Source organism: Phragmites australis, chromosome 14, assembly GCF_958298935.1.
Source record: "Phragmites australis chromosome 14, lpPhrAust1.1, whole genome shotgun sequence".
NCBI lineage: Eukaryota > Viridiplantae > Streptophyta > Magnoliopsida > Poales > Poaceae > Phragmites > Phragmites australis.
This window is the reverse complement of record NC_084934.1, coordinates 23,731,500-23,803,588: the sequence shown is the minus strand read 5'-3', so window position 1 is coordinate 23,803,588 and position 72,089 is coordinate 23,731,500. Positions and strand designations below refer to the sequence as shown.

Sequence of the window (72,089 nt, the reverse complement as noted above, 5' to 3'; positions counted from 1 at the left end):
GACCGCCTCCGGCCACTTGGTGAACTTGTCGATGGCGACGTAGAGGTACTCATAGCCCCCGATTGCTCGGGGGAATGGACCCAGAATGTCCAACCCCCAGACCGCGAAAGGCCATGACAGGGGGATGGTGTGAAGAGCCTGAGCTGGTTGGTGAATCTGCTTTGCATGGAACTGGCACGCCCTGCAGCGCCGAACCAGCTCGGAAGCATCCTGGAGAGCTGTAGGCCAGTAGAAACCTTACCGAAAGGCCTTCCCGACCAGCGTGCGGAACGATGAATGGCCACTGCACTCGCCCTCGTGGATCTCAGCGAGAAGCTCACCGCCTTCTGCCCGGGAGATACATTTCAGGAGGACACCTCCTGCGCTACGCCGGTAGAGATCCCCATCTACTATAGCATAGCGTTTGGACTGCCGAACAACTCTTTCGGCAAACGCCTCATCCCCGGGGAGGGACTTTTCCTTCAAGTACCCTCGGATGTTGGACATCCACGAGGCATCTTGAGAACATTCAGCGAGTGCAGTACACTCGCCGGACGGCGGCACCCTGACAGGGCTTCCCACTGAGGGCACCGCCGGGGTCCCCTGAATTGAGTTCGAGGTTTCCCCTTCGTCCTGTTCGGCAGGCAGGACGGAAGGCCGTGTGAGTCTTTCTTCAAAGACTCCGGCAGGGACGCGCGCACGGGAGGAGGCCAGGCGGGAGAGCTCGTCGGCCAGAGTGTTGTCGCGGCGAGGGATGTACCGCAACTTCAGGCCATCGAAGCGCCTCTCCAGCTTCCTGACCGCTGCCACGTACGCCGCCATTTGAGGATCCGTGCACTGGTACTCTTTGGATACCTGGTTGACCACCAGCTGGGAGTCCCCTTTGACCAGGAGGCGACGAATCCCGAGCCCCACCGCAGCTCGGAGGCCGGCGATGAGACCTTCATATTCCACCATGTTGTTGGACGCGCGGAACTGCAACTGCACGACGTACCGGAGCTCTTCACCCGTTAGGGAGGTGAGAACCACTCCGGCCCCCGCGCCTTTCAGCGAGATGGAACCGTCGAAGTGCATGACCCAGTACCCGGGCGTGTCGTGCCTGGGATACACAGAAATCTCTTCTGGGACGACCTCGGGGATGGGTGTCCACTCTGCCACGAAGTCGGAGAGCGCCTGGCTTTTGATCGCCTGGCGACTGACAAAGTGCTGGTCGAACTCCGCCAGCTCCACCGCCCACTTGACAACTCGCCTGGTGCCTTCTCGGTTTCGGAGGATGGGTCCCAGCGGATACGTGGTAACCACCGAGACCTTGTGCGCTTGAAAGTAATGGCGCAGCTTCCGGGAATCGATGAGCACGGCGTAGAGCAGCTTCTGAGCCTGGGGATATCTTGCTTTGGCCTCCCGGAGGACTTCACTGACAAAGTACATCGGTCGTTGTACCCGGCGGGCCCGGGCGGCGGCTTCACTCGAGGGGCTGTTACAGCCCCCAGGCTCGGCGGCGCGGTCGGGGTTGGCCAGGTGCCCGGGCTCGACTCCCTGGTCGGGAGGAGTAGAGTGCTCGAATTCGACCCCTTGCTCAGGGGGAGCCAAGTGCTCGGGCTCGACCCCCTGCTCAGGGGGAGCCAAGTGCTCGGGCTCGACCCCTTGCTCAGGGGGAGCCGCGAGGACTGGGGAGTGTCCGGGGGCGGTCAGGAGCTGGGACCCAGCACCTAGCCCCGCGCACTCGTCACGCTCCACCACCAACACCATGCTTACGACCTGAGGAGTGGCCGATACGTAGAGCAGTAGGGGCTCGCCTTCGGAGGGAGCCACCAACACGGGTGGTGAGGTGAGGTACTTCTTCAGATCACGGAGGGCCTGTTCGGCCTCCGGCGTCCAATCGAAACGACCGGTCTTCTTCAGAAGCTTGAAGAGGGGGAGCCCTCGCTCCCCGAGCTTGGAGATGAAGCGCCTGAGGGCCGCCATGCAGCCGGCGAGACGCTGGACCTCTTTGAGTCGAGCCGGGGGTCGCATCTGCTCGATGGCCCGGATCTTCTCTGGATTGGCCTCGATTCCTCGGCCGGAAACCAAGAAACCGAGGAGCTTGCCCGCCGGCACCCCGAAGACACACTTCTCGGGGTTGAGCTTGAGGCGGGTGGTGCGGAGACTGTTGAAAGTCTCGGCAAGGTCCTCGAGCAGGGTGGCGCGGTCTCGGGACTTGACCACGAGATCGTCAATGTAGGCCTCGACGTTGCGGCTAACCTGTGAATCAAGGGTAATACGAATGGCGCGCTGGAAAGAAGACCCAGCATTGCGCAAACCAAAAGGCATTGACATATAACAGTAAGTCCCCACCGGAGTAGTAAAAGCAGTTTTTTCTTCGTCCTCGACGGCCATGTGGATCTGGTGACACCCCGGTCGGCAGGGAGTGCCCGGGTGTCACTCCGCAGAATGGGAGCGATGGCCTTAGGCGCCTGGAGGACACCTGCAGCTTTTCAAAAGCCTCCTTGGAGAGGAGGTTGAGGCCTGCACCACCATCAATCAGCACCCTGCCGACCTTGACATTGCAGATGGTGGGGGACACTACCAGGGGCAGTCGCCCCACGGCTGCAGTACTCGCGGGGTGGTCGGCCATGCTGAACGTGATCGGGGCGTCCGACCACCTTAGGGGCCTAGCGGCTTCCTCGCTCGGGGTTGCCGAGCACACCTCGCGCCGCATGACCTTGATGCCACGTCGCGAGGAAGGCGTGTAGGCGCCTCCGTTGATGAAGGCTCTTGGAAGCCGAGCTCGGTGTTGCCAGGGGCGGCCTCAGCATCGCCTCCCCCGCGGGACTCGTCGCGCTTCCTCTGGCGTTGCTCAACGAGACCTTTGACCGTACGACACTCCGTGAGATCGTGCCATCTGGTCTGGTGTATGGGGCACCATTTGCCTGGCTCGGGCCCCGCGGGAGCGGGGACCCTAGCTGGAGCAGGAGCCTGTCCGGGTGTCGGGGCTCTTGCGGGGGCCGGGGCCCGAGGAGGGGCCCTGGCAGGGGCCCTTGCGGGCGCGGGCCGTCTGTCGGCGGCCGCCCGGCTTTCTTGCTGGCGGTCGGGCTCTTGGGCCGGCCTATGGGTGGGGCCCTGGGCCGGTTCGACAGGAGCGGCTTCGCGCTTTCTTCTCTTCTTCTTTTCCCGCCTGTCGAAACGGGAAGAACTTGGTTGGTCGGCGGTGGGGCGCGGAGCATGCCACGCCCGGGCCTTCGCCGCCTTGGCGCACTTATCGGCCAGTGCGAAGAGCTCCGCAGTGGTCTCGATTTCGTGCGTACCTAGCTTTTCGAGCATCCGCTCGTCGCGGACGCCTTGCCGGAAGGCGACGATGACAGCGTGGGGGGCTACCCGCGGGATGGTGTTGCGGACTTGGCTGAAGCGCTGAATAAAGCGCCGTAGCATCTCCCCCTCCTGTTGCTTGACGGCGTGGAGGTCGCACTCCAAACCGGGGCGCGTGAATGTGCCCTGAAAATTAGCCACAAACTGGTGGCAGAGGTCATCCCAGGAGCTAATAGACCCTGGGGGTAAGTTGATGAGCCAAGAACGGGCAGAGCCCCTCAAGGCAACATGGAAATAATTTACCATCACCTTTTCACTGCCCCCGGCCGCTTGGACGGCCGTAGTGTAGATCTGGAGGAACTCGACGAGGTCGATGGACCCGTCGTACTTCTCCGGCAGCTCAGGGCGGAACTTGGAGGGCCATTTGACCCAACGGAGTTCAGTGGTGAAGGCACGGCAACAGGTGCCGTACCCCTTGGCGCGGGCGGTAGTCCTTGGTGGCGAATGCTGGCGAGCCGGGGATTCCCGGCGATCGTGGGCCGGGAAAGAGGAAGCCTGATCCTCTGCCTCGGCCTCCTGCCGGGTTTCCCGCTGGCGCTCGAGAGTGACGCGCGCATCTTCGTGGCCCCTGTGCTCGTTGAGGCGCAAGCGGAGGTCCTGGGCTTCGGACGCGGCCAGGGGGGTGGCGCTCCGCCTGGAGGCCCCCCGGCCCGCGCGAACGTTGCCCGTTGATGAGCCAGTTCTGGCAGCGCCACGCTGGGTGGTGGCGCGAGAACTCCCGGCCAGCACCTGGCGGCGAGCAGTGCCGACCAGGGCGACGACGTCTTGGATCCACCGGCCTTCCGGAGTGTTCGGCGTTGCCTGGACAGGCGGATGCCTGAGGAGAGTATGCGCCGCAAACAGCGCGCTCCCCGGGCCGGCCTCGCTGAAAGCGAGTCTACACCGAAGTGGCACCCGGCGCTGTCCAGAGGCGGACCTGGCGGCCGGAGTTTCGACCACCTGCTGGGGGTCGGACGGTGCACCGGCGGCAGCGGCGGCCCTGCTGGGCCCAGCACCCTGGTCCCCTTGGGAGGGGAAAGCCGCGCGCGCGGATAGTGGCTGCTGCTGGAACGCAGCAACGACTGGGGCCTCCTGGACGTCGGGCATCATTCCCTCACTGGAAGTGGAGCCGGAACGCTGGAGACGGTGTCCACCGGCCATTTTTTCCTGCGGAAGAAAACAAAAGAACAGATTCAGGGATGTTCCCCCCTACCTGGCGCACCAGCTGTCGGAGGATTAACTCCTGTCGCAGGGATCCCGAGAGACCCCTTTTTAAAGATTCGGCCGGGGGGATGATCCTGAATAAGTTCGTCGGAGAAATAAATGGAAGTGGAAGTAAATGCAACGGCCGGTAGTGGGGGATGATTGACATAGTGCAAAGGGAAGTAAATGCACCGGAGTTTAGACAGGTTCGGGCCGCACGGGGGCGTAATACCCTACTCCTGTATGGATGCAATAACTTATCCTGAGGGTGATCCCTCAGGGATATATCCAGTTACAAGAATATCGTGTCTAACTAAGAGTTTGAGGCTCCTTGGTCTTCGGCAGGAGCTCTGCTCAAGCTTGCTTGCAATGTTTTCGTCTGAGTGTGGCACGGCCGACTGCTTGGGCTTGTCTTTTTTCCAATTGTTCTCTTCTCTCGGTATGCCGATCCTTTTATGCACTCGCCGGCCGCGACATACCCCGAACGGGAAGGAAGGGGCACAAGTTCCAAGATGCCACGACTGAGAAAGGCGTCATCATTTCCTCTGGGCAAAGTGACAGGGGCGGTGGAAAAACGCGGCGCTCGTCCGGTCACTCGTCACTGTGGATGCCCTTCTGGGTCGTCGGGGCACCGGGTGCTCGGGGGTACTGTTCACCTCCCCGAGCACTCTCTCCCGAGCACTCTTGCACGAACCTTCGGGGAACCGAGTGCTCGGGGGCTGCCACGTGCAACCCCGAGCACTCTCTCCCGAGCACTTTTGCACTGACCCTCGGGGAACCGGGCGCTCGGGGGCTTCCGTACGCAGCCCCCCGAGCACTCTCTCCTGGAACTTAGCTCTTCTGATCGTCGGGGGACTAGGGTGCTCGGGGGTGACCGGGCACCTCCCCGAGCACTTTCTTCCCGGTACTTGGACTCTGCGGGTCATCGGGGAACTGGGGTGCTCGGGGACCAGAGGCTGTGGCCCCGAGCACCTTCTCCCGGAACTTATATTTTCCTCATCCCGCAGGAGGGACCTCGCGGGATGGTGACACGTGGAGGACGGCTGGCCTGGCCTCGGGACTCAGGGACCCCCGGTTCCTGATACACCGACAACTGTGCTAGATTCTGTTACGAGATCATAATTACTATTACGAGATCATAAATTATGCAAATACTTTACGTACTCTAATTTATCAACTTAATACAATTTAACCAATGTATTCGAACAGAATAAACACTCTACTTACTCTAATTATATTTTCTAATCTAAATATTAATTACATGCATAATCTATGTACTTACTATTACGAAAGGCAGTCCTCTCCTCGCGCTACTGCTCGGCCTGGCTGCAGCTGCTCCTCTTCGCTGCTCTGCTGCTGCTAAACGCCGAACGCTGCTACTCCTCCTCTCCTTACACTACTTCTCCTCGCTGCGCTGCTGCTGCGCTTCTACTCGACTGTTGCTGCGCAAACTCAGCTGCTACTGCGCTCCTGCTCGCGCCATTTTTTAGGCAGCGAAGCATGCAAACGTTCAGTCGAAAGCAGCAGCGGAGCACACGAGCCGGCCGGCCGAATAAAGCAAAAAGCGGAAAGGAATAAAGTGTAAAGGATAAAGCGTGACATGACGTGACGGCTGACGGTGTACCAAAAGGGTTTTTCGGCACACGGTGTGTCGAATACGCACTGTTGCCTGTATTTGACACACGGTGTGCCAAATACAAGTGATTTTTAGCATACCATGTGCTGAATATGGGCAGCAGTGTCGTATTCGACTCACGGTGTGCCGAAAATATTTTGTTCGGTACACCGTGTACTTCAAATCTATTTTCGATACACTGTATGCCGAATACGGATGCTAAATTCATAAATATGACTTTATATTATCTATTTCAATAAATACGCTCATATATATTATCTAATTTGAGATTTTTACTAAAATAAAAATGACAACACGACTGTTGTAAATTCATAAATACAATTTTATATTATCTATTTCAATAAATACGTTTATATATATTATCTAATTTGAGATTTTTACCAAAATAAAACGACAACACGACTGAGAAGTGACAACTCGTCGATAAATTCCTTGTGGTCGAAGGAACAACGATGTCAAGCTTGACAGCGCGTACACCAATCGATTGATTCTATAGGCTTTGTCCGCTTCTGCTCATCATGGCCTGGCCCGAATCATGACTAGATGGTACACTATGTGGCAAGCAATACCATCATGACAAATAGTGGACGCGGGCGAGTTATGGACGCACCGATTTCCATTATGTTGCCAGCATGGGCCTCCCATGGATTCTTAGTTGTTATTTTTTTAATAGTTATCTTATTTCTTAGTTATCTTTAACAGTTAATTTAAAAATTCATTCTCTATAATATTATTATAACATTATCTAATACTATAACAGTATTCTCTATTTTTTTCATCTCTAATAGCTACTATATTTCTTACCTATTTTTACTTTCCATCTCTTCTCAGACCAACAGTCATATGCAGCTACAGTAATACGGAATCCTTTTTCCTTCGACAAAGTTACCGATGTTGGCATCCATCTGTATTCCTATAGCACCGGATGGGGACTCTGTTGGAGAGCTCCAATCAGCAAAAGTGGTCGGCAAAAACGCTACAGGATGAAGAAAGTGATCGGCATAGTGAATTGCCTCCTCTGTTGGAGGTAGCCTTAGAGAATACTATGCAGTATGCATCTTGGTTGACATGGATTCTCTTACGATTTAGGAAGAGGTATAAAATCTAAGTTCTCTATCCAGTTATAAATACATAATATTATAGATAAGATATGATATATAATATATAGTTTTAGTCATTATTTTCTATTAAAATATATTTATAAATTCATTATATTATAAAGTACTTTTTAAGATAGATCTATACGTATGATTTTAAAGTTTTCAAATTAAAAGTTTTAAAAATCTAACCAAAATTTATCAAAAATATCGTGTTTTTATGACCGGATGAGTACCAGCTAGTAAAATCAAATTAAGTCGAAGACCATCTAACGATCCATGTCGCTCGCAGCAGCATTTGCTTGCCCAGCATACTGGCATCATGGTCAGACAAAATCGCACATCCTACCTACCTACTACAGGAGTATCTTGTGCCCTTGACAAGCGCTGAGAAAAAAAGTGTCGGTCGTGTGCCATGCTGTTCTGCTCCAGGACCAGGAGTGTCCCCCTTTTCTACTTCCGAAGGACAGAATTCAGCTTATCCAACAATAATTTTTCGCTTGCTACCGAGGGTGCTCAGGTTCAGCAGAGCTGACAACGGGAAAACAATACAATCGGTTCAGAACACACGTTCATTATCTTGCGAAAAATTACATGGATCACAGTAGAGAAACACTACTGAGGTCTGAGGGTTTGCTTGATACGGCAGCGACGATGATGACCACGACGATGATGTATTGTCTCAATAGTTAGTTGTTTAGGCACCTTTCATCCAAAAGGCTTAATTGGGCGGCAACCGCGCCGCATTTCTTCGTACAGTGTAATCGATAATAACCAGTTTGCCAAGCAGTCAAATCTTCCATGCGGAACTCTTTTCCCACTTTTGCACGGTCTGTGGGACGGTTTTTCCGTAAGGCAAGTGGGGTTAGGGTGGCCATTAAAGGCCACGACAGTGCCACCCGGCTCGCCTGCTGCGTGTCCATCTACTGACTCCAAAGCTATTTTCTCCTCCCATTAACTCTTAGGGTGTCTAGTTCGGTGGTTATACATATATTTAATTTTTAGAATAAAATATAGTATAAGTAGGTTGAAAAGGAGTAGAATAAATAAAATTATATTTATTAAAAAATAGTTTTTAATTGATTGTATTTATCTAAACAGACTAAGATGAATTTCTATTTAATTAATTTGCATATACAATTCATACAATAAAACCCACGCAAATAATCACACCCTTCTGTTACAGCCCTACCAACTCATCCGTTTCTCTCCCCTGTGGGTTGTCACCACGTACCACGTATAGCCTCTGTTTGGTACGTGAGAATTTGTAAGAATTTTATAGGAATCAGTACAAACCCCTTAGAAATTGTGAAATTGCCCGTATTGCAGACAGCTCGAGCTCATACAATTGGGTTTGTTTCTGTTCTTTCTCGAAGGAACATGCTCGAGGCCGTGATACAGATGACAGAGTTTCTTTTGAATCTCACGAGAATTGAACTATTTCATGTAAAAATCTTGTAGATTTTCTATTTAAGCTCCTGGTTTCCAAATAGCTGTAAACCCAACCAAAGACAATTAAGGCCTTATTTGTTTTTTTATTGTCACAATCTGAATTTTATAGGGAAACTCTTTACCAGATTATGGATTATGAGATTTTATAGTATATTCTGGTTTGTGGATTAGAAGAATAAACTTTTAAAATGTGCTCATTTATTTTTGCTTTTGTTTTTAGACTAGAATTCATAAATAAAATAAAAAACAAATATGGCCTAAGCCTTTAAAGGCAACTTCCTTCAAACAATAAGCAAATTTCCGGCGACATGTGATGGTGTGAGTCCTGCCTCACATGGCTATTGTCGATGATCGGTAAAATCGATTATGCAAATACTTATTTAAAGTAGGGATACATATATATACTATACATATTGAAGAAGATGACATGATATTTTATATAGATTCAGATTTTCCTTAGGATAATAGTCATATGTCATATTTTGTCTTGATTAATCTTAGGAAAAGATGGTTACAATGGGGGTGTGTCTAGATCTAATTCGAAGAATCTCGGCAAGTTATCTCGTGCTCTAAATCTTAAAGCCCTTGTCGGATGAATTGGATTTTGTCATAATTCTGTTGTGTATTTTAACGGGTTGTTTCTGCTCCTATGTGACTAGGCTTACTCTGTATTACTTATCCAGCTCCTCCAATTATATGGCTTGGAATCAGATTGTCCTTGGATGTACCCCACCCTCCTTAGACCATCCCAACCGTTTCCCTTCATTTCATTCCCTTGTCAGTCCAAAATTCCTTTCCGAAGGGATTCCCTTCTCAGGCTCGTTCCCTTCAGGTTCTTGCATTCCAACAATATTCCCTTCCTTATTTCCTTCTACAACAGACTTCCAATATTCTATCATTTGTACATAACTGTCACGACGCATACAATACGGCTACCATACACATCACGTATACTCTGTGCATGTATTTTGTGCGTGCCTAACATTGAAATTGATTTTGAAATGGAGTTTCTCGCAACCTAGTTTCAAATGTGAGCCGAAGACAGGAAGTCATTGAGATACGTACAATGCTTAAACATGGAAATGGCATAATCAAATGTCCCATGCACTACTCTTTTCAAGCATCGTTCAACGCAAAATTCAATTTCAAACACAATACTCCAGAAAGGCTAGTAGAAACATAAATGTCGAGTAAATTGATCATCTAAAAAAACAGGAAAGAGCGAGAGGGAGAGAGAGTGGAAGGGCGATGACGGTGGCGATTCGTGCGGCCACTCCGGCGCTAGCCGTGGGGGCCATGGAACCCCCGGCAAAGAGCGAGCTCAGGGGAGTTCTCTAGCAGGCGCCTTCCATTACGCTCTCGATGGAGGATTTTGGTTAGGGCTCCTGGCCATATCAAGCCTCGAGTCTCAGCCTTTCCTCACCCAGGCCCGAGAGCCAAATGATGAGGAATGGAGCCTCATCTCGACCCCATGGTGGGGCTCAGGGGACCTCGTTTGATTTGGGCAATGTGAAGGGGCTGTGTGGAGGACCCCCGCTAATGAGCCCGTCGATGTTTGGGATTTCTTTCGCCATGGATGGCGATTTTCGTAGGGTGTTGCTGCCTCCAAAATCTGCTCGACCATAGGGTGTGGTAAGGCAACCTACAAATGGAGGGCCATTTCATCACTATACCCTCTCATCCAGCTCGGTGGAGGATGAAATTCTAAAGAAGTTGAGAGCTCGCTCGACCTCGGTGCCAATAAAACCAAAATGGAAAGTGGAAGAGGAGTGTCTCCAACTTGCAATGGAAATTAAGGAACATTTGTTTCTTCCCTCACCAATTTCAGAAGAGTTCGCCGATCTAGAGTCTACGGCGCGCGATTTGGAAGAAGCCATTCTTTCGATCCCAAGTCAGACGGGTCTGATGGATGAGATGGAGAAGAACTGGCCGTCAGCGACCAAGGCGGGGCAGATGGTGGCAGAGACGGAGAGGATAGCAACGTGGAGCACGGGCCGAAAACCTTTGGCCCAGGTGGACTTGAGCCCAGGGAAGGGAAATGGGCCCCCACATCCAACATTGTTTGGATATTCCCACCACGACATATACGCGCACTCGTGCATTCCAGCGTCGTACCCTTGGCTTTGGATACCAAAAGCTTCCTCGCATCTAGGGTTAGGGTTCCCGACGACTCACTCGAAGGTGAAGAGATTTGGTGCTGGTGCGAGGAAAGTCAGGTCAAGGGTCTCCCTATCACCAGTTGCGCCCTCTTTTGCACAAGTGGTGAGGGAGGGACCATGGCGAGGTGCTCTGAGCAAGATTCGGAGAGACCATAGGGCAAGCGACGACAAGACGAAGATTAGGCGGAAGAAGACAACCTTCTTGGGGGAGATCTGCATCGGGAGAAGGATATGAGATACAAGCTGCAGCGAAGCATGGGTGCTCAACAAAACCAAGGTGGGTCTCGAGCACCGCCAAGAGCTGAGCCCCCCTATCGTGGCCATGGAGGCCGGGGTGGGGGTTTCGGAAACACAAGGGCCATGGTGGCCGCGGCCTTAGCAGAGGCGAATCTAGATCTGATGCGGGCCGCGGTGGCCACTGCGGTAGGTAGGAGAACCAGCAGGATGGGCCTTCTGGAGAATGGCAGGGGCGGACAACTTCAGTGGGGGACGTCCCACCCAACTCACAAAGGTAAGCAAGAGAAATCTATCAAACCTACTGAGAAGATCCGGTGTTTTAGGTGTCAAATGGAAGGACATCATCTGGCGGACTACACCAATGAGCCATGTGTGTTACAAGTGCAAGTAGTCTGGACATATGGCAGTGGACTGTGCCACTGGATCTGGGAAATCAAGGAAGATCCAGATGTTTGGTTTTGCTACCCAAGATTTGGGTTTTTACTCTATGCATATACCTATGGAGAAGTCCCAGATTTTTTACTGTACTGGCCTGTTGATTGTCCTCAAGGGAGAGGCCACAACAGAGAAGATAGAGGCTGAACTAAAACATCTTATAGACCCCAAGTAGGACTGGAGAGTTAGGAAATTAGAAGATAATGAATTTATGGTGGTATTCCCAACCAAGGAATCCTTAACTACCTTCTCTAGGCTTAACTCAGTGGAGCTGGCCCTACACAAGTTGAAAGCTAAACTTAGCAAACATGGGAAGGAGCCAGACATCACTTATGTGCTCTAATCTACCTGGATCAAGGTATATGGGATACCTGCCTTTGCTAAAGACGTGGAGTCTGTCAAAGAAATAGCCTCTCTAGTGGCTGAACCTGTTCTTGTAGATGATCTAAGCCTTCTGAAAGATGATCCTGTTAGAGTTAAGGTTCTCTGCAGAGATCCACATAAAATCAGAAACTTCATAGAGATATTCTTCAATGGTGAAGGACACTTGATCAGATATGTAATGGAATGCTTCAATGACAAAACCTCCAAAGAGACCCCATAAAAGCCAGATAATCCAGATGATGGGGAAGATAAATACTCAGATGGAGGTGATATGAGCGAATTTGAAGAGGAATCCAGCCTAGGAGACAATAACACAAATGAGGGAGGAGATAAAGCCAAAAAAACTTCTACCAGGCCTCACAAGCCTATGGAGAAAGGCAAGCAACTTGTTTCTGAGGCCCCTTTGATCTCTGAATCATACAAGATTATCACTCCACTGGCTTCCTTTGATCCTTTCCAAGGAAAGTTAACTGTCAACTTGGATGTGGCTGCTGGAGGGGACTTAGAACTGATCCTGTCTCATGGTGAGGCAAATTCTGAAGGGATTCCAGGGGAGCCATCTGATCTTGACACAGGTGCCAAGATCTTTAACTCTTAGATGACTGATCAATACCTCACTATGGGAGATCCTCTTGACCAGGAGTTGACACACTCCAAGGAGGAGTGCCTGCTATTGACTGGCCCCCCCTGATAACTCTTGGTCACAAGGGGGTCAAGGGAGCAACCCTGCATCTTCGCCTCTGGGGGGCTCCAAGAGTCAAGATGAGGGGGGAGGTCCTTCCCCCTCACCTGTGGGTCATGCCATATGTGAACCTTTAGTTAACATGGATTTTAATGCTCAGCTCCATGAGGTTACCATGGAGGGCTCCCAAGAGGAGGCAGAGGAGGATTTTGATAAACTCTCTCACATCAGTTCTAAAAATGATGAGGCTGAAAGCACACAAGGCTGGGTCTCTGTCCCTAAGGCCAAGAAAAGCAAGACAACAAAGAGGAAGGGCCCTGTAGCTGCTGCTAGAGCCAGCACTAGGATCCCTAGAGATGGCATTCCTATACATGCCAAGGCCATGAAGAGAGCCCAGATGAAGAACATGACTGGAGGTACTTCCTGCACCCCCTCTCATTTTACTCTTATGAATAATACTTCTAATAAATACTCTGCTGAGGTCCTGGATGCTCTAGATATACAAGTTGATAATATTGATGTGCAAATTGATGCTTTTAAGGCTGAGGAGATAGCTAGAGCTACGATTTCTGAAGCAACTTATAAAGCTTATTTACATAAACAAAGTGGCAAAGAGGTGCCCATGGAACATAATTTAGAGCACGATTTGGCCATGGTTTTCACTGACAACTCAGTAAGAGATGTTGAATCTTCATTCCTGAAAGAATATCATACCACAAGAAGTGGTCCTATGCCTAGAAGTAGTACAGGGAACCACCCATCTAAGCAAAAATGAGAATTTTACTTTGGAATGCCAGAGGTCTTGGGAAATCAGTAAGGAGGAAACAAATCAAAGATTACATCTTTCAAGAAAAATGTGACATTATTGGTATCCAAGAAACTGTGAAGAAGGACTTCACAGCCAGAGATCTTAGGGAGGTAGCCGGGATTGAAAAATTTGCACGGGCTGTGCTTCCTGCCCAGGGTCACTCTGGGGGGATTTTGGTTGGTGTTAAAGAAGATTTGCTGGAACTGGAGAATTGTGAGATCTTCCATTACTGTATTAAAGTCACAATAAGGATGGGACTGTCTAATCTGAGGTGGGAGCTGATCACTGTGTATGGACCAACTGATCATAGCTTATCCAATGAGTTCATCCAAGAACTGGAGGATATATGTGACAAGGTGTCACTGCCTCTGGTGGTGGGAGGTGATTTTAACCTAATTAGAAATACAAATGACAAGAACAGTCACAACATTGATAAGAGGCAAACTGATCTTTTTAATGGTTTTGTTGGTAAATTCCAATTAAGAGAAGTGAAGAGGGCTGAACTTAAATTCACTTGGACAAATAGGAGACTAGACCCTGTGATGGTCAATCTGGATAGGTTCCTAATATCTAGTGATTTGGGAACTACACTTCCCTCTTTGTCATGCATGGAGCCTGACAAGGGTGGGCTCATACCATAGTCCCATCTGCATGAATTCTAGAGAGACCAGTTGTCAGAAGCAAAAGTACTTCACATTTGAGAAGCAATGGTTGCTTCATGACAACTTTAAACAACTGGTTGGAGATAGATGGGGAAGGAGAAAGGCAAGTAGGTCTGCAAATGGATACTCTATGAACAATTGGCATGGAAGCTTATGTGATATCAGACAATTCATGAGGAGTTAGCATAGACAACAGATAGGGGGACAGAGAAAATCCAAGGATGAAATCCTAAGCGAACTATCTGTTTTGGATACAAAGACAGAGTCACCTGGTTTAAACAATGAAGAGTGGGATACCAGGTTATTCATGGAGAGGAGCTTGGAAAAAATCCTTGTCATGGAGGAAATATTCTGGAAGCAGCGTAGTGGAAACACTTTGGTTAGGGAAGGGGACTCTAACACCAAATTCTTTCACTTGCTTGCAAATGGGAGGAGAAGGAAGAACCTGATCCTCTCTCTTAAGATTGATCATGGTAAAATTAGTGCTCATGACCAGATCATGGAACATGTGTATGAGTTCTACAAGCAATTGTTTGGGGCAAGCTCCAGGGAAGGTTTAAAGCTTTCATAATCTTTCTGGAATGAGCAAAGAAAACTGTCAGAAGAGGATAGTTATGCTCTCATCCAACCTTTCTCTTGCAAGGAGATTGAGATGGCTTTTAAAGGAATGAAAGGAGACTCTGCCCCTAGACCAAATGGTTTTAGTTCCACCTTTTTCAAAGTCTTCTGGTAGTGGGTGAAAGAATATATTTTAGAGATGTTCAATGACCTCCATGCAGGCATGTTAGACTTAAAAAGACTCAATTATGGGGTCATCACACTAACACCCAAGGTCAAGGAGGCCAGTAACATTAAACAATACAGACTTATATGTCTCTTGAATGTAGACTATAAGGACTTTTCTAAAGTCCTTAACAACAGGCTAACCTCAATAGCTAAGGAGGCTATTGGACAGAGCCAAACAATTTTTGTTAAGGGGAGAAATATTTTGGAAGGGGTTGTGATCTTACATGAAGTTGTTCATGAGCTGAAAAGAGCAAAGCAGAAAGGTGTGCTGATGAAAATTGACTTTGAAAAGGCTTATGACAAGGTGAAATGGTCTTTTCTGGAGGAAGTCATGAATGGAAAAGGTTTCCCTCCCTTATGGACTCAATGGGTCATGCAATCTGTTAGGGGGGGGGGGGTGGGAGTTTGCATAAACATTAATGGTTAGAGAGGCTCATACTTCAGGACCTTCCAAGGTTTGAGATAAGGGGACCCCTTGTCCCCTGCTCTCTTTAATATTGTTACAGATGCTCTTAATGCCTTGATGATTAAAGCAAAAGACAGGGGGCTCATCCATGGAGTAGTTGAACATCTGCTGCCTGGGGGGATCACACATATTCAGTATGCAGATGATACCATTTTGATGCTTGATGGATCTGACAGCTCCATACTTAACCTCAAAATCATCATGTACTGCTTTGAGTGGCTATCTGGTCTGAAGATCAACTTTCACAAGAGTGAAATCTTTGCCATTGGAATGGATCAAGGTGATCAAGAAAGAGTGGCTAATATGTTGAATTGTCAGTTGGGTCAATTTCCTTTGAAGTATCTGGGCATACCCATTTCTAACCATAAGCTGGGGCTAGCTGCTTATTCTGGAATTCTCACCAAAATGATCAGCAGGCTAGACACTTGGAAAGGCAAGAACCTGACCTCAGGGGGCAAGTTGACTCTTACTAACTCTTGCCTCACCAGCCTCCCTATGTATATCATGGGTTTTTATCACCTCCCTATTGGCATTCACAGTAAGATGAATACCATTAGATCAAGGTTCTTCTGTAGGGGTGCTGAAAATGGTAACAAATACCATATGGCCAAATGGAAGGCTGTCTGCAGGCCAAAAGACCATGGAGGTCTGGGTATCCTGAATACCATGATCATGAATGATTGCTTGTTTTCCAAATGGATTTGGAAAATCTGCTCATGGTCTCAAGATACCTGGTGCCAACTCCTCAAAGTAAAATATATGCCAGGTGGGAATTTCTTCACATCCAAACATAAGGGTACCTCTCGGTTTTGGCAAGGACTTCACAAAGTCAAGCATCTTTTCAAATGGGGGTTGTTTACAAGGTTAACAATGGCAGGAATGTTTTCTTCTGGGAGGATGTCTTGGTTGGTGATATCCCTCTGAAAACCCAATATCAAGATCTCTTCTATCTCTGCGCCCATCAAAAGGCCTTAGTTGCTGATTTCTAGGATGGTGGAACTTGGGAAAATCATGTTTGTTAGAAGTCTCATAGGGAGAGACATTGCTCAGTGGGATGAGCTTCTGCTCAGGTTGCAGCAGGTTCACCTCAATGAGGTGGAGGATGATGTCATTTGGGCCCTTGATAAATCAAGGAGATTTACCACTAAGTCTTTGTATAGATTTCTAACATTTGAGGGTGTCTCCAGCAGGGAGGCTCAGATGATCTGGAGAAGTAAACTTCTCCTTAGGATTAAAATCTTTTTGTGGTAACCGTCTCACAACAAACTCCCTGTTGCTACGTCCCTGAAGAAAAGAGGGTGGAAAGGGAGCGAGAGGTGCACTCTATGTGGTAAATTAGAGTCAGTGGATCACATCTTTTTTGGATGTGTGATTGCTCAATGTTTTTGGGGTGTTGTGCGAGACACTTTTGGATGGAACGACTTCCCTTACTCAGTAGCTGATTTATGGGCAAGTTAGCTCTCGAGGGATCTTTAAGATTTCTCAAACTTTGAGCTTATTCTTTTTTGCAGGGCTAGCTTGGGCTATCTAGCGATCCAGGAACAAAATGGCGATCGAAATGAAGTTTCCCAACAAGCCATTTGAAGTCTTATACGTTGTTGTGTCATTCATGCAGAGTTGGTGCATTCTCCTCAGAGAAAATGACAAGTTCACGGTGGATTGCGCCATCTCAGAGATCAAGAGGTGGATGCACAAATTCACACCAGCTGAGAGGCAGCTTTCTGATGTTTTCGAGGTTTAGAAACTAGCCTCTGTTGTGTAATAGGGTGCAGCTGATCTTAACTACCTCTTATGTGTGCACTGTTATTGTGAAACTGGTATTCCAAATCTAGTTTGTTTCATTTTATTTTTATGTTTCCCAGATATCCCGTGGCTTTCAATATAAACTGAGGTATTTGTCCCTTAAATTTTTTTGATCATCTGGATTAGTTCCAGTAAAACAATCTCATAACACTCTGGATTCATAGTGTGGAAGTCATATCGAACATCTTTACACAAGCAAAAGAGATTTAATTTATTCGCGACAGCAAAGCATGTATGCTGCGTAAGCAAATGGAAGACTGAGTTTATCGATAAGCTCAGATCAGATCCAAGATCACCTCGGCCGCAGGAGATTGGCCGCTACACTTATTGATAAGCAAATGGAAGACAGCCCCAGGAGAATGGCCGCTACACTTAAGGCAGCTCCGGTGCATCTTGATGCACGCTGATCAGCCGGAACAGGCCAAGGGTCCTTTTGCATTTCTTCTATAACCTACGTATACAGTTAAATCATATCATGAAATTGCAACATTTCATATTGAGAATATGTTGTATTGTAAGGACATTATCATTTCTATTGGGCTTCCACAGGTAGCTCAAAGGTTATCTGGCCTGCAAATAACAAATTAACAGAGATCAATATCTGTTTTAGACGGCAGAAAATGTGAAGAATCTCAGCACATAATTGAGATAAAGTAACCAATACTTCGTGTCCAACGTCATTGGAAAATCAAATGTTTAAAAGAATGCGCTCTCAGCTCGAACATTTAAGCCCAAACATCAATCCAAAACATATTGTTTCCTCAATCCCCAGCTTTGCTAATAATACCAAGGTTGCTTCGAGCCAGTATTATCACTGAAACTTTTCGCTTGCATTCGGAATGAATAATCAAATACACTGACCTGCAGCATAAAATTATGCCCAGGAAACTATAATAAATCTCAAAATTCAACCACTCTATAGAGATCAGAGCTGAAGTTTACGCCCAAAAAAAAAAACTAGCGAGGGCACCTTCCAGTTTCCTCTAAGCCAAAACCTACCGCAAAATACATACTCGACACCGCATGGATTCCAGGCAACCCCCACCCGACCACAAAATATTTGCACTGAATCAATGAAGAACCTAGATCTCCGCGAACATCATCTCAAATACGAGTAAGGGAAGAGAGAAGGCGGCTCACTTGCGAATGATAGCGTACAACGGAGCACCAAAGGCTATGGCAACTGCTACCGCTGAGCCAGCGGCTACCGGAGTTTGAAGGCGAGGCCGGTTGAGGGCGAAACGGGAGGGTGTGTGATCGATCCGGGAGCTCCTCTCTGTCGCTGCCAACCTCCAGCCGCCCTCCTCGAGTGCGCCTCCATCATTGCCCCTCGTGGCGCGCATCTCTTCCGCTCGAACGCGTGAGCACAACCTCCACCCCTTTTCCGCTCGACGTATCCGCGAAGGGATATGAGAGAGCTTCGTGGGAATATTTCTCCTATCCCGTTTCGCATCGGCCAGCGACGGGGAGCCGTTAGAGCTGATGTTTCGTTTCCGTCACGATCTTCTTCCTATCGTGAAGGGAACATGAAACTGGAATTGGAACACGTTAGATGGTCTTATATAGTTGGATCAGGGAGACGTACCTACCTTAAGTTGTCAAATATAATTTTTGAATGTATTACTTCTAAATATTTAAAAAACTCCATTGTAACCTGAGAATAATTTCTATATAGATTAGATAACACGATAAACTACCAGCTCGACTTAGATTGTCAAACGAACAAGCTAAAAACTAAAAACTAAGCTCGCCTTGTCAATGAACTGAGTCGAATAAGCCAAGCCGAGCTCCGAACCGAGGCAAGCCAACTCGCTGAGCTTCAAGTTTTTATCTACCCCTAATCACACACATAACGATCCACTTGGCAAGTCGGCGGACACGTTAAATAAGGATTAAAATTTTGCGAATTTTAGGAATTTTGAAGGGAAAATAAAATATTTAATTTTAAAATTTTCTTTCACTAACATACAAGACATACAGAAAAAATAACCAAAATTTCAACAAAATTCAGTATTTTCACTAATAAATAAAAAAATGTAAAACAAAATTGAAATCCTTGCGCTAAACCCCATCCCGGACATCAGCGGCTCCGCACCGGTGACCGGCCAGTAATTAGTGTCTTTGGTGCGCCTCTCACTGTGCACTGGAACTCCTGCTCCAAACTCTAGTCAAGAAGCATAAGCGCCATGGTCGGCCGGCAGGTCATTAACGCCTCCCTACCCGACCCCCACCCTCTACCACCCCCACTCCTCCTACCCCGCTATCAATGCGATCCATATGCTCCTCTTAAATGCCCTACCGCCCCGGTCCTCCCCTCCTCCTGTCGCATCACGAGACATTGCTTACTGCCTGCCTGCCTGCTGCTCGCCATTGCTAGCCGGCCTGGTCTGATAATTACTGCCACTATATATACGCACAAGCGGAGCGATTGATTTGATTAGTTTCCTTGGAAAGCCAAGCCAGCTTTGCTTCGTAGGGAAGAAAAGAGCGGGCCAAGAGACCAAGAAGCAGGGATGGTGTTCTGTTTCCTGGTGGACCAGCGGCGGACGGTGCGGAGCAGCAAGCCGGCGGCGGGGATCTGCTCGCGGTGCGGTGGGTGCGCGAGCGTGGCGGACATGGAGACGGCCACCAGGCTCTGCTACCTGCTCACTGTGCACCGGCGCACCTGGCGCGCCATCATCTGCACCTTCTGCGGCGCCATGCTCAAGTCCTACCGCCACTACAGGCTCCACTGAGAAGCGTCGGCTTCCCCCGCGGCTCGCTAGGTATAGGGAGTGATCTGTTTCGTGGTTGGTGATTTCGCACGCGGGTATTAGTTTTTGTTCTTGCTGCTTATTCTCAGCTCGCTGATTGTAACAATGCCGACTTGTCTGCATGCATGTATAAATGGGAGACAAGAAGTGAATAATCATGTGTCCATTCGAGCACCTGATGAGCTACGACTCATCTTTCTTCTGAGACATGCATGCTTCCAGATGCTTTGCTTGCATCTTGCTGTGAAGTTTCATCTTTTATTTTCCTCCATAGACAATTGTAGGATCAATCGTACAGCTTCGAGATGCCATGGAAAAGATGCAGAAGAAGTGTTGAGGTCGACTTTTTCTCTGCTTGGCCGGTATTCACCGGTCACACATTTCCTGTCTCTCCCCATAGCACGAACGTGTTTCTTCACGTGATCACATCACACCTGACCAACCTAGTCAGATACTATTTCGAAATAACTTTTTTAAAAATAAAATAAAAAACACTTCTGAACGTTTCAGGCTTTCATCAGGATTCAGGAAGGAAAAGCAACAAGCATTTAAATCCATGCCCGACCACCAATTGATGAGCATTAACATTAACTACGCCATGCGAGATTATTTATGTGGACGCGGGCGGGCCTCCATTACCAAACAATTCCAGTTTAATTTCGTTGACCCACAGTTGCTGCTCTTTACGCATGCGGCTCAGTCCTACGTAGGAGGCTAGGCGCCTTCGTCGGCCAGCCGGCAGCCGCCAACGAGGACTCCGAGCGCGGTGCGTTTCGTTCGAATCAGGCGGGGCGACGGCAGTTGGTGTTGCAAATTAATTTTGTTTTGGTATGTCTGGATAAGTTTAAGATTAATAGTATAGTCAAATTGATGTATGTAAGAAGTTAGAAAATTTTTGGTTAGCCAATTATCATATACATATTCGTGTAGAAAGTTTACGAGTTCACAAAATACATAACAGCCGATCAAGTCTGACTAATTTCATGCATGTGCATATGTCCAAGTAGAGCATGATAAGGGTCCGTAGAGTTCGAGTCGGCGTCTATATACTTGTTTGGTAAAATATGTTTAATCAAAATAACCCTATTAGATTATAATTATTATTTTAGTAATTAATGATAACATAATTATTGGGAGTAACATGTTTGTCAAGAATATATGTTAGTAGATCTTATAGATGTAATACATCAAGAAATCACCGAAGTCAGGATAAAGTTTGATTGAATTGAAAAAGTCGTAGGAAGATTTACCTTACCGGATGATCTAGTATAGAGGAGTTTGCACTCACTGGAGTATTGTGTCCAGAGGTTGATACCCTCACCAGATAGTCCGGTGAATATGACATGAGACCATCGGAGTGTTTCTGATAAAGGGAAGAAAACTGATGGCCTTACCGGATAGTCCGGTGATCTGCACTGGGTAATACCAGAGTATTTCTTATAGAGAAGAATGCAAATGTAGAAGACTGAAGATCAATCTACCGGATAGTTCGGTGCTTGGTTTGTGCACAGTGGAGTATAGCACTGGAGCATTTCTTGTAGAGACGACTGCAAATATTGAACAATGAAGAACAACCCATCGGAAGGTCCGATACTCTGAAGATGAATACACCAAAGCATTTTACACAAAGAGGCTGCAAAGGCTCGGATAACTCAAGATAACTCACTAGAAGGTCCGATGATGATTTTGAAGGCACACCGGAGTGTCGAGTGTTCACATAGGTATTGAGTGAAGTTCCAACAGCTAGTTTCTTAGGTTGTACTCACCGGATGATCCGGTGTTAGTATTACTATACTCATCGGATTATCCGGTGTTTAATAGCTTTTCTAAGCTATTGTGAAAATAGCTAGTTGGTGGGTTTAAGACTATAAATACTCATCCACTCAGTCATTTGAAGGGGTGGCATACTGTTGAAGTAAGCTCATACAAACTTGAGAAGACATCCAAATAACCAAAATGCTTAAAGTGATCATTCAAGGCAATTAAGCACAAAATTAGTGAGTGATTAATGCTTATAGGCCTAGAGAGAGTGTTGTTTGGTGATTGCTGCCTAGAGAGTGGATCAGTGAGTGATCCGAGCTTGTACCGAGAGGTACGCCGACGCCTTAGAGTCTTGGTGACTTGCCGGTATCTTTAGCCTTGGTGGCTCAAGCTTGATGACCCTCTGACTTGGTATGAAGTGGTGGTAAGACACGTGTACGGGGACGCGGAGACCCTTGTCTTGATGGCTCAAGCTCCGAATTAATCACGACGGTAAGTGATCGAAAAAGAAACTAGTGGTGAGACTTTATCTTGGTGGCTCATCCAACTTGAGGTCTTGCCTTGCTGGTTTGGTGGCTCAAGAGTTATGACCGGGTGCCAATCGGGAGCATATCCTTATGTAATAAAATATGTGTTAAGAATGTTATTGTAGAAATATGTGATGATCTTATTGCACAAGAAAATGGTGAGCTCAAGCAAGAAGTGGAAAAGCTCAAGAAGGACTTAGCAAGATTAAAGGGTAAGAACCATGTCCAACCGTCTCAAGATAACCATGCTACCATGGTGAAAAAACTTACAGAGAGGTCCACCGTTATATGTTTCAAATATCATCAAGAAGGCCATAAATCCTACCAATGCAAGCAAATCAAGAAGGAGGTCAAGGAGAAGAAGAAGATCATAAACCTCTCCAACAAGACCTCCAACATCTACACCAAGCATAACTATAAGATCAAGACCAAAAGCAACCACTGCAAGTTCAAGAAAAAAAAAATAGCAAGTTAGTTGCACACATGATTGGGAGAAAGAATTAAGGGGTAGAACCAACCAATTTGGATACCCAAGAAAGTTATCATCAATATGAAGGGGCTCCAATCAGATTGGGTTCCAAGGAAGACTTAAAGCCCCGATGCGGCTATGGGGATTTAGAGACTTGGCTCACAAGATGAAGTGAAGATTCAATCGAAGAAGCCAAGTACACAAGATTGAGCGTATTGATTAAGATCATGATCATCATATACCCAAATCCGTATCTAAAGGTAAATAAGGCAAATTTACTAGATGCTAAATCCTCTAAACTGATGAATTCATTTACCTTGTCTAGTGAGGGGAACTATCTAAGTAATATTCTAATTAATCACCAGGAGGATCATTATTTATAATCACAACCTCGATGATTAAACAGAATATCATTCCGGTAGTTCCGGCACGTGTTTTGTGCAAAAATCGGAACACATGCCTTCCAACAATTAGCATCACAACATAGCTTAAGAAAGAGCAAGTAATTAACATTTATATTACAAGTCTTTAGCATGCAACCATTTCCAACAAAAGGTAACAACAGCTACGTAGTAGAAAGTTAAACTATACAACAAAAGAGAGTAGAGCCACATACCCTTAGGCTCCACCCCAAAAACACGACCTCCGAGAGTAGGATGCACTACTCTTGCTTGCCATCCTGATCAGCAGGCACGAAGTAGCCAAACACTGGCTCTTCCTCACCAGCAGCACCTAAAAATACAGGCATGAATACGAAGGTACTCGTAAGACTTAAACCATATAGAGCACATATACATAGCTCGACTCTAAGGATTATGCATTGAGCCATTAGCAAGAAAAAGTCACAAGGTTAAGTTAAACATAAGCGGTAAGCAAACTAAACATATATGTGTGAGCCACTAACTTAACCAACAACAATATAACTTTAATCTGCCATAACCAACTGAACATAAATAACAGGAACCATTATGAACATACATGAAACAAGAACCAACTCAACCATCTCCCACATATCCAGCCATAAACCACAAACGAAAACTCTACGACCGATGCAGATGGACAGAAGCATACTCATGACTGAGAGAGTGGCGTTTTGAAATGTTTTTACACCCTGCACGGGATACTCCTGGACCCACACGACTTGAGGACCATACGGCTTATATGACCACACAGATCCATACAAGGGGTACTCATATCAACCTTTCCCAATAAGCCCTGATCATTTGAAACATACATCGCTCAGCGCGGTGGTACTAGAACTACTCCTGAAGCAAACTAGTACCACTACAAGCCCGCCCGCTCACACCGTCGATGTTCAGACCCCAAATGATCATAGCTACAAAGGTATTCGGCTCGCCTTACCATTAGATCGGCATGTGGTGAGTATGATAAGTGCTAAAGCCAACTACACCTATGATCGGTGCTTAAACGATGCAAGCGGTTTACGGTGTCTGATTTCCTCTCCCGCCCTACCCAAAGGAACTCCACATCCGGGTTGGATAAACACCTCCTAGCACCGCCCATATCTTGTCTCATACTCAACACTCATACAACCATCATCATCCCAAATCCAACATCGTTATCATTACGAAAGCAAATAACGCCTATGCTCGCGAACGATGAGATAATTCACCACTCGACTTCTACCGAATGGCCTATGCATTGCTAAGCATTTTGATTTAACTTGTAATCTAGACATCAACAACATACTCAAGGCTACAAGGAAAGGATAAACAACATTTTAAGGTAGAAGTAATGCATTCAACATAGGATCTACCGACTTGTACCCAACCTCGACTAGACACATGCAAACATACATAAGTGTAGTTTATCAATTTGAGACTTTATTTAATTGAACAAAGGTGCAATATGCTTAGTTATTTATCTTGCTGCTCAGGTGGCTACCTATAAATACCCACGCAACACTCGCATAAATCTGTAAGATTGGAGTCATCTTCAACTACAACTGCGCCACGCTCCGGCTCCTTGTTCACTAAGCAAGAACACGTGCAATGATGAGCATGAATGAATGTAAAAAGGTATGCCACAAAGCTCAAAAACATGCTGGAAGTATAAGACATGCGAATCAATACAAATCTAAATGATCTAAACGAAATCTGAAAAATAACAGCCATCTGGAGTATCCGGATTGGCTCGGGGTATCCGGGCTCGGACCCTCCAGGTGAACCTCCGGAAGAGACGCTCGGTTACTACCTTTTTATTTGACTGGCCCAGAGTATCCGGGTGAATCCGGAATATCTGGGTTCCGGAGTATCCAGACCATCCTCCGGTGAAGGTTCTCGGTTAGCCACTACTCTAACTTAACCCGGAACCTCCGGGTTGGTCCGGACTATCCGGGATGTACCGGACACTTCGAGCGAGGCTCCGAATGAAGCTCTCGGTTACTCGATAACGCAACTACTCGGAGTCTCCGGGTTTAACTGGATTATCCGGGTGATACAGACTTGGGTTCCTCACAACTTTTTCCTTGGGTGATTCGACTCACTTTACAAATCTGTGCTACACAAACGTGCATATGCCCTATCCAAAAGATTCTAAACCAATCTCGCACCCTAAACCCTAACCAATTTTGAACACAATTCAACGGACAATTTCTGCTGAACCCGGAGTATCCGAGTGAGTCCGGAATATTCGGGTCAGCCCAGAAAAGCTAGTCTCGAGTAGATTTTTGGTCGATTCGAGTTGCGATCTTTTCCAAGCCTAAAGGGGTAGTCCAAGGGTCCTAGAACTTACTCATCAACTAGCAATACGACTCTAGAACTCATTTTCGACCAAAACTCCATTTTTGTTCCAAAAAGCTCAAGGACGTCGAGAACTTTAAGAACTATTCGATTCTTTCACGAAAACAAAAATGGATTGGATAGATGAGTAGCTCATGAGCTAGAGAATACAATGGTACCACATGCATACCTTGAATCCTCCACTTGAGCTCGGATTTTAGGAGAAAGAGAGAAGGAGCTTGAGGGGGAGAGTGAGAGGGGCTGCTGCAGCAGCTGTGCTGCACAAGTAAGGGGGTGAGGAGTGAGGGAGGAGAGAGAGGGAGCAGGTGGGGCTGCCCCATTTGGTGGTTGAGATGGTGGGGCCACTTGTGGGGCTCACAGGTTAGAGAAAATGGGTATTTTCAATGCAATTTCTATTCTTTTCTCTCCTAATTTTCTTTCTCTTATTCAAATGATTTTAAATGAATTGCTCTAATGTGCCAAAATACTCCCCCTTGAATTTAATTATGACGCTAATAAGCTTAATCACGCGATTACGGGATTTGGGACGTGACATCTAGGATTACATGTGCTTATTTCAATTTATTGCAATGGCTAGTGTAGATTTTCATATGATAGGTTGCTTATGTTTCTCTCTTTTGTATGAGCAAACTACATGGTTTATTAGTTGTAAGTTTCTTTCATGATACTAGTTTTACAATTGGTATCTTTTATATGACATGAACTAATCTATAGGGTGTCTTTCCTATTATTGTTAATAACAAGTGCATATATCTCGTAAGTATTCAACACTTGTATGTACACATTTAGGGAGAGTATATCTTATAGATTCTGATTTTAAGACCAACATGTATTGCTAGATATATCTTTTATAGGCTCTATTTGGGACAACTTAATTTTGCAGAGCTTTTCTGAGAAACTAGCTGCCTGGAAAAGCTAGGCGTTTGGCTCCTGATTCTCTATAGGGAGATTGTCTGTGCTAAGTGTAAAATGACATGCATGCCCTTGAAACTGATAATGACTTGTTTTTTTCCTGAATAAGCGTAGAAGACCGTATTTGTATTGATTTTTGACGGTTTAAGATGTATCATGAGAATATTGTAATAAATCGAAACGGTTTAAGATGTTCAAGCAAACAACTAACCTAAAATCCATCATTGAAACAGCAAGACTCGTACATTTCGGAATGAAAATATTGCATTAGTAATTTTCAGATTGACCATGTCTATAAAAAACATACGTATACAGAGATCCAAATCTCTGGAAACACGATGCGGCTACTTCGGACAGTAACATGCTTGTCCGACAAGGTTCAACAAATCAAACGATGAAATCATTGTTCATTCTCATATTTTCTTTCTGAACTCTAAACTATTCTGAAACAACTGAAACTCTGAACATTTAGAGCACACAAGGCAGGGTCCTGCAATTGCAATCACACGCACAAGCACGCAACAAACGAAAATTTCCATATTTTCGAGCAAAAAATGAACATATCAACTATGTACTTCACCATGAATCAGTCAACACATGAATTGTACTAAGAATCAATGAAACATGGCATCATTAGAGGTGCATAAGCATGAAATACATTGAAATCGATCCATTTCAGAACAAGCATCTCTGAACATTTCAATTTCTCTGAACATATTCTTCATCCATACCTCCTGATATATTGCTCTGAAGGGGAGGGGACGGTGGGGGCGCTAGGCGAGGATAGCATGGAGCTTCACCTGCGGACTGGGGTCGTCGCTGGTGCTGCGGCTACGCGGGAGCCGGCAAGCTGGAGGACTTCAGATCAAATGATGAATCAATCTGCAGAAGAGAACTTCAGAATTCAGAGCACACGAAGTAGCCCTGCACGTTTGATCTGTTCCTGCATGCAAATGAGAGAGATCAGAATTCAGAACATATATGAAAACAGTCAGATGCAAATTTACACCACAACATATGCAGAACTGAATAAATTCAGATGCAAAACTGATATGCAGAACTTCATAAGTTCGGATATGCAGAACTGAATACACCAAGGCATTCATTCTCCTTGTGACCACCAAATGAACACACTGCCTGAATCAACTTAGAGTCTTAGAAGATCCTTAAAAAAGGTTGGAAAGATCTATCCAGAATCTAATTTCATAATCATATGGAGTTCATTTGTAGAGCACCAAATATTTCTATAACCAAACCATATTATCATCTGTCAGAACACTGCTAAATCCCACAAGGAATTATAGATACTACACATCTGTCCGAACGAAGCTATCACATGACCTATATCATCTGAGGTGAAGGGGACTGGCTGCAGCTTCCTTACCTTGACGAGTCGAGGACGCCGAGGCCCGTTCCTGCGCGTAGTTGGCGACGGCCGGGGCTGCAGATCTCAGACGGAGCAGAGGGGAGGAGGCGCCGGTGGAGTGGGCGATGGCGGCGCTAGGGGGCGCCGGCAAAGCGGAGGGGTAGCTGGTGGAGCATAGGAGAAGGCAACGGACTGGGGTCGTCGGCGGTGTTACAGCTACGCGGGAGCCGGCGGGCTGGAGGCGGCCTGACGAGGCAGGATGGAGGTGGTGGACACTGCGGCCTGGATCTGGGCGTCGTCTTCTTCTTCGGCCATCTGCATCGGCGTCAGGACCGGATCTCACTAGGGTTCCAGTTAGGGGTGGCGCGCTTCGGTCCTGTGGTAGCGCCTGTCGTGGGCCTTCCAAATCCTAGCCGCCCCCATGAGCCGTGAGAGCAACAGGGGCGAGCGGGTGGGGTTGGGTATCGCTCTAGCCTCGTGGACGAGGAAGGGGAGGAGGGATCAGGGGTATATCGATGGGAATTGCGGGTAATAAATGTGAACTTCATTGGCAGAGTGCTATTTCCATCCCGCAAAAGCCACTGTGTCCCAAATAATCACCGTTTCAGTTGCTTCTGCGTTCGTATGTAAACCATCGTGGCCGGGAGAATCATGTATGGGAGAAGCGGACGAGAAGCGAGCCGTTTGGTGGCCGAAATCGCTTATTTTGGCCAAAAGCGGACGGAGAAGCTGCTCCAAATAGGCCCATAGTTTCATGGAGAAATCAACATGTCATCAGAGGTATGCAATACTTAAATGCTTCAATTGGCATCATTATCAATTCATTTTTACATTTAAGCTATCTCCATGCATGATATAACTTAAACTTTCTACCTCTACTTATTGTTTAGATGTGCATATATTGCTACATTCCTACAAGTGGTATTCACAAGTGAGTCTCATTATATGTATGCATAAAGGAGAAGTTTAGATTATATCATGTGAGTTTTATAATTATGATCCTTGTTTGTCTTTTTCAATTGATATCAATGCATCATATCCTTATAATCAGTATATCTTTTCAATTGGTATCATTTCATTGGATCATGATTTATGAAGCTCTATCCCATGTGCTCTAACGCTTTTCCTCGAGTTAAACATATGTTTGTAGACTTTTTTTGAGATTGTTGACAAATGGGAAGAAATTTGATGACAAAAGCAAGAAGCTAATACAAGATGTCTAGGAATGCCAAAGTTGACAAATTGGCGAGAAGAAGAATATATAAGAAGCAACATGAGACACCTAGGTTGACAAAGGGGGAGACGTTCTTGCATGGGTCGATCAAGGGATATAGTTACAATGGAGAAAGAGGGAGCCACAACAAAGGGGATTAAATGGTAAGTACATGCATCTAAACAATATGGTAAGGTTTTGTGCTCGTTTGTAACATTTATTATTTGCCATTTATTTTTTTGATTGTGTTGTTATCAATCACCAAAAACGGGGAGATTATAGCGAAAATAGCCCTATTATATCATAATTGTGATTTTAGTGATTAATAGTCATTAGGACTAATATGTTTATAAAAAATATATGCTAATAGGTCTCATGGATGCAATAGATCAAGAAGCCATTGAAGCCGAGACAAAGTTTGATTGAATTGAAAAATTCCCAAGAAGATTTATCTCACCAGATGGTCCGGTGCAGAGGAGTTTGCACTCACTGGAGTATTGTGTTCCGAGGCTGATAGTCTCACAGGATAGTCCGGTGAATAGGACATGAGACCACTGCAGTGTTTCTGAAAAAGGAGAAGAAGACTGAGGACCTCACCGGATAGTCCGGTGATCTGCACTGGGTAACACTGGAGTAGTTCATGCAGAGAAGAATACAAGTGTAGAAGACTAAAGATCAACCCACCGGATGGTCCAGTGCTTAGTTTGTGCACATTGGAGTATTGTACCTGAGCATTTCTTACAAAGGTGACTGTAAGTGTTCAAGAATGAAGAACAACCCACCAGAAGGTCTAGTGCTCTGAAGATGAATGCACCAGAGCATTTTACACGGAGAGTCTGCAAAGGCTCGGATGACTCAAGATAACTCACCGAAAAATCCGCTAATGGATTTGAAGGCACACTAGAGTGTCCGGTGTTCACAGAGGTATTGAGTGGAGTTCCAATAGCTAGTTTCTGAGGTTGTACTCACCGGATGATATATCGTTAGTACTACTACTCTCATCGAATCATCTGATGTTAACAGCTCTTCTGACCCGTTGGGAAAACAGCTAGTTGGCAGGTTTGAGGCTATAAATACTCCTCCACTCAGTCATTTGAAGGGGTGGCATACTGCTAGAGTCTAGAGAAAGCTCATATACAGTTGAGAAGATATCCAAGCCACCAAAGTGCTTAAAGTGATTATCTAAGGCAATCAAAGCACAAAATTAGAGAGTGTTTAGTGCTTATAGGCCTAGAGTGAGTTGTAGCTAGGTGTTGTAGCATGAAGAAGCGATCAAAGAGTGATATAATATTATGCCTTGGTAGTTCAAGCTCTAAAGTGATCATGGCGGCAAGTGACTGAAAGAGAGGCTAGTGGTGAGACCTTGCCTTAGTGGCTTGGTGGCTCATTATGCTTGAGACTTTGTCTTGGTGACTTGGTAGCTCAAGATTCGTGATCGGAAAAGACTTGACGATCGGGAGCATATTCATTGTGGAGTTCCAACATGGATTAGGGGTGATATTCATGCTATCAATACCACATGATAAAAATCTCTTGTGTCGAGTTTGTCTCTCTACTTTATTTACGTTTCCGCATTTACATACTTGCGATTTACCTTACTAGAATAGGTTACAATTCTCTTGAGCGTTAGAGTAGACACACTAGATAAATCTAGAGCACATTTAGATAGAAATTGAGATATATTTATCTTTTGAAGTTTTTGGAGCCAATTTGGTTTATGTTCTAAGTGTCCTAATTAACCTCCCTCTTAGGACCTCACCTTTCCTCACAACATTGCATAGGTTGGTGGAGAGGTAAGTGCTGAGTTTACCAAGGTAAGTCTTTTGGCCATTCCCAACAGAGAAGAAGTGACTGAAAGTCTTTTTCCAAATTGTTCATGAGGGGGGAGAAGTGCTCCACCTTTGGTCTATTAGTCCCCCAAAAAATACCCAAATAGGTGAAGGAAAAGGAGCCAATCTTGCAACCAAATGTACTAGCCGAGAGTTGCATTTTATTGGCAAGAACATTGATGGGGACCATACAAGATTTGTTGTAGTTTACCTTCAATCCAGTGGATGTGCTGAATGTGTGTAGGAATCCTTTGAGACAGTAAATCTGTCTTTGAGAAGCTTGCATATTTAAAATAGTGTCATCAGCATATTGTACCACCAGGAAGTCTGAATCATGTTGGAGAGCTAAAGGATGACTGGTCAGTCCTCTGCTGGTTGCTTCATTAACAATAATTTGGAGGAGGTTAGTATCAAGCACAAATCGTAGAGGGGAAAGCAGATCTCCTTGCCTGACCCCTCTTTTGCAGTGAAATGATTTTCCTAGGACCCCATTGAGAAGTATAGATGAGGTACCTAAGTCTAGGATTACTCTCACTCATCCTATCCAACGATCAGTGAAACTGAGGTGTTTCATCAGTTTCATGATCGTCTGATGCTCAATGGTGTTGAATGCCTTTTCAAAATACAACTTAAGGATGACTAACTCTAGCTTTGAGTGGTGACATTGGTGAAGGTACTCAAAAGCCCATCCGAGGCGATATTGGATGGATCTACCTTTCATGAAACCATACTGGTTCTTGTGAATAATTTTTCATAATTATTGACTAAAGCCTTGTAACCAACAGCTTGGTTAATAATTTTAGAGAGGTGTTAAGAAGAGAAATTGATCTGTAGTCACTTAGATTCTCTGGAGTACTGATCTTTAGCACCAGAGTGGTAAAGGAGTTATTAATTGGCTGCAGATCTAGGTTGCATGCATAGAAATTAGTAGACAATGAATAGAAATCTCCTTTGATGAAATCCCAATATTTTTTGAGGAATAGGTTATTGAACCCATCAGGACCTAGAGCCTTATCTGGTGACAGCTCCTTAAATATGCCATCAATCTCCTCAGTGGTAAATGAGGCTGAGAGAAAATTAAGAACATCATTTGAGGAAACAAGCCCTTCCAAGTCAAAGATCATGACTAGGTTATCTGAATGACCCATTCTAGACCTGAAAGTGCCTCGTGCAACTGCGGCCTTTTCATTGTGGCTAGTCACTCCTCTGCCATCTTCTATCGGCAAAATAGTGATAGTGTTGAACTTGTACCTTTTTGTTGCATTTGCTTGAAAGAACTTAGTGTTTTTATCTCCCAAACGAACCCATTTGATAGTGTACCATTTCCTCCAATAATCATTTTTGTGTTTCAACATCAGTAGAATGTGCTTTTTAAGAATGCTGTTGAAATTCCATTCCTGAATATATAAGGGTCGTTGTTCTTCCAATGCATCCAGAACCTCAAGGATTTCACCTCTTTAGGACCCTCATCATATTTTTGAACGTTGATGTAATCTTAGCTACACTGGAAGTAGCCCTAACGTCCAAGTTCCTAGCAGATTGTGCCAGGTTGACGAAACTTGGTTGTTCCACCTAGAAATTTATAAATATGAAGATTTTGGCTTTTGGAATGAAAGTACCAATTTGGACTGTACATGGGGTGTGGTCTGAAATCGGTTTAGCCATTGGTATGAGGAGTATGTTTGTGTAGTTAGACTCCAGTTGACTATGGTGAAACTCCAATCATGCTGAATGAGGAGAGGATCTTCTTGCATGTTGCTCCAAGTAAATTGACGGCCCTTAATAGGGATTTCCAACAACCCGAGATCATTCATGGCATCATTGAATACCATTATATCATTCAAACTTCCACATGTTCTATTTCTATCGCTAGTTGACCTGTAGAAGTTAGAATTACCATTTTACATCCATTCTTCCCCATCTTGCAAATCAAGAGACATGAGCCAATTTATAAAATTAAGTCTGTGTTCCCCATGACATGTCCCATAAATAGTGAAAAGAGTCCACTTAGCACCATTCAAAGTGGATCAAAAGCAAACTGTAATAATAAAGGTATAAATGGAGAGGATATCACCCACATACAAGGCCCAATCCAACCCAAGAGAACCCACCTGAGACACCCTCATAAGAAGTGGCATAAGCAAATTTATTGAAGTGCTTCAGAGCAAACTTCTTGATGAAGGTGTGGTCAATAACCTCTTTCTTTGTTTCTTGGATGCAATATATAGCACAACCATTTCCCTCAATCTTATTACGTAAAGCCCTCCATTTCACTTCACTATGAAGACCTCGTATATTCCAATTAAGAATGTTCTAGCTTCTATAGTTTGAATTCATGGGAGGTAGGTTTGAAAATTTCAGCACTGTCTCGGTAGTCCTAGACTATCGAGGGAGAAGATGCAAAGAGGGCGGTCTGTCTATTGTCAGATTTGAAACTTCTACTGTTGAACCAGTAGCAAGGATGATAGTGCTCCAGAATGGGCGTGCTAGCCAAAGAACCCATGAGACTAGGACCGCCATCGAGATAAACTAACACCATCCGAACATTAAGAACCCAGGTGAGGGCATAGCTGGGGTGATCCCAGAGCAATTGAGGCCTAAACATAAAAAAAACACCATGAAAAGAGTTTGGGCACAAAAATAATAGTAGCAATACACTAGAGCGAAATATCTATGATAGCATTGAGCTCCACCAAAATAGCAAAGGAGATCCAACATGACAGTATACTAAGAAAGCTGCACTAGCATAACAACCAAAAGGGATAACGAAGTCCACCCACTGAGACACCGGACAGATAAGTTAATTGAGGGAAAGAGCACCCCATTACATCCATAAACCATACTTGTTACTTGGAGAGAGGCTAGAACCAACCCCTCCAAAATGTATCTAAAAGTTTGTCTGTCAATAGCTACTAGCTTTGGCCTTGCCCTGGCTCCTCCGATGCCCTAGGCTCCAACAACCGCTCTTGAGTCACCTCCTCGGGAGGTATGCTGCAAGTTTCCATTGCCACTTCCCTGATCACCTCCATAGAATTTATGGGAAAACTCCAAGATATTGGTCAAGGTCAGTAAGTGAAGGAAACTTAACCGACCTAGGAAAAGGAGAGAGGAGAATTGTATTACCATCACGTAAGTATGGAGTTGTGATCGGGGATGTGGGAGCCTTAGCTTTTCCTTTTCTTCTGGAGGATGTTGAGGAGGCGAGCACCGGGCGGCAGCCTCCATGCTTGGATTCCAACCTTATGCTTCTCCTCAAGCTACCATCCCTCTGATTTCTGGCCAATACACACTTAAACTAGTTCTCTCCTAAGCTTCTAGTCTTTTCAATCATCAGGTTTGCTTTGAGAGTGTGGGATTTCTTCCTCCTCTGGTAGGTGTTCTTGAACACAAGTTTGTCCCTAAGGGCAGACCACTTTTCATGGGGTTCCTCAATCATTTATTTGCCCTTGTCCACTACAGGTTCAATAATTTCCTTTATTTCCACCATAGATGCTTGGGGAGCTCCATCACTCCAAGCCAAGTTGGAGTGCTATTCAAAATAATCAGCAAATTGTAGAGGAAGTCTTTGACCACCTACCATGAAGATGCTCGGAATGGTCGGAACTCCATGCCTCCACCACACAGATTGAGGTGCAACTGGAATGGTGAAATTGAGGAGGTCCATCAAGGCCTCCAAAAGGAAGGACTTAAACCAATCGGGATGTACCTCCTGTGCTTCAAGGTGGATGATCGGCAAATTCTGAGACCGAAGGTAGTTGGCATGAGCATGGACGGTGAGCTTACTGGTTGAAGACCATTCTGAGCTAGAAGAGGAGGAGCTAGGACCTTGAAAAGCACTCTACGATGGTGAAGAGATGATCATCTGTTGTCCTTCATTTTGCCAAGCAGGCCAACCTTGATTCTGGAATTCATGTGCGGCCATTTCCCAATTAGGGTCTCCAACACCCTATCCAAATGCTGGTTATCCAGCCCCTCATCCCGCTCTTACTCTTGCTCCTGTTGTGGCTCCTCGAATGGGTAAGGGTTGCCATTGTGAGGCGGTGGGTCATATTAATCAAGGATGAAAGGATCTACAAAACCATGATTGAGAATATAGACTGGCACAATCCAAAAATGACTTGCACCTCCCATTCGAGAGCCCTTGGAGATGATCCGGCTTCTAGGAATCGATTGGGCCTCCTAAAATAGACATCTGACCAACACATATGCTTTGCTGCAAGCAATGGACTGCCAATGGACCAGCTTCCCAAAAGTAGCACAAACTTGATCAAGGTGCACCAGGTTCTATAATCTAGGGGGTAGCCAAGCAGCATAAACCAACCGATTCTATGAAATGGGGAGTTTCTAAGGTTGAGGGCTCTATCATGCTGTAACACCATAAATTCTCAATTTTCACAATAATTTAAAATTTTGCTAGAATTAAATAGGAGTTATAGATCTTTGTTCAATTAGAATAAAATTAATTTTTAAATTTAATTTGCTATAGGTTATATTTATGTTTGATGCATTTATGCTGTAGTAGTTGCAATAGGTTTTTATGAGTAGAAAATGGTTGCAAAATTTGCTAGAGGGAGCTCGTTTAAAAGTCCTTTGCGAAATGGTTCAAAAATAAAAAGAAATGAAATTTCCTAATCCCAAAACCCTCCCGGGCCATTTTTCCTCTCTCAAATCAGCCCAAACCCCCTATTCTCTCTCTCCTATTCTCTTTCAGGCTGACTGCCTCCCCTCTTCCCCGTGTGGTTCAAGCCCATTTGCTTTCTCCATTTCCCCTCCGTTCTCTCTTGGGTTGAGCCCGTCTGCCCGCGCCTGCTCCCCGCTCGCGAGGCCTCCTCTCCCTCCTCTCTCTTTGCTGTGCGGGTCCGGCTCAAGCCAAGTCGCAGCCGCGCCTAGCCGCACAGTCACCGGCTCACCTTGTTCCTCCTCCATCGGCTCCAATCCCCTCCGTCGGCCATTGAGTTTTCTATGCCTCCCCGCGCCTCCTTCCCCTCTTGTAATGGCTGGATTCAAAGCAATAAGCCACATTAAGGCACCCTCAACCATTTCCCCTTCTTTATTCCCTCTCTAATGCCCGAATCAACGTGGTAACCGCTGACCTTTATGGCCATTGCCGTTGCTGTTTTATCTCCGAGCCTCGGCCGCTCCGCTCTCCTCGCCCCTATTTAAGCCGCCATGCACCTCCGTGGAAAAGTTCCGCACCTCCACCACCCGCTCACACCCATTTTGTCGCTCGAATTTACCGTCGACACCATCATATTCTTCATCTCTAGTGAGGTTGCGTCGCCACCGCCTTTCCTTGCATTTCATGCCATCTTCGACCAATTTAACCCTCTCACCGGTACTGCAGGTCCCTCTGGAGTCTATCCCGTGAGTCTTCATCAACGTTCGGTCGCCGGAGCACCTCTCTCGATGCCACACCTACCGCCATCGCCATCCTCTCCATCGTCAGGCCGCCTCGACTCCACTCTGGCCTTGCTCTCACCCGAGGTGAGTTTGCCAACGCCCCTCTCCGTGTTCTGCCGCTCGTCGGAGCTCCGCGGCCGCCGGAGCACCATTCCGGCAGCTCTCCAGCCACCCTCCGCCTTGCCGAGCTCCACCGGCTCCTATGGTCCACTGTGGATCCGTGGATCGAAGCTTTTCTCTCAGTTCACAGTACATAGGCCTGGTCCACCCTGCTTTTTATGATTTAAAAATATTTGAAAATTGATTTATGACATCAGCATGCAAACTAAAAGAGTTTTTCAGTATAAAATAATTAGTTTAATCTCTGAAATTAAGTAAATTTGCAGAAAAGCCCATAGAACTTTAATGTTTGGTGTACTATTCTTAGTAGTTTTTTTGTATGCTTTTCCAGTGTGCCTTTTATGAGGTGAGCAGTTTGCGAGCCTACAAGACCAAGCTTTTGAAGACTTCGAGCAACCCTCAGCTGAAGGCAAGTGTCGTCGAATATCTTGCTCCTACTTTTAGGGTTTATATGTAGTTGCTTATTCTTCTTTGCATTCTTATCTAAATTGGAAGCCAATAATTAGGGTTTATTAGATTTTGTATGATCATCATTGTCGTTATTGTTTGAGTCATGAGAAATGAATGGTAGATATGCTAGTTGCTGTCATGGTTGGGGGTAAATGTTAAACTTGACTAATGATTATGCAATATGAACTGGGTATGGTAATTGTGCAGCAACATTGTATAGGGATCGTAACAGGATGGATGTGTGATGAAGGTGCGGGAATGCACGTGTGCGAGGAATGCACAGTTGGTTTGTGGTTGTTACTATGTGGGATCCTAAAGATCAGTTCTTGAACATGTCACCAAGTTAAACCGCACACCCACAAGGCTTATATTGGTATGGTCTGGCCGATTAATTAGTTGTTCCTCTGATTCTGTGAGTACCATCGGACGGTTGAGTGACACAAGAGGGGGCTTCTGCAGTGATGAAATCAGTGTTAGTAGTGAAACCTTAGTGGGTGCCCACAAGTCGGTGAGAGCTTTGTGAAGGCCTTGTAGTGAGACCATGACTCCACACCCCGAAAGTGTGAAGCAACACAGGAATCACGATTCATGGTGAAAGCTGTGCAAACTCTGCAGAGTATAAAACAAATTGATCAATCGTGCTCACGGTCAAAAGCGGGTTTGAACTTCTTTTGATTAGTTGGGATCAGGGTTTTGGTATGGTTAGTTGGGTAGCCAAGTAATGAAATCCGATGAGCTATTCTTCTTGTTTAAGTGGTGTCTGGGCCAGCACAAAAACTACATGAACTATAAGCACAACTCACCCTGAAAACATGATATGAAAACTGCTCGATTCCTCCATTGGGCTCCCTGCTCCAACACAACCCCAACCTAAACAACAGAAATTTGCTGCGAAATCAGAAAATAACGCAAAACAAATCAAGAGAACTCACCTGACTGAAGAAGCAACCTGTATTCCTCACCCAAGCCTCGATCCTCCCTCACTGATCAAAACATTAACAGAGAGGAAAACAAAAAACACCGGAGAATGAATGAAACGCTCAACAAATCGAAGTGCGCCATACGAAACCACCTTGGTTGGAAGGCGGCGAAAAATTCCGCGCAGATCGCGCCACACCGGATGTGTTGCCATACGTAGTCACCTGAGTGGGCTCGGATCCCGCGTGAATGGCGGGAGGAGGAGCACGGGGAGGAGGACCAGGGGTAAGGAGCCCTCGCCGGTGGTGGATGAAAGGGGGAAAGCAAATCCGAGGAGCCATAGCCGGAAGTCTGGAAGCAAATCTGGGGAGCCCTCGTTGAACTCTCATATGGGAAAACAAATCTCCACTGCCCTCGACGCTAGTCTGATGAGCCCTCGCCTGATGTTTGTGTGTGCCGCCGATGAGGGAATCAGTGTGAGCGGCGCGGCGACCGAGGGGGGTGGGTGTCTGATCTGCGCGGGGGGAAGGGGTCGTGGAGGAGGGGTGGGTTGGGCCGCTGGCACGGGGATCGGTGTGAGCGGTGGATGGAGCGGCGCGATGATCGCGTGCACCACCAGCGAGGGGATCACTATGAGCGGCGCAGATGGGGGGATGGTGCAGCCTGAGAACGCTGGGCTGGAGGTGGGCGCACTTGGGCTGGAGGTGGTGGATGCCGGGGGGCAGGGCGCACGCGGAAGCAGGCAGGGCGGCGGAGATGGAGACCAGAGCCAGCGATAGCTGTTTTTGCGTGGGGGGTGGGTCAATTCGAAGGATTGGATGGGTGGACGATATCAAATATATTTATGTCTTTATAGTTTAGAAAATGTACAAAGTAACCACGTTTTACACGATCTATATAATCTAAGAGAGAATTTAACACAATAACTATTACATAAACATTAATATAGTTTAAGGGGGATTTGACGTCTACAAAGGAGGGGAAATGCAGAAGTATATATCAAACTGATGAAAAAAAATGAAAACATCCAAATTTCAGAAAACGAGCAAATAGGAACTAGCACGCGAAAAACCTTTAAAACTTGAAGTCATTTCATCTTTCGATTCAACCAAACCTTCGGGCACCTTTTTCGATGAAAGTTTTAAAAATTTGGCGTACACCCATTTTTGGATATCTTGTAGGGTATCCAACAGATGGAAGATTGGCTTCTCATGAGGACATGAAAAATGTTAATCATGCGAGTCTGTCGCATGCTCTATGCATCATACGTACCAACCTTTCGCATACCTTGTTTGGACGGAAGGGAGCTAGACCCTATTCTTACATGAACTAATTTTTCTGCTTCGTATCTCTGTCAACCCAAAGAGGGCCTTAGGAAAACGGCCATGGAATGATGATTGTTTGCGAAGCATCTGTAATTTTGGGACATATATGTTGCAATCGATACTGCTCTGGGTGGTGTGAGCGTGGATGTATCATGTAACAAAGGGAGGAGAAATATCCGGGCTTAATCGTGGTCTGCCGTGGTTAGGCCATCAAACCCACACACCACCGTCATTGTCAATCAAACCACACAAATGAACTACTCCCGTTATAGATGGCAATTGTACGCAATAACTCGTCTACACGTGGCGCGCAAATAACTTAATATAGTCATATATGTTCTTTGGCTTTTTTTTCATATCTGTGTCGCCTATTCTCATATATGGATATACGTAAGACTTATTTATACCTATATATCTATTTATCAGTATACTCATATAATAAGTGAGTCTAAAGATAAAACTCTTTAAGTCCTAACATATACCGTACCCACAGACAACCGGTATGTTTCTAGTTTGGACGAGAAAAATGGTAGGTATATATTCGAGGATAACTCCAGTGATAATAGAAAGTAGCTAGCTCTTATTACTGCGACGTGCAGATAAAAGAGAAATAAGTGGAGTAAAAATGAAGCTGTCGTGAAGGGGAATCTTAAAAAGTTAGTTCAGAAAAAATAATAAATAGCTTTACGCATCGTGAGATATGAAGAATTAAAAACAAAATCTTTAAAAAATATACTAAAAACTAAAAAATAGCAACTACAAATAACCATAAAAATACTCCCACCTATAAACAAAAGAAGAAAAATGAATGAATAAATAAAACAACCCCAGAGAGAGAGGGCAAGCAAGCAAGCGAGGTCAAGCCGCGCGGAGCACGGATCTCTCCCCCTATTGCACTCCTCTCTCTCCTCGACCCTTCCGACGCGGCAAAGCAAAAACAGGGAGGAGAGAGAGGGAGGAAGGAGGAGTCCGAAATCCCAACCCCGAATCCTGGTCTAATCTTTCGATCGACCTCGGATTTGGGAGCAGCTCCCGTTCGGGTCGTGGATTCGGGGGCGCAGCCATGAACGAGAAGGCGTCCGTCTCCAAGGAGCTCAACGCCAAGCATAAGAAGGTCTCGTCCCTTCCTGCTCGTTGTTCTTTCGGGGTTTCCTTAGATCGGGACTACGTGTTTCCGCTTTGAATTCGAAAGAAAATGGAGGGAATTCCGCTGCTGGCGTGTGTTTTTCCTTGTCTTCAGTTGGGGGTTTGGGATCCGCTGCGATGTCGGCTCTTGATTTCCCCTCCCTAGATTCGATGCGTCGTTGCGCTGATCCGTGTAACCGCTGTGCGGTCCTCGCGGTGTGTTGGCAAGAGCGCGCAGCGCAGATCCGAAGTCTGGTCCGTTTCGTTTTGCCAAGCTTCATGCGGTATCCAAAAAACAGAAGTTGCTGTTTGTTTAAGTTTAGGGGACTCAGTTTTAGGGCTTTGGTGAATTTGCTATTCGAAGGATTAATTCCAAATTTCTGATCAGTATCCGTCTGTTAGACTGTTACATATTGTTTTTATTTTATGGAAATAGGGGGGGGGGGGGACATTCTTGACTTTATTTCACTGTAGTCCACAGTATAGATAATCTCACCAGCTGTATTTCGTTGTCACGGCAAAAAGTCGCCATTCTGATGACCCTCTCAACAATATCATGTGTCTGTTTATGTTGTGTTAGCATTCTTCTGGTATTCATGTTGGTCTTATTCAAATCTAGCCTTTATAACTCATGGTATTTTCTCTGTTGATTTCCAGGTATTGGAAGGTCTTCTTCGGCTGCCCGAGAACAGAGAATGTGCAGACTGCAAGTCAAAGTGAGTGGTCCTGTGCAATTTGGTTGTTTCAAGGGCAAATGACACGATAGATGTTGTCAATAGCTTGGTTACTACTGTTATCACTCGAGGAGGGCATGCCCTATCTTATGTTTCAAAACATCTACCGTTTGTTTTGGCATGTATGTTGCGTGTGGAAATAAATGTTTGATTAGAGGAAAGGGCATGTAGTGAAAGTTATATTTCAGCAGAAAAGGAGTTTAATGAAGCCGATAAAATGTAGTTTTTAGTTTGATTGTGAGATGTGTATGTATGATCGATTTGATTGTGAGATGTGTTTGTATGATCTATTTGATTGTGAGATGTGTTTATATGATGAGATGATTCGATTTGTGCATGCGGCGGTGGTGGCGGTGGTAGGAGCACGGCGGCAGCTGAGCTAGCTCGTTTATTTTTTATTTTATTTTTTGGCTCGGGAAACCTTTTTAGTGCCGGTTGGAGGCACGAACTGGCACTAAAAAGTGTTATTGACTATCAGTGCCGAGTAAAGAGTACCGGTTGAAAAACCGATAGTGAAGTCAGTTTTCAACCAGCACTGATCTATCTTTTTGTAGTAGTGCAGCCTCATAGCTAGTTAATCTTCCTTGAGTGATTTATATTCCATGTCGTTGCATGTAGTATGGATAGATGCTTGTGCTTACAACTCTTGTTCATGTCAAAACTCCTAATCGTTTGACCATATTGCAGGGGTCCTCGATGGGCAAGCGTGAATCTAGGTATCTTTATATGCATGACATGTTCTGGAATTCATAGAAGCCTTGGGGTACACATATCTAAGGTTAGTGACTAATCATGTGCATGAGCTTCACTGTTTACTTTTCCAACTCAGCATCGCCGTTGCTGGCAGACATTTTGTCCTTCATAGATGTCCTCACAGAATGAACTTGAAGCCACAATGTTGATGTATGGCTTAAGGTGATCATCTTTTGAGGACAATTTGCTAGCTGTTGTTTCAATGTCAAATGTTTTATACTCGAAATCTATACTATGTTGCCTACTCTAATTCCACTGTATAGTAAATAGCTGAAATATGTTGATTTAAATGTGACATAACACATCGAAATGGATTAACAATCATGTGCTGCTACAGTGCTACCCAGTTCTAGCGTGTAAGCTCTGTTGTCCTTATCATGCAAGAACCTTGACATCTAGTTGCGCTTATATCTTTTGTTCCGATCTTTTTGCATTTTAGTTCATTTTGTTTTTGGGAACCTTTTTTGTGTGTGTGTTTGTGTGTAAACAAGAGAGAATACAAAATGGTTCTTTAGTTTTACCTCATTTTTTTTTTATTTCCTTGGCAACACACATTTTCTTTCGTTTATGATGTATTGTCTTGATGCATATCTGATTATCAAACCAACCTCCAAAAAAGCTGTGTGATACCGATCAGATGCGAAAGGGCAGCCTTGGAACTGGTGGATACTACTCTCCAATGCCCATCATCTAAGTTTCCTACTACCTATTTGGGTCTGCCAATATCCAATAAAAAGTTGCGCAAAAATGACCTGCTACCTTGAATTGAAAAGATAGCAGATCGCCTCCCTGGTTCGAAGGCGAGTCTTATGAATTTGGCTGGTAGGACTACTATGGTCCAATTTGTCTTATCAGCTATCCCGGTTTATCTTCTGATCGCCATGAATGTGCCTAAATGGGTGATTAGGGCCATTGATAAAATCAGAAGATCGTTTTTATGGAAGGGTAGAAAGGATGTTAGCGGTGGTTGTTGTTTAGTGGCGTGGGAGAAAGTTGCACGGCCAACTGATAACGGTGGACAGGGCATTTCCAATTTGCAGATCATGGGCTGGGCATTACAGATGAGATGGATGTGGTTGCAGAAAACCTCATCAGACTGCCCATGGATAGGTCTTGAAGTTCCAATTCATTCCCAAGTTCGTGCTATGTTTGCTATATCAGTTACTACTCAAGTTGGAAATGGCACAAACACCCTTTTTTGGTCAGATAGATGGTTGCACGGCTGCTCGTTGGCTGATCTTGCCCCAGCTGTGGTTGCTTGTGTACCGAAGAGATCTGTGCTTAACAAAACTGTTGCTCAAGCTCTTGACAATCGTACTTAACAAAACTGTTGCTCAAGCTCTTGACAATCGTACTTGGGTGAGAGATATCCAAGGTGGTCTTTCTTTGGAAGGCTTGTCTCAATACTTGCAGATTTGGGATTCTATAGAAGAGATTACTCTAACTTAGGAAGAGGACCAGCATGTATGGAGACATGAGGGGAGTGGATCCTTCTCTTCTAGATCCACTTATAAGGCCTTCTTTTATGGTGCTATAACCTTTGAGCCATGGTGACGGCTTTGGAAGTCTTGGGCTCCATCCAAATGCAAGGTGTTTTTATGGCTGGCAATTCGAAACAAGTGTTGGACTGCTGATCGATTATCTAAAAGGGGCCTCCCTCATCCTGATCAATGTGTGCTATGCGACCAAGCTGAGGAGACAGTGCAACATTTACTCACAACCTGTGTGTTTGCTTGGCAATTGTGGTTCTACTGGCTATCTTCTATAGGTCTGGAACGCACGGTACCCAGAAGCAATGAGAGGAGCTTTGCTGAATGTTGGAGAATAGCAAGTAAAAAAGTTGGGAAGGCCCAAAGAAGAGGGTTTAATAGCGCTGTGATCCTGGGGGCTTGGACCCTATGGAATAATAGAAATCGAGTTGTTTTTGGTGGTGTATCCCCTTCCTTGCCGGCTGCCCAACAATTCTTCAAAGAGGAGTTGTGGTTATGGTGTCTTGCTGGAGCTCGAAAGCTTCATGAACTATTTTTTGGTCGCATAGAAGGTCGTGTAGAAGGTCTGGTGTGAGTCTTTGTATTCTGGTTGGGTCGTTTCTTGATGTATATCAGGTGATTTTTTCTGGTGTTAGCTCGTAACCTCCACATACCCTCTAGGCGGGGTAAGGAGGTTGCTTTGTACGGGATTCTTTTCCCTTTTTCTCTCTTTAATACAAAGATACGTAGCTCTCCTGCGTGTTCGAGAAAAAATTATCAAATAACCTACAGCTTCTATCATTTTAGTAAAGTGTTTTCCTTCCTGATGCAGGTAAGATCTGCTACCCTGGATACATGGTTGCCAGAGCAAGTTGCATTTATTCAATGTATGTATTAGTATCTGTCGTGAAACTTGAAGGATAGTTTTCGTCAAATAAAACTGTGATGACATTTCTCATGATGATTGTATTTATCTTCTTGCAGCAATGGGAAATGAAAAGGCAAATAGCTATTGGGAAGCAGAGCTGCCTCCTAACTATGATAGGGTTGGGATAGAGAACTTCATCCGTGCGAAGTATTATTCTTTCCAGCTCTTTCAGTACCTGGAAACCTAGCATAATTTGTTCTAATCTGCTTGCTTTTCAAACAATACATGTGACTAGTATTATGTATGAAATGTAGATACGAGGACAAGAGATGGATACCAAGGAATGGAACATCACGGGCATCCTCTGTTGCTCGAGATGAAAAGAGCTTAGAGTCTCCGGCTAGTGCTAACAGGAGTGGACATGGTCAAAGATCTTCACTTGAGCAACACCGTGCTTCACCAGGTGCCATGAGCAAAATTGCTCCAGTAGCTTCTAGGATGCCCACCCAGGTAACCCTTTACTACCGCATTCTTTCCTTGGCAACAGTGAACTTATCAATACATAACTGATTGGCGTCTCTTCAGAGCAGTGTTAAAAGATGAGCACTCGTTCTTAAACTCAAGCGAAATAATCCACATTGCAGGAATTTTAATTACTATCAGTAACTTTAATACATTAATAATAACATTACAACAATAACTAATCCTTTAGTCCCAAGGATTACTTTAATACATAATTGATTAATTGAGATGGAGATAACTTTAATGTCTCATGGGGCGCACTATGCACTAGATCATATTGACTGAAAACAGTTAAATGCTTAAATTGTTGATCATCGGACAAGCTAATTGATGTTTCACGAGTGAGCACGGATAATGACTTGGGTAACCATTATATGATAGATTGCAGTCAAGGGCATGTTTACAATTTATCTCATGCTTGGCCTTGACAACCAAGCTTGATGGTAATTATTGGTTTCATCTGGCTTACATGGTCTTCCTTGTTTATCTCTAGCTTGATACTTGGAAATTAGTTAGCGTTTAACATCATAGTCATGTATGATGAATGAAAATATAAACTTATACCCAGCGAACTGTTCCGCATTAGGATTATACATCATCCATTTGGATACTGCTTCAAGTTGTTTTGGAGACTAGAATTTACTATGTTGTTTATTTAGTTGCTATATTTTACAAAGTAGTTTTGTACATCATCATAATCATTTCATCTTACTTGCTATATTTTACTATATTGTTTATTTAGTTGATAACCTTGAGTTTCAATCTGGCATGACTGTATGGGAAGCAGGCATCACCTCAGCCAAAGTTAGAACCACCAGTTCCCAAGGTGGTTTCACCTCCTCAGGCAGAGAAATCTCCTGCTAAAGTTGATGCAACACCCCCTAAAGTCGAGAAGCCACCGGTTGTGCCACCTCCTAAAGTTGATTATGCTACTGATCTCTTTAACATGTTATCAATGGATGGGACAACGGAGAAAGAATCAGAGTCGTCTTCAAATGATGATAATGCCTGGGATGGCTTTCAGTGTAAGCTCTTAGTGACTAAATCTTCCATCTGAGTTATTCTATTTATGTAGGCACTTTACCATATCTATTTCTCTCTTTCTTTGGAGCTAGTACTTTAGAACAATACTTATGAATTGCCATGCCATGTTATTTTGCTCTTGCTCATGAGATATTCAAATTGTTCAGCTGCACAACCAGTACCTAGCTCAGAGAAAAAGGACTCTGCCAAACCAGCAGAAGGTAAGCCCCAGGCTACATCAGGAATAGAAGACTTATTTAAAGACTCACCAGCTGTGTCATTATCCTCAGCTCCAACTGTTTCCCAAGTAAATGTGAAGAATGATATCATGAGTTTGTTTGAAAAGGTGAGCACCAGCACTTCTGTTACAACTAATGTTCAAGACAAACGGCTCTACCCACAAAAGAAAGGGCCCATCTATGGTCTATCTAAGAAATAACTGTGTTTGCAGTCCAATATGATTTCACCGTTTGCTGTCCATCAGCAGCAGATTGCATTTATGACCCAGCAGCAAGCTCTTCTAATGGCTGCCCTTAAAGCTGGAAATGCACCCCAAATGATTCCGGGAAATGCCAATCAGCTAAATGCTAATGGTTCTAATACCCCTCATGGAAGCATGCCTTTCCAGAACTGGACAAACCTTGGCTATCAAAACCCTGGATCGACTCCAGCAGCAGCAGTACAGAACGGCACCAGCAAGGTAAAGACTTACATATGTTCTATATATTTATGTGCACAATAATTTCCGAATATCAGTTATTTGTTGATCTTTCTTTGTTTTACTGTTTGACAGGTCGGGAACAACAGTCAGGAATTCTCTTCTGGGAATTTCATTTTTGGCACACCTGGGTAAGCTATACCATCTGACTTGCTTTGTTGCAGATTGTGTTCGCTAGAATTTCATGATGCACCTCACTAGATTTGTAAACAAAATTTAGACATGCCTTGATGTCAGCAAATTAATCATAGGTCTCTTCTGATGTATCTTGTTGATTGCAGTGTGTACAACATTGGTTCAGCTGTCCCAGCAAATGGGGCCTCGGCCGCAGATGCTAACAGGAACACAGCATCCCCTGCCTCTTCTACCCTCCCACCTCAATCAGGCAAAGATTACGATTTTTCCTCGTTGACTCAGGGATTTTTCTCCAAACGATGAACACCTTGCCATACTTGGAAATGGAACAACAGGCCACGTGCTGTTGGGCAAAGCATATTGATTTAGGGAGAACAAGGTCCTTGTACAAATTAATTGAGGCAGCTTTTCTTCTGGTGGATATTTAGTTACGTGACTTTGCAGCTGTCCTGGACAAAAAAAGTGGGGAATATGGAACTAAATAGCTCATTCCTTGTCAGTGATGCCAACCGCTTTTAATAGAGGATTACGCCTTGTCATAGAAGTATAATGCAGCCTTTTCCTTCTCTTGGTCATGACTTAGCTGCAATACGAGATACCGATTACTTTGTATTCTACAACAATTGGATTTTATTGTTTCCACATGTCAGTCTGTATTGTTTTGAGATTGAACCACACCTATTCTCCAACATTTGTTCAATGTTCATATATATCATAAACCATTTTGCGTTTCAGCATGTCCTTACCAAGTTCATAGATTTCTCGAGTGTTCTCTAGTTTCATGTTCGTTCCCTTGATTCTGTTCAAGAATTCTAGTATACGACACGCTCTGCTTGGAATTGGTAGTTACGTACTTTCTCGAGAAAGAAATACACACGGCCTTATATTTGGCACTCATATTTTACCAATGCCATGGCATGCGCCAATTTGGCCAAACATCTAGTAACTAGTACACCAGCAAATGATCACCGTTTCACTACAAATGCGAAACTATTGATCTTCAGATATTGTAAACATTAATTCCTTCATACATTATACAAATGTGAGTATATGACGACTAAGCTACTGAAGCGGCATGTACAGGGGTGAAAAATGTGACAGCTCCGACAAGCTCGATTACCATTTACTTCAAAAATTTCAAGTCAGAACTCGGCAGCATTCATAAGTAATCGGCAGCTCTCAGCAGCAGTCACCAACTTATCAAACTGACACCATAGGGAGACCCTGAAATTACGGGGAACAAGCTGTGCAAACACCAGGTCGTTAAACCAGACCATGACCAACGCAGCTGGCTGCTTATCCCATCTCGTGAAAGATTCCTCCCAGCTAGTATATACAAATAATGCTGGCGAAGGGGAATGAATGCCAACTTTCTTCGGGCGGATGGGTAGGGCAGAAACAATATCAGGCCTGCGATGTTGCGATTAGTTTTACAGAGAGTTGACAGAAGTTTCTTGTGACTTCTTAGATTTCTTTGTAAAAGAATTAGTAGACGGATAATCTCCAGCAACTTAATAATCTACCTGCCAATGACCGTGCTGTAGATGTGTCGGTCATCTTATCCGCAGCTCCGAAATTAGTGTGTAATCACCAAAAGAGTAGTAGAACATCCATGTGTGTCATCTAACGCCTGCTTAAAACTTGGTCAGCAAATGAAGAGAACAAAATACCTTCTGGTGGGAGATCAGCAGACATTCTCCACACAGATGATTGAACAAATGATAGAAGCATACAACAATGGTTTCATTGATATGTAAGGAACAATTAAGATGATGCATGATGGATGCATGACAAAACTGTAAGAACGATAGTTACCTATTAGCGGTAATCCAATGTACCAGCTCCCAATGTGAATGGAAAAGTTAGAGAACCTGGAATGCAAGTAGCACATCAGAACCAGCCATGCAAGTAGCACATTTATTCCATGGCAACAATAAAAATTCAAATGGGAAAAAGAGTCAATACTTTAACACATACCATCAGCAGAGCCATTAATAAAATTAGCATGACTGTGTATGCCTCCAGCAACAATATTGTCAACTGAATTTTGAGTTCGATCACAATTAGCACCAATAAGAGCAGCTATGTCTGGTGGCCTGGTTTGAATAGCTTGCTCCACTTGATCCATCAGTATGCTTGACTGGTTTTCCATATATGCAAATGATTCTGCAGAGGTTGCAGCCCTAGCTGCTGCGATACTGAATATGCGGCACAATGAAGTGTAACGTTTTGTCTGAGCAGACTCAGGATCACCATCAAATGAGAAAGCATAACCACCATTTGAAGATCCTGACTTGGCATCCTTCCTCCACCTTTTCAAGATGTACTGAGCAGGAAGGTCCTTGATATTCCTTGTGTCAAGTACCTTCAGCATATGGTGACATGGGATGCCAATAAACTCAAACGTTTTACAGCTACAATTCAACATGGAATCGAGTGAATCGAATTTAACAAAGTGGTCTTTTGGACTGTCATCAACACATATCCTATACTGAGAAATTGTGCCCACATCACCACAGTTGTATAGCATGCAATCCATGTATAACTCAAATTCCCTCTCAAACATTTTAAAGGCAGCAGGCGTGTATACATTGGCAGCTTGCCTTAATATGCGCATAGAAGGTGGCTTCTTTGTGCTCTGATTAGCATTCACATCAGCCTCCAGTTCTGCAGACCTACGATCACATAATAGTCTTTCAAACTGCTCAAAGAAGTTCAAAAGGTCATACTCTAAGGATAAATGTTTTTTCAGCTCACTTGATAAGCTTTCCTTCTGCTGGACGCTTTTCATATCAGCATAAAATGTCTCACGGCCATATGGCAGTGCCCATTTCTCCTTTATTGAAAACAAATCTGCTAGCCATTGATTATCTTCTAGGTCATACTTTTCCAACATTTCCTTCCATGCTGTCAAAAATTCATCCTCGTCCTCACAATCAAATAGGCATCTCTTGAAGTTGCATTCTAAAGTTCTTGAACCGTGGAAAGCTTGACTCAACTGCTGAAGAGCATTTTGGTAAACTTGCCAGACACAATAACGATGGGACGTAGCAGGCCATGTGGCTGCAACGGCTTCACATATTTCAGCAGATCTATCGGTTAACAATGTCTTGGGATGGGTTCCATTCATTGCCATCTTGAAAGTATCTAATAACCATCTGAAAGCTTCATTACTTTCATCATAAAGCAATGCAGCACCAAAGATAACTGTTTGCTTATGATGATTCAAACCTGTAAACAAAGCAAGTGGCCTACCATAGCCTTGCAATGTATATCCTGAATCAAGACAAACTACATCACCAAAATGGATAAAATCCACGATAGACTTTGAATCTGCCCAGAAAAAATTCGTAAAGTTCTTATCCTCATCAGATTTTACAGCATAGAAGAAAGAAGGGTTATCATGTTGCATCTTTTGCAGGTACTCTAGAGTAGCACCAACATCACCATAGTGCAGAGTCTTTGTACGCTTGTATCTTTTGCAACTTCTACCTTGTAGAGAGTTTAGAGTAGCATTTTCATTAATAAGATTTTTCTTGTGAATAGAATCATCAGGTGATCCATCTGCCAGATCAGGTCCACCATCTTCATCATTTTCTATACTCTGCGATGCCATCACAAGATCAGAAGGTGCTGCAGCCCCAAGCTGGTGATTGTGGAAGGTAACAAATTCTGTGACATGATATTTTCCATTAGTCGCAAGCCTGATGACCATACATGCTGGACAACCTGTCCGGGTCTCCGGACGAGGCTTCTTTACTCTTTGCGCCCCTCTTTTCTTCTCACGAAACCCTTCTTTCGAGCAAACAAACATTCTTCTGGTGATAACATTCTCAGCATTCACTGTCATGCTTGCCCTTCGCACATTGAACCCAATTTTCCCCGCATACATGCTGTAAAATTCATAAGCCTCATCTTCATTCTCGAATTCTGGTGTTCTCACGGTATCGTCCACCAGATTTTCTCTCACAGCCCGTGCTTTGCGCCTGATTTTCTTTGCCTTCAGCATATGAATTGTAGATGCTGTTGCCAGCTGATGGTTATGATTTGGTACAAACTCTGTCAAACGGTACTTGCCATTAGTGGTAAGTCTAATGGTCATGCTTGCTGAGCACCCGATTCTTGTCTCAGGACGTGGGCACTTTGCTTCCTTGGCACCCTTCTTCTTCTCCCGAAAACCCTCTCTCGAGCAGACGAAAGTCCTCCTGGTGATTATGTTCTTCGATGTCGTCCAGAGTGTTGATCTCCGGACAAAGAAACCCACCTTCTCTGCATAGGCATTGTAGAACTCATATGCATCATTCTCGCCATCAAATAGCATGTTCACCTTCGGCAACATATTCTCGTCACAGCTATCAATGGCAGGATTAACATCAGCCGCAGCTACATCTGCCGCCGCATCCTGCCGATCAAGAACGGCATCAGCATGGCCAGTAGCTAAGCATTATTCTTCCTTCAACAAAATGAGTTAAAAGGACGGTAGACCAGAGCGTACCCCATTCTGCCGCGGATTTGCAGCATTCAGCAGTAGCGGAACGGGAGCATGAGGAAGCCAAGGCGCGCATGGACGCAGGAGGACTACATGGCCGGGCCAAGACTGCTGCGCTAACCTCGGGTCTGCGGCGGCGCCACCCGCGGCATGAGTAGGCCTGAAAGTCTGAACAAACGGAGGCGCCACAGGCCCCGGAGTGACTCGGGGATCATTCTCCCCGGGGGTGGACGGCATTGGGGTTCAGTTGAGCCCCCGATTTTTTGGAGGATAAGCTGCTCCCGCACGTTGGATGCCAAGTCGTGTGGCGTCAACTGAGGCCGATCGATGTTGCGCGCGCTGGAGAAAGAGAAGGGCCTAAACCAACCGAACCAGAAAAAAAAAATGGATGTTTGAGATTAGTACTCCGCCATCGATGGAGAAATGAAAATTTGGATTTGGCTCATCGGAGAAGTTCAACGGTGACCCAGAGCAGAATCCACTCCGGAGAACCGCATCCGAGCAAGTTAGGGTTCTTACAAACGAAAGAAATCAATTCCAAGCCCCGACAGAACAGATCTCCAGACAAAGCCAGTCCAGTACCAGCAGAGCAGACAGCAGGATGAGGAGGAGGAGGACCACTACGGGGGACGAGCTCTCTGGAGGGGCGGGGGCGGTAGGCTGGTTCGGCGGCGCGGGCGCCGACGACGAAGAGGACGATGGTGTCCGCAATGCTCTCTTCACTCTGAGAAAAAAAGGACAGCTTGAAGGCCTAGCGCCGGGCCGGGCCTGGTCGGTGGAGTTGCACCGGGATGGAATGGCCAGTCTGCGCATGGGCGGATCGGGCCGTGTCGTGCGTTTTTGCCGGATCAGGCTGCGTCTTCTTGGTCGGGGTGAGGGAGCCCATGTGACCCAATTTTTCCGGAGAAAGAGGTGAATCCGGCCTGCAACACGCACGTTTCCCGTCCGATTTCGTGCTCGGTCTTCGGCCGTGCTGTTTGTACGGATGGGCGTGGTTTCATCCGTAGATCTATTTTAATTTAACTTAATTAAATAATTAATTATTTTCATTGAGCTCAGCTCTACTGTTTCGCCTTAGGCTTCACCCGATGGGTTCCTTCTTTTTCATTAGTTTTTTAAACTGATGGATAATGTCCTTACCATTTAAATGCACATGCACATTGCCATCACCAGATTGCTAATCCCTGTCTCCAAATACACGCAATCCTTTTGACAGGAAATTATTTTTGGTAAAACACTTGCAAATTTCTTTCTTTTTCTATACTACCTCGTTTTATAGTAATTGAGATATCATCGGAGGTTATTTTTACCATGGAAATTTAAGTTTATGGCATTGCATTAATTACAGTTTTAGCTTTTGTCATCATTTTTTAATTATTCGATTTGTGCTACTAGTTTCAAAAACTTATTCCGTCCTTATCACTGGTTGGTACGGCTGGATCGAAAAACTTCCGATTTTATCTCACTAGTTTGGTCTAATCAGTTGACATAATTTTAAATATTACAAAAGTAATAGTACAATTTAAAATGGTAATTGACACTGTAGCATAACCTAAATTTCTCTTTTCCCATATCCTTATCGTGATTGTCAAGTTACTAAGTATATAGGTTGTACTTATCCTGTTATCCAGTCTCCATCTCAGATTATCTCCGTCTCGACTTCAGTCCTTTTCACCGATGTTGACACGACGGTTTTTTCTGTACATACACTAGAGATTAGTACTCCAAGTATATATACAATGGCACCGTTGTTCTTGTGCACTGGAGAGTATAGATGCATATAGTCGGTACAAACGTACAACTGACACGGTGTCTGTAGGGAAACAATCTGTTTTTTAGGTCTTTCTGATCAGAGACAGAGTACTGTAGGTGTACTCTGACGACGAGTCGTGGTCAGGTTTGAAAAATCGTCAAAAAAAAACCACTCAATATTCGTAAAAACCGGTCAATTCGCTCCATATTGAATTCTAAATTTGAACGGCTTTTGACTTTAAACTAAAAATTCATAAAAAAAATTAAAAATACTAGATACAATTTTAAGACATTTTATTATTTTTTAAAAAATAATGTTATTTGTATTATAGCAAGTTTTTTTAAAAAAAAATACTGAAATAGGTCGGTTGAACATGATAATCCACATCACATTAAGAAAAAGCGTAACATGTAAACACATATTTTTTTATATATAAGGTGTATCTTAAGAGGATCTTTAAAACTTGTTTCACTTAATTTAGAGTTTTATTAATTTTTTCATGATTTTTACAAAGTTCACAAGCATAAAGTGAACATATTAAGAAATAAAATTGTAATTAACTTTGTCATATCTACCATTATTTTTTTATATAAAGCATAGTATAGTTAAACTAATAAAAGTAGATTCACTAATTTTTGAGGTGTGATTGGTTAGTTACGAATTAATCTAGTTGCAACACATTTACACAATCATGCATGTTATAATAACTATTTAATGAGTTCATGTATTTTTAAAAGACATGAGTTCATGTAAGAAGACTAAAAAAATTAGTTTCATAATTTTTAGATGAGCAAAGAATTAACTATGCATTTAACTGGGTTTAATAAATATATTTTCTCACAGAAAATATACAACTTTTTCAAGAGTATAAATATTTTTATCATGTAGATTATGTTACAAGGAAACCAATAAAATTTGTTTCACTTATTTTGAAACTTAGATTAATTAGTTAGATCATGTTACAAGGAAACCAATAAAATTTATTTCATTTATTTTGAAGCTCAGATTAATTAGTTATTGATATTACAAAGCTGAGCTATTTTTTGTTTTTATTGAACTTCACTGAAATTTGATAAAACCAAATGGTTATTTATGAAATTCGAGCGGTTTTCGATCACAAATGAAATACGGTCGGTTTTTGATGGAATTCGAGTGGTTACCAAATGATCAGTTTCACTGAATTTTACCTCTAATTTATAAATTTGATCAAGTGAATTTATCTGAATTCTTATTGAATTTTGATCGAATTTTCTGATTTCCGTGAATATCGGAAAATGGGGAGGGAGGGAGGGAGGCGGGGGGGGGGGGGGGGTTCGAGTCCCAAACGAATTTTGGAACCTTGGTCGTGGCAACGCGCATACCTTTTTGTTAGTTGGTCGTTGGATCTGTCCATGTCCAGTCCAGGTGCCTTCGGTCGCGCTCGAGCTCCACCGGTGCATGGCCGGTCGCTTGCTTGCGCAAATGTGGAGCAGCGTTTGGCTCGCCGGCGATGTGGCAGCTAGCCCAGCTAGTGTCCATCGATAAGATTAGGAATCTATCCATGTAAGATTTGGGTAAAAGTCCGTGCTTTACACTTGATTTGCTCATGCAAATTAAGCGCTCAACTAAGTAATTAAGCTCACAATCAAGTTTATTCCACGGTCAACGCGGTCGATATGTTGATCACGCAAGCAGTATATGGGAGACCTAGCCACCTTATCGTCACGACTCGCGGCTATATATGTATGGCGTGAGTTGCATGGACATCCCTGTCTCCATGCCGTTGTTATCTTCTTACTTTTGTCTCTATCAATGGCTTGGGTCTTGTGGTCTCTCATTCATTTGTAGGTAACTTCAAGAGACATCTTAAGATCTTGTGGGGACGACACATATAAACAACTTTGAGAGAGACTAAAATATCATCTCTTATATTATTATCTCTAAGCTTATACAGACTCACTACGTAAAAAACAGATAAAAAAGATAATACATAGGTGATGGATCATACTAGGATCCGTCACTTATATATAAACAACTTAAGAGAGAGCATATTTTAGTGATCATCTCTGATGTTGTTGTCTCTAAGCTTATAGAGACTCACTACGTAAAAACAGACAAAAGAGATACTACATAAGTGATAGCTCGTCAGGACCCGTCACGTAATAGTTATAAGTAACAGGTCATATTACGTCCCGTCACTTATGTAATATCGTGCCATGATCCGTCACTTATGACAAATTATCAGTGATAGGTCATAAAGTTACCCGTCATTTATGACATTAGTGACGGGTGAAGTTGTGACCCGTCACTAATGACCAACTCATCAGTGACGGATCGTCCTAGACTAGTCATCAGTGACGGGTCACATTACGATCTGTCACTTATGATTTGTCATCAATGATAGATCTTCCTGAGTCAGTCATAAGTGACAAGTGATATTACAACATGTCACTAATAACTCAGCTCTTTTATTAAAGCTAGCAAGGTACTGTGTTTTCTTACTTAATTTGTCCAACTAAAAACTAAAAGTATTATACAGATCTAAAAAAAATATTATGCAGAAAGGTTACAACCATGCTATAGTTGAAAATTTATAACTGGTATAGGGTACGACGGCGTAGTAAGCATAAATATTTTTTATTTTTTATTTTCCTCTTATTTTTTCTCACATCAGTAGAACTAGAATAGAAATTATTGTATATTTTTGCTCAATTTTAATGTAAAGGGTTGCGGCTATAGGCACAAACACGCATTCTAAAAATGGTGTAGAAACTTTAGGGGCAAGAACTCAATCTTCCAAACCATTTTTAGCCTTGAAAAATTCGTCGAATCCAACAAAATAGTGGAGAAACATATGTAGCTTTTTTCTGTAGATGTCCGTAGAGTAAAAAAAACCTCGAAATCAGAGTTTGTATACAAAAGTTATATCCGTTTTATCGAAGTCACTCTAGGTCACATATCAAATTGCGATCATTGACATGAGATATTTTGAAATTCATAAATATTTGTACAAATTTGGCATGAGATATTCTGAAATTCATAAATATTTTATATGTAAACTACCAATTCAGTAATCAATAATTCACTAAATTTAGTATCAAACAATTAAGTAATCTACAATTCGGCAAAAATAGTCATCGGTGATGGATCGTAACTGTAACCCTCGACAAAAAGGTTAGAAGGATAAAATATTCAACTTCCTTCAGAACGCACGTGAGGGTGAGGTGGTAATACGGCCAAGCGCACGAGCGTAGGTCGCTGGTTTGATCCTCATGGAACGCAGAGTGTAAAAACAGAGTGAAAAATAGCATATAACACGTAACGAGTGGTGATGGCCCCTGTGTGGGATGGCTCAGGTGAATTTTTTTTTTTACTTTTTGTGTCAAAAAAAATGTGAAAATCATTTATAAGGGACAAGTTATAAGTGACAGGTCAAGATTATGACCTGTCACTTATGATCTCATTATTGATGGGTCCTAATTCGTCACTTATGACTCATCAGTGATATGTTCGGAGTGAGACCCATCACCCATAACAATTATCACCCGTGACTTATGTCCTTTTTTCATGTAGTGACTTAGAGACAACCTATTTTTGCTTACACTTTACCCCACGAGAAGAAAATATTTTACCTTTTCTTCCGGGATTAGGGATCTTCATTGTTGTTGTTTTTCAAATCAGTGCCCACCACTAGAGAAATGGTTATTAGTGCCAGCTCAGTAGTACCATCAGTGACAGTTTTTGAACCGACACTGATTACTCGATACTAATAATCACGGACTATCAATGCCGCTTTATTAATCGGCATTGATAATGAGTATCAGTGTCGGCTCATAAAAAAACCGACACTGATACTGAGACTATCAGTGCTGGTTCATAACAAGTAACTAGTACTGATACTCAACTATCATTGCCGATTTTTGGTACAGAACGGCACTAATAGTCTCTGTATCAGTGCCGATTTTTTTTATGAGCCAGCACTCATGGCCTCTCCCCTCTTACAGAATCTAGCCGTTACCGACAATATCACAAATAATGTCACATACAACAAGATAAATATGCATTCAAGTTTTACATAGACGTATAATTATCTCAACACATATAGTATCACACACATACACAATTCATTCGCAGCCCATCTTATTCATGCATACGTAACCATGTTATTTCACAAGTCATTTACTAGAGATCATAACTAATACAAGTTTACAAACAAAAATTCATAATTAACAAAAGTATGCAATAAAGGGGGTAAGAAGAGATGTCATTCAATTATTCTTGTTGACCGGAAGATCCTGAACAACGCTTTTGCCTTGAAAAGAATCAGGTAACAAACTCCACGGGCTAATTGAAGGAATGGTTTGCGAACAACACCATTTGAAGACATGGTACTGCCCAGACTTTAGAATGACTTGGCCATTGATGAACCAGCAGAGTTGTCTCTAAATTGCGTTGATTCTCTATGGCATGAGAATACCTATTTCTAGCTCAAGGTCCTCTAATTATTAGAATTGAAGAAATCAATCTATTTGAATACGAGTAAGAACTGAAAATTAATCATCAATGTGTATACCACTTACCTGAGCTTTGGTAATGATACTATAATTGTTTTCGATTCATGCATGCATGAAGTCACATACATCGTAGCCATATAAATTGTTGCACTGGGTCTGAAGCCTACCAAGAAAGTCTATTATGATTTTTCATTCCTTCCAAAACGGAAAGTGACGTCCTTTCCTCTTGACGTAGCGCACGTATACCATGTACATGTGTGATTATTGACCTTAACTAGACTTATATTTAATCAATTTGAAGTTTACTAAAGCGTTGATGAAATGATTAGTTTAGCTTTGTATCAAGTCTATGACGGTTTGGTATTCGGCTACTGGATTTCTTTTCCCGTCGAGGACAACGATACTACTATAGTCAGTCTGGATGGCAAGAAGGGCATAGTGAAATCTACACATGTCACCGTAGGTAATTAGTCTTACGTCCTAATGTCGTGATGCTAAAAAATAGTAGTACAAATATGGAGGGAACCGCATACCCAAAGTTGTAAGGTAAACGTATTTATGTCTTTAATTGGTACGTTTGAATAAATTTAAGTGCATAATTCTCGGTTGCTTGTGGCAGGGTGGCGACCATAGTCTGGTTTATTTTCATTTATCGAAGAATCGTACTTCAGTGATGCCCTTTTGATCGCATGTATGTATCTCCATTCTACATCACAAGAAATTAAGACATTCAATCTAATGGTACAATAATTTATACTATAAATTATACATGTAAGACACTTATAGAGTCCACAAACTTATGAGTTGAACGTTGAGGCTGTCTTGGTGGTAGAGTTGATACATTTCATCGAAATGGATCCAGATTTCACCATCCCCATGGAGGAAATTACAATATGTGTATTGGAACGTGAACATCTCTCTACCGGCCTTTGATTGTTACAAGGACTAAGCATGGAATCTCCGTATTTGGGTTGTTAGCTCCGACAAGGACTCGACCAGTGGTTCATCAAGCTTAAATTGTTATTTAGTTTGTGTCTTTTCAACCTTGGACTTGTCATAAAGTGCTTCTTTTGTCATTCAAGCATCAATTAGAAAATTTCTTTCTAATTCTTCCTGTTATTCTAGCGCTCTTTGTTTTTTTACCTTCTTGATCGACGCCTTCCTCAATTATTTCTTACCCATGATGCGCGCGTAGTTAGATTTTAGCAGTGGGTCCACAGATCTTGTCAAAGTCTGAAGAAACTTGGCGACCATTACTGGATCAATAGCACTCTTCTCTAGCTCAGTACGTTTGAAGTGTGCAGTGACATCGGCGCTCACTTTCCTTCTGGTTTCCTCATCAGTTGAATCATAAGACAGGGGAGATGTCAGCATCTTAGATGCTGACTGTCGCTTCTTAGCTGCTGCTCACTGCTGTGACGAAGTCGATTTCTGAGATGACATCGACTTCTAAACTTGTGCAAGTGCTACCGGCTTCTACAGTGGGTACACGATGGAGGCAAAGGGGTTGGAGATCTTCTTGGTGGTTGTGGAGGCGGCAGCGGAGGTGGAGATCTTCTGGGTGGCTGTGGAGGTGGCTGTGGAGGAGGTGGAGAGCTTCTGGGTGACAGTGGAGGCGACGACGGAGGAGGCAAAGATCCTCTGGGTGCGTCTGACGACTCTGAACTAGACCTAGACTCGTCTGTGTCTTCGCCAAACAATATGTCGCGCTTGCGCCACATGACATAATAGCCTATAATTTTTTAGAGCCTCATTTCCCTCTCCTCTCCAGGGTAATACAGTTTGCTTTATGGTACTTATGTATTACACTGTTCATGTGCACCCTGGCGTATCTCTGTGGTATCAGACGACCGTTGAAGAGGGTCCCTTCCACCCATTGCTCAGCCAGACCCCTAGCACCATGGTGGGAACACCCAAGATTGGTACGATAAGCTTGCATGGTGTGCTTTCTGTGATGTCATCCATAGGGTGACGGATTAAGGCTTCTACTGGAAGCCCCATGGGTGCACAACTGCTTCGGGGACCATCAGGGCTCGACACCAAAGTATTATCTATGATAGCTAACAGCTCCTGCCTTACTTGCTGCCTAGCTTGTTGCATAGTTGCTTCTATTTTGGCGTCAATCATCCATCTCTCCTCTGCAAATTCTTCTTTTAGCACTACCATCATATCTGAAATATTTTCTTTTCTCCGTTTCTTGTAAGTGTCGGTGTTTTGTTCGAATCTGACCTTCCAAGGCCTCAAACCCTTGTCGCGTGTACGACCGGTGTGCTCCTTATTTTTTAGTGCCAATTTTAGCTCATCGTTTTCCCTGTCTGCCTGGAAAGAGACCTGGGAACACTGGGCGTGTGCATCTCTAATCTTCTGTGTGACTTCCAGTTCTCGTTTTCTTTTGAAGCATAAGCTTCCATCAACCGCAAGAGTCACCCCTCTTCCATATAGGCAGTTCTTCGCTCGTGGAATCCACTCAACCGTCACAGGTGTGACATCACCTTTAGTTACATCTTCTTCTATCTTATCCTATTGGTCAAGTTTCCTAACGTACCCATGCGAGCCGATTCTGTGGGGGTGTAAGTTCTTCTGGGAGTTGATCTTGTTTGCTTCACTTATCTTTTTTACTTCCTCTGAATCCCTGTACTCCACGAAGTCATTCCAAAAATCTTTCACGTCAGAAAATCATCCCAGTCTAGTGTTCAACCCGTCAAGTGATAATCTCTGTACAATTTACCCTTAAAATTTTTAAAAATTCTACCCATTATGACTAGGGTATGATGCTTCGCTGTGGCCATGTTGTATCCTTCAGCGTACTCGAACTTAATGTGACAACTTGCCCCACATGAAATCCTTGATGCTATTGGAAACTACCCACTTGTCACCTCGTTTGTCTCTCCAAGTTCTATAAGTGATTGCGATGTGGTCCCTTACGAGACACCCATATGGTGTCTTGAATGGCCCGAGTATATGTAGAGATTTTATGGGCTCCCTGGCTGAATCGACCTCCGTGATAACAAAACGTCCCTCAGGAATCTTGTTAGGACCTCGGCCACACCTCGGTCTTTCGTATGATTGACCATCCGGTGTAGCATCAGTGGTCAGAGATGAGAGCGCATCATCAGTGATCAGACCTTACGGGGCATCAGCGTCAAGTTGATTCAGGTTGAGGTATACACTTGGGCTTTACTCCTGAGCATCATCCGAGACTAGATCCTGGTCAGAGGAGAGGCCTTGTATCTGAGAACATGCCCGTGGGCGGCGACTTGATTTTGTATGTGTCATTCCTACATAACAATTCCATCTGTTCAAATTTGTTGCAACATCGACATTAGCATATATGACAACTAGTGGATATATCAAGAAATAACAACTAGCAGAAAAGGTAAAAGGTCCAAATCTTCTATAACATGTTCATCATGTATCTAACTATATATATTGTACCCATTATTCATGAATCAACAAGTGATGTTCATCATAAGTGCTCATATCTTAAGTCTACAACACCTACTTTTGACAAAACATGGACAAAATGCTCCTTCACCCAAATAGATGAAGCAAAACTAAAAGGTTATGTTTAATCACATTAAGGGATAACAAAACTTTACTTCTGAAATAGCATTGCAATAGTTTCTTTTGTTGCTTAATTAATAGACCGAAGAAACGTTGTTGAATTAGCAATGAAAAGAGAAATGAACAACAATTGATTGACATCCATGTCATATAGCATGTTTATGATAGCAACATAGCAATGTCACAACCAATTCATATAAGGAACAAAAATGAGAGTATGAAAGCAAAGTATTTAATTAAACATATCCTAACAGAGTATAAAACACATATTGATCAGGTCCATACAAGCATTATACATTTAAATTACGCATTAGATTCACTCAGCCAAAAGGTGGCCAACATCTTGACGGTCCAGCAACTCGGCCAATTGAATGGCCAACTTCTAAAAGTGCTCTTTCTTAGATCTACAACTATATCATTGATCTTTTTTATGGTCTACAACTATATCATCGTTCTTTTTTATGGTCCACGCCCATCCATCAGTTATTGTTCTACAACCATCCAAAAGAAGCATGTTTTGTCTGAATCTTATAGGAAAATAACAGTTTTTTCAGTTAACAAGGATATAATAACAATTAACAATGATTGACAATGCAAGAATCACACGATTCCATATAGCTCTACAATTTGAAAGACACATATACATAATAGGTTGAGTATGCATAGTTGCTTGCCTTGATCACACAATCCGTCAATGACCAGCTCGAATTCAATCACGTGCACGGGATCTACATGGCATAGCAAAACTTCAGTCCAAATTTGAGAATTTTTGGAGTCCTCATAAAAAAACTATTGTAGACGCTATCTGGCATATCATAACCCCATTTATTCATAAGACTATCAGTAAAACATCTCCTGAGAGTACATTTTAAAGTATTACCATCCCACACATTAGCTACTGATCTAATTTTCTCATTGACCAGTACATACAAATCCCAAAAGAACTATAGCTAAACTAGCAACACCTATCCAATTGTTGTCCCAAAACCGTACTTTCCTACCTTTACCTATATGCCAACTATACCCAACGTTTACAGCTTGACATGCCCACATAACAGCTTTCCAAAAATGTAAAGCATTATAAGTAGGACAAGTAATAAATTTGGACTATTAGTATTATATTTAAAGTCAATGATTTGTCTCTATGTTAGTCGTTTTGGATAAGACATGGTCTTCAATACATAGTTTTAACCACAATTTTTTTATTATAATATAATTATAATCCATTGAATTTGTGATGTTACGAAAATACAAAACAAATCTTCATATATGATTTGAAGATTTTCAAACTAAATAGTTTGAAAGTTATTATTAGTAAAAGTTTTAAAAAGTTTGACTGAATACTTTCCAAAACAACAAAACATGTATTTATAAGAGGGAGTAGGTGAGAAACCAAGTTAAAATGTAGTTTTAGTTTATTTGTAATGAGTGATTGATAAGATTAATTGAGTTGGTTTGATGATTTTGATATTGCATAAGCATGTCTCTGTATTGCAATTATGATCATGACTAATCAAAGTTGCAGAGAAAATGGAGTTAGCTTTTTTGTCTCTGGTCTAGAAAATTTGCACATGCCGGATGATCCGACGCTGGAGAGTTTGTATATGTTGGATGTTCCGTTGATGGGGTGTTGTGCACGCTGGAGTATTCTAGGAGGAGGAGCTAAGGTGCTCAATGCGCCGGATGGTCCAATGCTGAGTAGAAGTGTACGCCAGACTACTTTTCCTAAAGAAGAAAATTTTCAAAATACAAAGAGTTGTACACACCGGAAGGTCCGGTGCTGAGCAATGTGTACGCCGGATGCTTTGCTGGACCATTTGTTGCAGAGTAGTTGAAACATGGATTCTGGCAAGGTTGTACTCGCCGGATAGTCTGGTGATAAGTAATGTGAACGCCGAAGGATACACCAGATTAATATTTCCAGAGAGGATGCAAAATGGCATATCTGAGTAGTTGAACACGTCAGATGGTCCAGCGCTTAGGTGAACACCAGATCATCCGGCGTTCATGATTTGTCTAGGATGAGTTCTTCAACAGATAATTTTGCTTTTGACTAATTCGTAAGGGTGTTGGAGATGCATATTTATTTGTCTTGTGTTGTACAGGTGATGGATGCAACTTGGCAAACGATAGCAGGATGATCAGAGCCTTGGTGTCGGACGATCAAGGAGGTCAGATAGAGTCAATGGTGATCCTAGCTGTGCACGTGAAAGTCAATCAAAGTATGTGAAAGTGGATGAATATGACGTGTTGACAACGTCAAGCGAAAGAGATATCGGTGTAAGTGATAAGACGGCCTGAGGGATAGGACACAGAAAAGACTTGCTGGTGGTTAAGATCGCAATCCAAAGTACACGTGTCGATATCGGGTACTTATTTAAGGTGTAAGCAAGTGGTAGTGAGTCACGTTTTGAGAAGCGTGCAAGGTGGTTTCGCGGTTTGGCCTCAAAATTGTGGAAGGATGGAGTGCACGTGACATCATCATGAAGCTTGCGTCGATGCAAAGCTAAGTCATGAAGAAGCCACAACCGTTCGATGGATGGATCTAAAAATGAACCAAAATACTCTACTGATAGGCAGGAGGCCATTAGAAGAGATGAGTATTTTGGAAAAAAAAGAAAATTTAAAAGTCGAGCTACCTCCCTAGGCCTATAAATAGAGAGGCAGGGTTGTGTGGGTGGCTTGAGCCATCCATTTGAGTTTGAGTTTGGGTTTGAGTATACAAGTTTCAGAATGTTTTGTATGGGCTTAAGTAAGCGCCTATGATAGGCTTAAATCCTTTCTAGAGCATGAGTATGTGATGTGATCGATGAATAAAACTTTGTTTACCTTTAAGCATGACAATGACTTCCTACTTGTTTAGATATACGTGGATGTTATCATCTTATAGCCAAGTTTGCAGAAAATATGAGTAGGGAATTTGAGATGTCGATGATGAGCGAGCTTGACTTCTTCCTTTGATTTCAAATCAAGCAATGTAAGAAAGGTACATTCGTCCACCAGACGAAGTACACCAAGGATTTACTGAAGAAATTCGACATAAGTAATGCGAAGTCCTTGGCGACACTAATGGCTACCTCAATTGTGCTTGATCCGGATGAAGATGGCAAGACGGTAGACTAACGAGAGTACATGAGCATGATTGGCTCCCTCTTGTCTGACGGCGACAAGACCCAATATCCACTTCATCGTATGCTTATGTGCTCGCTTCCAAACATCATCAAGAACATCTCATGCCAAATGGTGAAGCGCATATTGAGGTATCTCAAACACATCTTTGAGTATGGTGTTTGGTTTTCTACATCATCTTCGCTTTCTCTTCGAGGTTTTTGGATGCCGACTTTGCTGGTTGTAGAATTGACAGGAAAAGTAACTTTGATACTCGTCATTTCTTGGTACCTCTGTTATTTATTGGCCTTCTCGCAAACAGTCTAGTATTGTGTAGTCAATTGCTAAAGCTGAATATGTTGCTGCCTCTAGCTGTTGTTCTCAGATTTTGTAGATGCATGCTAGCTTGAGAGATTTTGGGTTAGACTTCAAGAGTGTTCCAATTTTGTGTGACAATACCAATGCGATAAGCTTAGCCAACAACCCAGTCCAACACTCCAGAACTAACCACATAGATGTGGGATTTCACTTCTTATGAGACCACAGTAAGAATGGAGATATTTACTTGAGATTACAATAAGAATAGAGATATTGACTTGAGATATATAGATACCCAACACCAACTTGCTGATATCTTCACCAAACCTTTAGATGCAACCGAATTTACCTATCTGAGAGGAGAGCTTGGAGTGTATCATCCATATGGCATTGTATGAGAAGGAGTTGCCATTGTACATACTCTATCTTACTTTTATTGCATTTGCATAGCATAGCTTCTTGTAAGATACTTGTATATCTTTAGCATTTTCAGTTGTTAGTTTTGAATTTGGACTAAGTTGAGTAGTTGTGCAGAGCAAGCTTTTAAACTTAGGCTCCTCTTGTTGCTTTGACATGAAACATTCCAAACAAACTAGCTTTCCTAAAGATAAAATTTGGCTATTTTATGAATCATGTAGACAACGAAATGCTACAATTCTTTATCCCCATATTTGTAATTGTTTTGGCTTAGTCAATGTTTGTGTTAAAGCTAATTTGATGAATATGTTGCTCTAGGCTTCTTGGTTCAAGACCATAGATTGAGGAACATTGTACTATATTTTCTGTTGTTGTCAAATGTTTAGCTCATGATAGAACCTTGGGGGAACATGTATTCCTTGTGTTGCAAAGACAGTACTTAACATGATCTTATGAAAAACTTGATAATTTATGCAATTTTGAATCATCTTGACCAATCAAATTTCTTGTGGTCAGATGTGATCCAATATGGTTATCTTGAAGTCTCGAGATATTTGCCATACCTAGTCGTGTGATAATTCGTTTGGATAAGATGCAACTTGAGGATAAAATGAAAAACAAAAAACTATGCCTAAATGTTTCACTTTTTAAATCACTTGATCTAACTAAGTTTTGGTTTCATATGTGAGCATTTGCAAAGCTTACTGTCATTAATATTTGAATTGTATGCCTAGTTCAAGATTGAAGTTTGCTAGTTCTTAATTTTTGTATTGCCTCAGCACAAGTGGATGCTTATATGGTGGTCACTTTTTATATGATTCGACTATGTGAACTTAAATGTGCCAAAAATTCTTCAAGCTAAGCTTGTAAAGCTTCATGCTCTTATGCAACTGTCTCTTTTTGAGCCTCTATGCGATTGTGAGCTCCACAGTCTACTCTCTATAGCACTTTGATGTCTATAGCTTTTGCAAATATTTTGTGATATACTTGTGGAAGCTCATTAGGTCTACATGTTCATGCATTACATGGTCTTTTGTCCTTGATGTTTGCATTGGCATATGGGGAGAAAATATGCACTAAGCTTTTTGGGAGAATCTTGAACAATCTTGCATAACGAAAAATGTGCATTCATCAAGGAAGAGTTTTTGCATTTTTTGGCTTGTCGTTGCTTCTCTTTGGGCTTATGCATTCTTCTTATGCCAAGTAACCTCAGTTTGCTCTTTGCTTATCTTTTGGTCAATTGGATGTGCTTCTCTTGTTTAAAATTCTTCAAACCAAAATTTTTGTGTTTTGAGAGTTGTCAATGCATTCATCGAGGAGATTGAGAAACCAAATTGAAATATGCATTGGTTTATTTGTGATGAGTGATTGACAATATTGATTGCATGAGCATGTTTATGTATTGTAATTGTGATAATGATTAACCATGTTGCAGAGAAAATGGAGTTGACTTTTTTGTCTCTGCTCCAGAAAATTTGCACACGCCAAATGATCCAATGCTGGAGAGTTTGTATACATCAGATGTTCCATCGATGGGGGTACTATGCATGTCGGAGTATTCCTCAATGCACTGAATGGTCCGGCGCTGGGCAGAAGTGTACGTTGAACTATTTTTTCTGGAGAAGAAATTTTTCACAACAGAAAGAGTTGTAAACGCCGCAAGGTCCGACACTGAGCAATGTGTATGTCGGATGCTTCGGGACTATTTGTTGCAGAGAGGTTGCAACATGGCTTCTGGTAAGGTTGTACTCACCAGATAGTATGGTGATGACCAATGTGAACGACGAAAGATCATCAGACTAATATTTCTAGAGAGGATGCAAAATGGTTGATCTAAGGAGTTGAACACGTCGGATAGTCTGGCGCTCAGAAGGGGTGAACACCGAATCATTCGATGTTCATGATTTATCTAGGATGAGTTCTTCAATAGATAATTTTGGTTTTGACTAATCCATAAGGGTGTTGTGGATGTGTGTTTGCTTGTCTTGTGTTGTGCAGGTGATGGATGCTACTTGGCGGTCGATGATGGGATGATCAAGGCCAAACAGGGTGCTTGGTGCTAAACGATCGAAGAGGTCGGACGGATTTAAAAGTGATCCTAGTTATGCACGTGGAAGTCAAGCGAAGCATGTGGCGGTGGATGAAGACGGCGTGTTGCTAAAGTCAAGGGAAGGAGATACCGGTGAAAGTGACAAGATGAATTGAGAGATTGGGAGCAGAAGAGACTTGTCGGTGATCAAAATTGCAAGACGGAGTAGACGTGTCAATATCGGGACACTTGCTTAAGTCATAAGCAAGTGACAGTAAGTCACGCTTTAAGAAGCGTGCAAGTTGGTTTCACGGTTTAGCCTTAAAATCGTGGAAGGATGGAGTGCACGTGGCATCATCATGAAGCTTGCATCGAGACGAAGTTAAGTCATAAAGAAACCATGGCCGTTCGATGGACGAGCAAAAAATAGATCAAAATGCTCTAGTGGTAGGTAGAAGGCTATTAGAAGAGATGGATATTTTGGGAATAAAGAAATTTAAGGGCTAAACTACCTCCCTATGCCTATAAATAAATCGGTAGGGTTGTGTGGGTGGATTAAGACAACCATTTGAGTTTGAGTGCTAGGTTTTTGAGGATACGTAGATGATAGCTTAGCATATGAATTAGGTGAGGGCTTTTTGTGAGCAATTTTTTTTATAATCCACCAAAAATAGAGCTAATCTTTGCAAGCAATAAAGTATACGTTTCTTTCTATGGTTGTGTTTATCTTCTTCTAGCTTCCCTGTATTGGCTCCCTTACTTTGCTTACCAGTTTTTCAGTTTTCATTGTGATTTTCATTTTTATTGTTGAGCTGAAATTCTTCCACATTATGAAGTTGTTCTTTTTGTTGTTAGAGGCATAAAATTCATATACAGAGTTAGTCTTGAATTTTCTTGTTTCTAGATCATCAACTTAGAGAGTTTTTTTACCCGGTGCTTTCTTCTTTAGTTCTAAAGTTTCTTCCTTCAAATTGCTATATTTTTATGACGATGATTTCTAAAATGAGTTTCAATGGAACCTAAGGTTTACTTATATCCATGAGAGTCATGCTTGTTTTGTAATTTTGATTACGACTTGTTTCTTTTCGGTTTTTGCTTTTACTTACTGTTTTGAGATGCTTTAGGTAAAAAAATAAAAAAATATCATTTGTTTTTAAAAAAATTGGTAAAATATCTATTCACCTCCTTCTGATCGTGATTCTCATTCCTATAATGGGTAATGCAGCTGACTTACCTGTCCACCGACCCATATGATGAGAAACAACTTAACGCTCAAAATTCGCGTCACAATACAACACATGGACGTAATTAACCACACAAGATCGAGCCCTTTTTATTTCCTCTCACCGTCTCACCGATCGATACGTCGCAAAACGGCAAAATCAGATCGGAAAAGCTCTTGTCTGGATGATAAACCGATCAATATATATAATTAATCCATGCAGCATTAGGCATGGGTTAACCTAAACCATCCATGCATGATCAATCCCTTGTCATTACTAAATTTGGCCCTGCGTGCACACATGCGTCCGGCTCAGCCAACGCTGCCCCTGGTCGGCCGGCTCACACGCCGGAAATGGCAAATTAAAGTACTCATGATTGGTCAGGCCATAGATGAACGGCTGTCCATGCATGGCTTTTCGATTTCCATTTTTGCACGGCACGCATGGTGTCTGTGTGCACGATGCTTTCTACAAGTAGCGGCCGAACGAGGATGCCAACGTGCGCCAAACAGCTCGCGCGAATCCACACGCCAGCCGCGTCGAAAAGTACGCTTTCTGCCCGCCCGCCGTGGTTCTTGTAGTAGGCTCCGGTTAAAAGGTCGTACGATGGAGGAGTACGTGTGACACATATTTCCTAAAAAAAAGAAAAAAAAAATGAGGCAAATAAGACAAGATGACAAGTTAATCATATTTTTTTCTCATTTACAAAGAGTAACCTCCCACGTGGGATATATATCCTCTAACATTGCGAAGCAAAGACACTGAAATGTACAATAATCTGAGTCGAGATAAACAATATCCTACCTAGATCGAGGAGGCAGTTGCATTAGAATTTCGGCAAGAAAACAGATCAATTGATTATTATACTAGAATTAAGCGGCTAAATCTTGGTCACGATAGAGCCACCTTGTACTACTACTGTACATTCGCGTCACTTAGATTTCTCGATGTGTACGTATATACTCGATCGGGGACGCGACAGGTAGGCATAAAAAGATGTGTTGAGATACGTACATATATACAACACGAGAAAAGTTTGATTTGTATGGTAGAGTTCGCCGTAGAGATCGACGATATCTCAAAGTTGCACACGTGCAGTGCTGCTGTTCCATACCAAAGGAGACACGAACGAGTTCGCAGATGACTGTTCCATACCAAAGGAGACACGAACGAGTTCGCAGATGAGAAGCAAGCGTCGCCGGGGGCGCCAAGTCGCCTCTACTCGCCGGCTCCCGAGGTCGCCGACGTCGCCGAGTTCGGGAGCCATCGCTGCCCCGGAGATCCGGCGCCGACCGAGCCCAACATGTGCGTACGCCCGGCACCTGTGCCGAATCAATCATACACTATTACATGCCACTAGTTACTGGTAGTATAATCCAAAATTAGTCTCGAGTACTAAACTAATGATGACAGCTAGTAGTACTAAACTATGTGCACACTGGATATTTGTTACTCCTACTCCAGTAAGCTAGGTAGGTAGGAAGTCAAATTGATATCGCAGCCACGTCCTCTGTTCCTTTGAGATACTCTTGCATCGCTCGATGAGTACGTGTGCACCTGGAACGGTACTGATCGATATGTGTATGCATGCATGGAGCCCATGCACGAACACGCGTAAATTTGTAACACGACCAGCGAAAACATACTGCACTCTAGCTAGCTATTTGGTTAATTAATCCAGAAACCCGGCTGCGACGATGCCGTTTTTACCGTACGCCAAAGCCCTCGCACCTTCGCTAATACGTACCCTGCAGGCACGCGCGCACGTGTCACAAGTTAACGTGCTCTAAAGTGCTAGCTAACCAGATACGTGTCACGAGTAATTGGCTAGCTAATTAACCAGGTACGTACTAATTATAATACTCTAGACCTTGCGCGTGTGGTACGCACGGGACGTGTTAGCTAGGAGCAGGTGGCGGATACAAGATCACCGTGCAAGGCTAGCTTTTTCTCTTTTCTGTTTCTCTTTTTTCCCTCTTCCATACCAAAATATTTGTTGACATGAAAAGTTATCACATCAACACACCGAGCATCACGTTTGTAATACTCCGCGAGCAATACCCAGGGTGTCCTGGTTGTGGTGTTACATCGTTGGATATTCGTTGTCACTCACGCTCGGGAGGGACTTGTCAGAGCGCGAATGACCAGCGACTTGTTCTTGGTCGTCGAGATTAAGAACATGTAGCAATATAGATGGGAAAAAAAGTTAGGACTATAGAAGCTAAGCAAAAGACGAAAGGTAATGTAAATTGTGTTTGATCGATTAGTTGATGTCCTCAATCGGTTATGACCCTTTCGTATTTAAAGGGCAGCAGGTCTTAGCTATAAGAGATAAAGAACTCTTAATTCAATTAGAACAAGACTTACAGATATGATTCAGCTATGCCTAACTGATCTCTAAACTTTCTATAACAAACGTATCTTTCCTATTTGAACACATAAACCTCTCATATATCTACCGAAATAAGCTTTAACGTAGTTCGGCCTTCTTGATTTGACCAACTCTTTTATCTGTTCGGAGATCGACTGCAGGAATAAACTGTGAGCACTAGTCACCTGGTCATTGGTCCTGGTCACAAGTCACTATTCTCTAGTCTGAAATCACTATTCCCTGGTCGAGGTACTGTTCACTGTCCGGAAGTTACTGTTCACTAGTCGAAGCACTATTTACCGGGTTGGATCACTGTCCATCTGGTCATGTTACTATTCATCTAATCATGGTACTGTTCACTAGCCGCCCATTAAGACAGTCATCGCAGCAATGGCCACTATAAATACCAAATTTTATCATTAACACATGTCACCCTGTTTGTAGGTGAAGTTTGCTCACTAAAAACATATCATCTCCCCTTTCAGCTACTTAGGGCGATGATTAAGACACCGACCATGAATATTCCTTAGGGCGATGGTAATCAATACACCAGCTATATTTCTTTAAGTATCTTGCCATACGCTAGGATAAAAAATTTTCAAGTATCGTCTATTAGTAGCTCTAGACAATTTCTCCCATTGCAAACTTTGTAGCAAATAAGAATTTCTAGGGACAACACTCACAACTTTGTATGGACCTTCCCAGCTTGGAGACCATTTGTAAAACTTGTTGTCCTTCGATCCTATAGGGAAAATAGTCTTCTACACAAGGTCATTAATATGAAATGACTTAGCTTTTTTCCTTTTTGTTGTAGGCTTTAGCCACTCTTAGCTTGTCTTTCTCGATCTCCCTCAAATCCTTCAACCTTTCATCCGTCACTTCATAAATCGTATCCATCATTAAATCGTAATAATCCATAGCCGACATGTTATTCTGATCGGCCAATCTCAAAGCATTAAGATTCACTTCACAGGTAAAACAACTTCTTGTCCATAAACAAGTTCATACGACGTTACTTTAGTAGCACCATGTCTATATATATGATGTACCCACAAAGCCTCCGATAGAACTTCATGCCATCTCCTGGGATGTTCCTCTATTTTCTTCTTGATAAGCTTAATCAAAATTTTATTAATAGACTCGACCTGACCATTGGCTTGAGCATAATAAGAAGATGAATTAAAAAGCTTAATTTTAATGATTCGGCAAATTCACGTACCTGGTGCGACATAAATGAAGTACCTTGATCCGTAATTAAAATCCGCAGAATGTCGAATCTATGAACAATATGCTCGAAAATAAAGTCAATTACCTCCTTATGTGTCATATTCTTGAAAGAAACAGCTTCAATCCACTTAGTAAAATAATCAATAGCCACCAAAATAAAGCGATGACCTTTAGATGACGGAGGATGTATTTGGCCGATGAAATCTAAACCTCAACCTCGGAACGGCCATGGTCTGATAATAGGATGCATCATAGTAGTAGGAGCTAATTGGATATCGCCAAAATTTTGACATATCTCGCATCCTTTTTTATAATACCTGAAATAATCATTAAGCATAGTAGACCAATAAAAATCAGCTCTCTTCAATAACCACTTCATCTTACGCGTTGATTGATGCATGCCACATATGCCTTAATGCACTTCTCCCATAGCAATTCTGGCTTCATCACAATCCAAGCATTTAAGAAGCACATCATCCACAGTTCGGCGATATAAATCATCATTCAACAATGTATATTTGAAAGTTTGCCACTGAATCTTTCTATCAACACTCTCGCTTGGATATTTCAAGTAATCAATGAGATGCTTTCTCCAATATTCAATTTCAGCAACTTCAACATTCTCTCCCAATGAAGAAGATACAACCGAACCCAAAAATTCATGTTCGGCTATACAAGGAATACCACTTTCAAGAATCGGTCTTTCAATCACAAAGAATTTATCTCTACCAACTTGATAACTGGATGCTTGTTGTGCTAAATCATTAGCTCTGAAATTATTACGTCTAGATACATGATTGATAGTAAAATCATCCAAAATAGCAATAATGTC

General features: G+C 43.4%; 3 protein-coding genes and 1 long non-coding RNA gene across 4 annotated transcripts; 2 read left to right on the top strand and 2 right to left on the bottom strand.

Moving 5' to 3' along the window:
- The first annotated feature begins 19,450 nt into the window (after window positions 1-19,450).
- On the top strand, window positions 19,451-20,071 carry LOC133891233 (uncharacterized). Its single transcript, XM_062331944.1, has one exon. The coding sequence runs from the start codon at window positions 19,627-19,629 to the stop codon at window positions 19,846-19,848; it is 222 nt and encodes a 73-aa protein (XP_062187928.1). The 5' UTR covers window positions 19,451-19,626; the 3' UTR covers window positions 19,849-20,071.
- Window positions 20,072-23,252: 3,181 nt separating this feature from the next.
- On the bottom strand, window positions 23,253-28,215 carry LOC133891666 (uncharacterized). Its single transcript, XR_009904250.1, has 3 exons — window positions 27,682-28,215; window positions 27,029-27,240; window positions 23,253-23,355 (listed from the first exon to the last, which is right to left on the bottom strand). It is a non-coding gene; the product is annotated as an uncharacterized LOC133891666 (long non-coding RNA).
- Window positions 28,216-39,746: 11,531 nt separating this feature from the next.
- Window positions 39,747-46,999, top strand: LOC133890834 (ADP-ribosylation factor GTPase-activating protein AGD5-like). Its single transcript, XM_062331418.1, has 11 exons — window positions 39,747-40,032; window positions 40,701-40,759; window positions 41,465-41,555; window positions 43,832-43,886; window positions 43,984-44,074; window positions 44,182-44,377; window positions 45,177-45,414; window positions 45,580-45,758; window positions 45,864-46,112; window positions 46,206-46,261; window positions 46,412-46,999. The coding sequence occupies exons 1-11, from the start codon at window positions 39,982-39,984 to the stop codon at window positions 46,566-46,568; spliced, it is 1,422 nt and encodes a 473-aa protein (XP_062187402.1). The 5' UTR covers window positions 39,747-39,981; the 3' UTR covers window positions 46,569-46,999.
- A 213-nt stretch (window positions 47,000-47,212) lies between these two features.
- LOC133890833 (protein FAR1-RELATED SEQUENCE 5-like) lies at window positions 47,213-51,491 on the bottom strand. The gene is made up of 6 exons (XM_062331417.1): window positions 51,274-51,491; window positions 50,761-51,111; window positions 48,243-50,667; window positions 48,081-48,136; window positions 47,789-47,895; window positions 47,213-47,675 (listed from the first exon to the last, which is right to left on the bottom strand). The coding sequence occupies exons 2-4, from the start codon at window positions 50,989-50,991 to the stop codon at window positions 48,084-48,086; spliced, it is 2,709 nt and encodes a 902-aa protein (XP_062187401.1). The 5' UTR covers window positions 50,992-51,111; window positions 51,274-51,491; the 3' UTR covers window positions 47,213-47,675; window positions 47,789-47,895; window positions 48,081-48,083.
- Between the last annotated feature and the right edge of the window lie 20,598 nt (window positions 51,492-72,089).

What these genes read in the sequence shown, in the direction of transcription:
- LOC133891233 (XM_062331944.1), top strand. Translation starts at nt 19,627, where the DNA reads ATGGTGTTCTGTTTCCTGGTGGACCAGCGGCGGACGGTGCGGAGCAGC.
- LOC133890834 (XM_062331418.1), top strand. Translation starts at nt 39,982, where the DNA reads ATGAACGAGAAGGCGTCCGTCTCCAAGGAGCTCAACGCCAAGCATAAG. An exon ending in GAGAACTTCATCCGTGCGAA is followed by an intron (nt 44,075 to 44,181) that starts GTATTATTCTTT and finishes TATGAAATGTAG; the next exon opens with ATACGAGGACAAGAGATGGA. An exon ending in CTTCTAGGATGCCCACCCAG is followed by an intron (nt 44,378 to 45,176) that starts GTAACCCTTTAC and finishes TATGGGAAGCAG; the next exon opens with GCATCACCTCAGCCAAAGTT.
- LOC133890833 (XM_062331417.1), bottom strand. Translation starts at nt 50,991, where the DNA reads ATGCCGTCCACCCCCGGGGAGAATGATCCCCGAGTCACTCCGGGGCCT. An exon ending in CAAATCCGCGGCAGAATGGG is followed by an intron (nt 50,668 to 50,760) that starts GTACGCTCTGGT and finishes CTTGATCGGCAG; the next exon opens with GATGCGGCGGCAGATGTAGC. An exon ending in TATTAATGGCTCTGCTGATG is followed by an intron (nt 48,137 to 48,242) that starts GTATGTGTTAAA and finishes CTTGCATTCCAG; the next exon opens with GTTCTCTAACTTTTCCATTC.